Genomic DNA, 60,948 nt, shown 5'->3' on the forward strand with positions numbered 1-60,948 from the left:
TTAATTAGTATGGTGTTATTATGTATGCGTCACATATGGCGGGTTCTTGCTCACTTTATGGACAGATTCTTCAGTCCATTACCAGTATCATCCTGCATTATTCATTTTATATAATAGCACCGGGGCCATTATTGAGGTTTTTCCTGTAAAATGCATTTTATCACCACAAATAATGGATAATTCTCTCACGTGAGACATCCCACCCCCACATATAAAGCCGGCTGGTGGTGAGGGGAGTGCGAGTATATGTGACAGGAATAAATAGAGGCTCTTGGAACAGTAATGGAGAGAGAGTCAGCCATTATTGAGATGGGAGGAGATGATACACTTGGGATCTTCTCTCTGGCAGATTCTTTTCTGTGACAGTAAACACCTGACAGTAAACACCAAAAGACGAGAGTAGAAATAAATGGAAGAAAGTTGTGGCCTCTGGCACTGGAGCCAATTGTTTCTATGATAGAATTTGCTACATGAGTGAGGCCTAAGTGACAGACAAAAGCCTGAGTAAATTTATGGTACTACTATGACATAGAATGTACATGGAATGTGCTAAATAACTGAGGCCTAAGTGACAGACAAAAGCCTGAGTAAATTTATTGTACTGTTATTACATTGAATGTACATGGAATGTGCTAAATGACTGAGGCCTAAGTGACAGACAAAAGCCTGAGTAAATTTATGGTACTACTATTACATAGAATGTACATAGAATGTGCTACAAGATTGAGGCCTAAGTGACAGACAAAAGCCTCAGTAAATTTATGCTACTGCTATTACATTGGAGTATATCATTATTATACATGGTCTACACACAGGGGTGAATCTTAACATGATTCAGAGGCCATTGTGGCGTCCATTAGGAATCTCTTCCCCCATATAAAAACATAATGCCTAATACAAGGACAGTCAGAATTTCCAAGCCACCCTTTTATTTCAGAATAGAAAGGGAAAATTGGCCTATATCTGAAACATGGTCAAGATCTTGAAAGCCACCATATTGGATCAAGGGCAGGTTTTTCCAATGGAAAATAGTCATATAGCAGCTCAAAGAAAAACAGAATTGTCTCAAAGAAATCGATGTTGAAAATCAGATTTGCAAAATCTCTTGTGGTTCTTCATAGATTCTCATGCTTGTTCATAACTATTGAATCCATTGCATGTGTTCAACACATCAAATAGCTGTGCATCACAGGGAACATTCCCAGTTGTTGTTGTTGTTGTTGCACCTTTCAGTGTTCAGAACTTTTGAATCACAAAAGATATTAAAAATCTGATTTCAGCAACCGATTTCTGAGACAATTCATTCTTCTTTGATATGCTACATGACCATCTTCGTATTGAAAAACTTTTATCCAATATAGCTGTTTTTAAGATGGCAGCCACGTTCAGGACATAGCCTAAAAGATATGCCCCCCTCAACCAATACTTGCTGGGGTATCACATATATCATTTTATCCCTTGTTTATGAAATAAACTGGTGTCGTTGGACTTTCAACTCCTCCTATAGGTTATATTTGTGAGCTAAATCCAGATATTGCATTTGCCCCTTTAGCTTCAAGTTCAGCAAAACAGTCCCACATTTTGGTTGCTGGATGGTGGTAGGTGAGTTCCGGAATTTCATACTATCAGCATCCTCCGATGGAGAAGAACACAACAGTGAAGAACTCTACCAATCTGCCCTGCTGTGGCTGGATGTGGCACCCCATGATGTTACCCCATGATGTTACCCCATGGCTCGTGCCAACCTTAGCACCACACAGCATTGGTATAAAAGGGATTCTGTTGGGGAACCAAGGGGGTAATTTTACAGTAAAAAGTAACAGAGGTTTTTTTAAGGTTGGGGTCTACAGAAAAGTAAGGGGGCAGCTAAGACGGGGAAGATTAAATGTAAAGGTTACAGGGAGGGGGCATTACTAGTTGCTGGAGCACATCAAGAGGGTGTTATAGGTCGGGGCACAGGAGTTGCATACAGTGTGGGAAGGCCACAGGACAAGAGGCGTTATACATTGGGGGCTGTAGGGTGGGAACAGAGAGGTATAATACTGGGAACACTAGGGTATATTATACTGCGGGTAGGGTTAGTGGCGGGATAAGGGGTATGGCCTTGAACGTGAACATTTTCCAACTTCTGACCTTTTCGGTGCACCTATCACGCATAATCTGAATCGGTTTTATGTCCTCTTCATGACCCAGAACTCAGCACCGCCACTACCACAGCGCCCCTTCTCCTAAACTCTATCTGCACCCTTTAAAAAAAAACTTGCTGTAAAATACCCGTGATTTTTCCCTAAAATGATCTGTAAAAAGTGACAATCACCGTCCAATTGCAGGGATCTGTTCAATGTTAATATAAATGGATGCCGAAGAAATGACCTCCATCCATTGTACATAAAAGCTCTGGGCTCACAAAGTGGAAGAATTTCTGCATTTCTATAGGATTGATCGGATTATGACATGTCAGAGGAGAGCTGACGGAGCAGATTCTGAACCAGCAGCTTGGAGGAATCGGTGACAGATGTTTTTGTCCTGAAGGAAACCAGAATAGCCGGTTCTACCGCCCTATTATGTGGGTGAACTATGTACTGTCCATTTCTGTAGCACATAGATGGCGGGTCATGTGGCGCCACCAGGACAACTTGTATTAGCTGCCTGTAGGAGGATGGGCATCTTGTTTGACATTGGAGGGAGGTCCTAAGGATAGTCCTAATGGGGAAGAAGTCAAGGAGTATGATCAAATACCCAAGGGATCTTAGTTTCTGGGCACCCCTTATTTTAGAAACAAAAGGAAAAATTATATATCTGAATACCCCAACAAGTAATGGCTGGGGGGGTCTATCTTTTAGGGTTATGTCCAAACAGTTCTGCAATATCCTTGTGGCTCAAAAGTTAGCAACATAGCGACAAAGGGGCACATTTACTAAGGGTCCGTGGACCGCATTTTCGTCGGATTTCCTGACTTTTTCCATTTAGCGCCGCATTTAACTGGGGTTTTGGCCCACGCGATCGGATTTCGACGGCTTTCATGCGACACAAATCGGGAGTGTGGCTGTCGGACAACCTGACTGATTCGGACTAAGCATGGGATTTAACATTCAAAATTGTGTCGCAAGCCAAGCACTCACATACACCGGGAAGAAGAAGGTGAACTCCGGCGGATCTGAGCAGGGAAGCGACACATGCAGGAAATTGGACGCACGATCTTAGTGAATCGCGGTAGCTCCAAATCCTCGTTGGACAACGCACCTCGGGGATTGCGACGGGACGGGTAAGTAAATGTGCCCCAGAAAGCAACAACAACCAGGAACATTCCCTGTGATACACAGCTATGTGATGTGTTGTCCATGGTGCTGAACACAGAGCTGAAGGTGCTGGATCCAGTCGTTATGAACCCGAATGGAGAATCTCTCAGGTGATAACTTTAGAGCCACAATAAATTAGCAACTTTTCCTCTTTGGATTCTTGGGTAAAGGTCATGATCAAGAGGAATCTTGTTCTCCAATTATTTTCCTTCTTATCCCGCCCCAGGACAACCCAGACCTAATCAACGACCAAGTCATCCAACCTCCAAAGTAGGTGTGGCCATCCTCATTTGGTTGCCAAACTCCATTTTGGAATGTGACATGCCTAAATTTTCCCTATTTTACAACAAATATATTTTGTCTCCACCACCTCCAGATAACACCACCCACCTATCAATTGAGGAGAAAAAAGACAAGAAAAGTCACAAATGTATTACAATTTTTTTAAATAACTAAAAAAAAAGTTATGGCAAGTGGGTGGAGTCCGACAGGTATTGATTGGCTAAGGAATGCCTCAAGTATCTCAAGTGATCATTGTTTTAATTAGATTTACCCATAACTCTGCCTCATCAACTTTTTTTCAAGATTTTCCTGCAAAACGGGTAACAAACTGGGTGGTGCTTGACAAGATAAGCATTAAATGTGGGTGTTCACGGACAGACCTGGGCAGGGTTTTATACATTTTCCCACACTTGGGGATGCAAATGTTGAAAGCCCTGTGTTCCCTTTTATCTAAAGATTCTTTAACTACAGCAAATAGCGAAGAATGTGTCATGTAATTATGACAAAGTTGCCAGAGGGTGCTTTTATGAATTTTTGTTAATTTACGCATAGTAAATGTCTAGGGAAAGATTTTTTTTTTGTATGTTACAAGGCATTCATCTTCCAATAGTCCCTGTGGGGCCAACGAGTATCCTACGAGTAAAAATTGTGGGATTTTATGACTTTCATGACCCAGACAAGGTCGTCGTACCTGTGTCCCAGGCCGTTTTATATCAAAAATATTTGACACCCCCCCCCCCCTTGTTCCGGTGAGTAACACAGAGTCTTCCATCTGCTCCACAGACAAATCTACATCACATAGAAGCAGATGGTGCGAAAGGCACTATAATTGGGATCTTACATAGGCAGATGCGGGATAAATGGTTGACAATAACAGGGTCCGGTATCCCTCTCCGAGCGCTCAGGTCATGCGCTATTTATATAACGCGGCTCTGCGAGAGATAACGGATCCTGGTGGAAGGAGAAACATGTTATTAACAGCAGGTGTTCACATTTCCATTCAGCGATGAGACATATATTATTAAAGGCGGCGTTTATCCCGCACAATTTTTCGAGAAAATGAAGCACACACACACGTCTCATCGCAACAATTTTCTTGGCTGTGGGAGATGTGCTCCAGTCCTGGAATGTAGGGTGCTCTGGCCCTTTAAAAAAAAATCCGACCCTGGAGTTAGCTTTCAGTAAGTCTGTGGCAACTACTGATAAAAATCCATTATAAAAATCTACCATCAAAATCCATCATGATAAACCAGGGCACTTCCTCAAAGACCTCCGACCTTCTAAAATAAATGTTTATGTTAATGAGCCTGAAGGGCTCTGGGAGTGTTACCAGAGCCCCTCTGTGCTGTAGCGTCACAGGCTGTTACACTGTGCAGGGGCACTTCCCTCTCCCTTTGTGTGAGATTACAGGCAGAGGGAGGGGGAAGTGCCGGGGGATTGGGAAAACAGCGTAACAGCAATTGAAGCTGCAACACGGTGGTGTTCTGGTAACAACCGAACAACAGAAGATTACTACAGTCACTGTGCCTGGATCTACTGTATGAGAAATCAAATAGGGGCCGACTTTCAGTGCCCCCAAAATGGGAAGTTAATTAACTTATATGAAATTAAATGAAAGGAAATCTACCATAAAAAATCTACCATAAAAGTCCATCATGATAAATCAGGGACATTACTCATAGATCCAGGCCTCGTGACTGTGGTATCTTCTTATATTTCTTATCCATGGTCTCCTTCCTTCTAATATCAACTTTTTACTCGACTAAATCATCTTTATAAATATACTAATGAGCCTGAGGGGCAACCCTAGCCCTGCTGTGTTCTGGCTTCACCGATTGTTACATTGCAAGCACCCCCACCCCCGCTCCCTCAGTGAGTGCTTCCTGCACAGCAAGACAGTGTACCAGTCTGTAAAGTCAGTTCACACAAGGGCTCTTAATGTCCCTGGTCCCTGGCTTATCTGGGTGGATTTCATGGCAGATTGAAAATTGTAGAAAAATGGGAGACTTATAAGTCTAAGTTTCTTAGTGGGTATGAGGACCGAACCGCCAGTGGAGGGCACCTTCAGACTAGGCCTTAAAAACGCCAGTCTTAATGAATTCCCCCAGTTGTTTCCAGTACCTGCTCTGACCCATGCCTGTATATCAATTCTGAACCTGTGCCGTCTTCTCTGATCTTGGATTGTCCACTGACCACTTCCCAGTTTGTCCCACTGCTGCCTGAATGGAGAATATAGGGAGAGGTATCCTGGTTTTCCTGTCTCTTATTGGGGTTATAGGGTGAATACCAGGGATCCACAACAATTGTGGTACAATGGACCCTAGATGTTTATGGGGTCAAAGGGAATAAAGGGTCATAACAGGTCAAAAACCTTCACTGCAAGTTCCATTACCGCAAGACTGAATGGCCTTGGGAGTTCCTACATCTTTTTGAAATGTGGGGGGGGGGGGGGGCAACCTAAAACAGCCCTCTGCTGTAATCTGATTGGCTGTGGGGTTTATTGTAGGGTTTTTAGTGATTAACGTGGAGACATCTCATCCCAGTCAATTTCCCTTCCCTAAATAACCGCTGCCATTCACGTAGTCTATTCCCACTGCTCACATTCACTGAATTCCAGCCTCGCTCTTGATTTTTTTTCTGTTTCCCTTGACGTCATCCCATGAAAATCACGACTTTGCCAAAGGTCTTAAAACAACATCAGCCAGTCAGAAACCAGGAGACAAACAGCTTCTTCCCTTTATAAGAGATTCTCCTATTTTCGGTGTTCTACCACCGGAATATGTATCAATAGATTTTGTAGCAACCAAAAGTTTTATCCCTATTCATACTTTTGATAGCATTTTTCACAACCGTTGTTTGACCACACCTACTTTCTGAATAACCACACCCCTTTTAAAGCTGCATTCACCTCCGTCAATGTGCACTTGGCCGATAGAGTCATGATGTTGTTTCCAGGTATCATATAGAGAAGAGATTCATCACCTCCTTTAGCAGTATAGAGGACCTCCTTTTTTTAAAGGGGTAATTCCAATTTTGGACAGTTTTTTTTTCTATGGGATATGATATATGTGTTAATACAGTCACTTTTATGGTAGATCCAAAAAAAAGTCAAGCAAGTGTTCTAGGGTATTTTTGGGATTCTAATAGAAGTTTATGGAGAAAGCCACAAATGGTGGGAGTCAAAGGTGGTACCCACATCTATTTGATGTCTCAACTAGCTAGTTGGTCTGAACCCATGGATGGAGAGGAAGGGGCTCCAATGTACCCAAATAAACGGAGTGACATGTTGCACATGAGCCCTGCTGCTCTTTTCGTGTCTATGTTACTGATGGATAAGGCAGTGTGGTACAATGAATGGAGGGGCAGTGTGTATGCTCAACCAGGTGTTCTATTTACCTCTATGTTGCTGATGGATATGGCATAGCACAGTATAATCAATGGAGGGACAGTGTGTATGCTTGATCTGCAGCTCTATTCATCTCTATATTACTGATGGATATGGCATAGCACAGTATAATCAATGGAGGGGCAGTGTGTATGCTTGACCTGCAGCTCTATTCATTTCTATATTACTGATGGATATAGCATAGCACAGTATAATCAATGGAGGGGAAGTGTGTATGCTTGACCTGCAGCTCTATTCATCTCTATATTACTGATGGATATAGCATAGCACAGTATAATCAATGGAGGGGCAGTGTGTATGCTTGAGCAGCTGCAATATTTATCTCAATGTTACTGATGGATATAGCATAGTGCGGTACAATCAATGGAGGGACAGTGCGTATGCTCGACCAAATGCTCCATTCATCTCTATGTTACTGATGGATATGGCATTGTACGGTACAATCAATGGAGGGGCAGTGCGTATGCTCGACCAAATGCTCCATTCATCTCTATGTTACTGATGGATATGGCATTGTACGGTACAATCAATAGAGTGGAAAGGTGTGTGCTTGACCTGCAGCTCTATTCATCTCTATGTTATTGATGGATATGGCATAGTGAGGTACAGGTGAATTGAGTGGCAGTGTGTATGCTCGACCAGATGCTCCATTCATCTTTTTTTTTTTTTTTGAATCAGAACTTTTTATTGAACATTTTTAACAGTTTTTACAGACATTTCCCTCCAACCCCCCGCCCACTGGTAGATGAACTCCCCCCCCCCCCCCCCACACCCCTTTTGACCATCCGGACAGTATGTTAATCAGACATTACCCCTCCAGGATTTAGTACATATACAGGCACCGCTTATACAATATTTCTTAACATGTTATACATCGACTTTACACATATTCTTATGCATTTATAGGAATGCTGTAAGTGGATTATGGAGTAGATATGTTGTTGGTAAGTCAGGAGTATCTATCCATTGCCCCCATATGTGCTCAAATTTCGTATTTGCCTTCCTTTTGCAATAATCACCTTTTTCAAGTCTAATTATATTGTTCATTTTTTGATGTATGTCTCTAGGTCAGAAGCATCAAGGCGCAGCCAGTACATGGCTATAAGTTTCCTAGCTTGGTATAGCATTCTGCTGACACCTAACAATGAACCATCTGATAAGTTGTCGCTATCTATGTTTCCCAACACGCAAACCAAGGGAGTTGCCTGTAGGGCCAAACCAAACACTCTCTCAATGAGATTTAATGCATCTTTCCAAAATTGTCTATTCAACTCTATGTTACTGATGGATATGGTATACCACAGAATAATCAATGGAGAGGCAGTGTGTATGCTCGACTAGGTCTCTATTCAACTCTATGTTACTGATGGATATGGTAAAACCACAGAATAATCAATGGAGCGGCAGTGTGTATGCTCGTCCACGTCTCTATTTAACTCTATGTTACTGATGGATATGGTATACCACAGAATAATCAATGGAGCGGCAGTGTGTATGCTCGTCCAGGTCTCTATTCAACTCTATGTTACTGATGGATATGGTATACCACAGAATAATCAATGGAGCGGCAGTGTGTATGCTCGACTAGGTCTCTATTCAACTCTATGTTACTGATGGATATGGCATATCCCACTATAATCAATGGAGTGGCAGTGTGTATGCTCAACCAACTGCTCTTTTTATGTCAATGTTACTGATGGACATGGCATAGCGTGGTGCAATCAATGGAGTGGCAGTGTGTATGCTTGGCCAAGTGCTCTATTTATGTCAATGTTACTGATGGATGTGGCGTAGCACAGAATAATCAATGGAGGGGCAGTGTGTATGCTCTACTTGCAGCTCTGTTCATCTCTATATTACTGATGGATATGGCATAGCGCGGTACAATCAATGGAGGGGCAGTGTGTATGCTCGACCACATGGTCCATTCATCTATATGTTACTGATGGATATGGCATAGCACAGAATAATCAATGGAAGTACAGTGCTCAACCAGGTCTCTATTCATCTCTATGTTACTGATGGATATGGCATGGTGAGGTACAATGAATTGAGTGGCAGTCTGTATGCTCGACCAGGTGCTCTATTCATTTGGGGAATGATGAAACCCCATTCTTTTGACATTTGCAAGATTCTCACTCTTGGGACACCCATGTGTCATCATGTAGGGCATAACTGGTAGTGACCCTTTTAAATAAGAAATATAACTTCATCAGTGAATACTTTTGCATTGAGCACCATATAGAATACGACATACTTCCCGTTCCCAACATTAGATTCACGTAGAGCAGCAGGAGCAGTCTGCCAATACACACCCATGGATCCCATGACGTTTAGGGGCTAGGGTGGGTCCCTCCACTCAGGGCTTTAGTTAGATCTTCAGCTTTTGGCTAGCCGATCACTTTAACATAAAAATAAAATTGTGTTAATTTAATAACCAGAGAGGTTACATCTGGAAAAAAAAGATGGAATTTTATTACTTCGTCTTCCGTGTCTTCTTTTACAGCCTACTCACTGTGTACTGATCCTCCTTTGCTTTTAACTTTCACATGACACATCATTAATCTGCTTTCCTCTTTCTCTATGACACCGCTATGGAAATCACATGGAAAAAAACGGATTTAAAGGGAATGGCCGATGGTAAAAGCCAAATAGTGATCCACCGGCCCACAGATCGTATTGTTATTGCAGGTCACCCCAATTTATTTGCAATATGCAATGGAGACTCCTTATGTAATCATGGCTGCACCCATGTCAATGGACCTACCCCCAATGTAATAAGCCCCAACTCCTACATCATCAATCCTGTCTGCTTCCATCATTGGACTCTTCACCTTTTGTTCTTAAGCCACCTCCTACATAATCTGACTCTTCTCTTGCTTTGGTGGCAACCGGTAGATATCCCCTTTTTTTGCAGGAGTTATTATTTCAGATTACCGATGGACAAAAGACCTTACCCCAAGGTACTAACCCCAAACTGGATGGGGGTGGGCCAAAGCTTTTATTAACATATGATGTAATCCACCTAGCTCAAAACATGTTGCCGCATCGCCAGACTCTTAGCACGCAAGTCCTCCTTGAAGCTCCACCATAACTGGTGAAGAATGGGTGGTTTTTGGAGTACGGATGACTCTGGGGCAAAAATGATAACTCCATGGATTGTAAGAATGGACACCGTTACTTCTAGGACCAAGCTTTGGAGGATGTAGAGGTTCCACAGCAACAACTTCTATGGTGGAGGCTTCATAGACCACATAAAGAGATATTTCAGGTCATGGATCCCCACTCTGGACTGTAGAAAACTTTTTGACTTAGGTTCTATCCATTGTCTTTGCAACTTCGCTTTTTGTAAAGTTTTAGATCCTCGAGAAGACACGTGACACAGTCAGAGATCATTCTTCAATAAAGAAATAGAGACAACACGTTCTTCTGTTCCTTCCTGTTCTCATATGAACAACCCACTGCTTCTTCAAAACATCTCCTTTATTTCGGAAGAAAGACTACACGTAATGAGTCAGTCCTGCATCATGAGTCACACTGAGCCCGCAGCGACTTTCATTGTGATGCAGGATGAATGTATGACAGCCCTGGGTCTAGTGTACACCTTACATAAGAGCATAAGTGCTAAGCCTTACATAGAGCAGTTATCTATTAGAGGCCCCTGGTGGTGGTTCTCCACGTGGTGTCATATATGACCCTTCAAATCTTTATTGGTAACATGGAAGTGACTGTCGAGAGAGAATCACGCAGCAACATTATACTGGGTTCCCATATCATGTGGACAAGGACAGGTGCATCCAGGCAGTGTCGGACTGGCCCACCGGAGTACCAGAGGATCCTCCGGTGGGCCCTGAACTACAGAGGTCCAGCAGAAAACACCCTAATTTAGAGGCTGCTAGAGTCTATTTCCTGGGAGACAATGAAGGGTGGACCCATAGATCAATTTTCTCTGACAGGCCAAAGTCCGAGATCATAACCAGTCTGACACTGGGCAGGGTGGTTTCCAGGTAATCAACCCAACAGGGTGAATCCCAACAAAAACTGCAGCTCAGTACATAACTTAATTACCACAAAAAAGGTCAATATAGAAACATCAGACCCGGGTTCCCTACAGAAATATAGCACCAAAACCAAGTTCAGTCCATAAATGCAGCACTTAAACCCAGTGTAGTACATAAATACAGCAAAAGAGCTGAGTTCAGTGTATCAAAACAGCACCAGAACCATGTTCTGTACATAACTACAGCAACAGAACTAAGCTCTATATATAAATACAACACTAGAAACTCTGATCATAAGTACGGGCAAAAAAGCAAGATCAGTTTACAAGTGCAGCACCAGAACCACGCTGTGTATATAAATACGATACCAGAACCAAGCACAGTTCTTATATACAGCACCAGAACCAAGCACACTGCATATATAAAGCATCAAAACCAAGCTCCGTAGAAAAACACAGCACCCAAAACCAAATTTAGCTTCATAGATACAGTATACAAATACAGCACATGTACCAAACTCTGCCTATAAATACAGGACCTAAGCCTTGTTCTATGCATAAACACAGCATCAGCACCAAGCTCAGTGTATAAAAACAGCATCACAACCAAGTACAGGGTTTCGCAGTGAGGGCACCACATAGGAGCTCAGTGCTGCAGTGCTCTTAAATACTATACAGGCGGTCTTCTACTTAAGAACACCCGACTTACAGACGACCCCTAGTTACAAACGGACCTCTGGATGTTGGTAATTTACAGTACTTTATCCCTAGGTTACAATAAACAGCTATAATAGTTATCACAGGTTAATCCTGGTTGTGATTACAATCCAACATTTTTAAAATCCAATTGTCACAGAGACCAAAAAAATGACATACTTACATACAAATTCAACCTAAGAACCAACCTATGGAACCTATCTTGCACGTAACCCGGAGACCGCCTGTATATCTTTATAGGTTGGAGCACAAATGCTGGAAGTCAGATTTATGGAGGCTCCACCTCATAACTTACAGGATCTTCTGCTAACGTCTTGGTACTTAGAACTCTAGGACACCTTCAGAGATCTTACAGAGTCCATCCTTGGCGTGGCCAAGCTATTTTAGGGTCTCGAAGAGTTTTTTAATGTTATGGCTGACTAAAAGGGTCCTCTACGTATCTCTACTCAATGCTTGAGGAGCAAGTTGACTCCAAATTGGGTTCAAGGTCAACTCAGGTCTATCTGCTGTGTGAAAGACCAGAACAGTATTGTGCTGTTATCTATTGCCTCCATATTCCGTTACTCCCTTAGAACCTCATATAATGCCGTATTTTTCTCCCCGGAACCTGCCTCCAACGCATTTCACATATTTATTGGCTATGACATTGGACTGTATGACTCAAAAGCTGAATGCTGATGATGTTTCACCTCCTGACTCCCTCAGCTGGAGAATAATTCCTATCAAGGACACAGTGAATGGCGGATGATCATCCTGAGCGATAAGAACGACGCGTTCACCTTCAGCAAATGTTTTTCAGAAGCCTCGGCAAGGACGTCAGGATTATTGAATTACTTTATCGAGGGCTGTTTGTATCTGTGACATGACAATAGAGAGAACAATGTCCTTTGTGCACAAGGCCCGGGCCTGGAGATATACAACAATGGGGAATCTGGTTGTGTTGTCTACAGATAAGGATGGGATTTGCACACCACCCGATTGTCCACGAATCAGTGGGACAGTACTGGATTTCGGGTGCTGTCCCTGGAGGTGGGCAGTTACAGGATCAAAAGATTTGATTAGTATCAGACTGGGGCTCCTTGGGCCCTCCAGATAAATTTATTCTAGGGCCCCAATTATGCTCATCCTCCTCTAAGAAATAGAATCTACTGGACTCAAAAATGAGGTTGTCTTCTGGTGTATTTATGGTGTCCAGTATTGTGTTGTAGCCTGGGCCCACCGGAGGATCCCCTGATCCTCTGGTGGGCCAGTCCGACACTGGAGTTGATCACAATGATGAAAAAGGAAGCATCAGCTCCCTGCTCCACCATTCACTCTGATCAGTATATAGTGTAGAGCCACAATAGGACTGTCCTAGGCCTCATTCACATGACCCTAAATGGATCCTGTGAACTTTCTGCTCAAACGGTTGCCCCCCCCCAATGCCGTATGGAGACCCAAGCAATGGTACCCATAGGATTGGGCTATTATACACCAGGGATCACAATGGATATGTATTATGTAACACAGCAATGTGGGGCCCTAAGCAGGTCATTGTAAAGTGTGACAGCCAGTGGGGGTTGGATTATTGAATTTTGGGGCCAAAAGAGGGGTATATTTTACAGTGGAAAGACTACATAATGGGGGCATTACACAGGAGGAATGGGGGATTACACATTTCAGGGGGTATAGTGTAGGGGCCACAAAGTGCCATTATCAAGTGTGGGGCCACATACTGATCAGGGACATTAGGGGGGGGGGGATTATTTTACTGTGTAGGGACATAAAGGGGTTGAGTGTGGGGGTGTAATTAGGGTAGCTCCTAAAATACTATGTACATTTCCATCCTGTAGAAGTTTGGTCACAGCAGGATAAATTTATCTTTAAGGGGGTTGTACCGCAAAGACAGAATAGAAGTTATATCCGTTGTTTATCACTACTGGGACCCCCAATACTCCTGATAAGAGGGTCATGTGAATTCCTGTCTGAATTTACTCCATCTCTTTGAATGACCCAGGAGCCATGACATTGACTATCCTGATGTTCTACCTTAAAAAAAGACCAAGCATGTAAAGCTCCACCCCTTTTATCTAAGCCCAGCCTCCTCATTCATATGCCCCAACCAGTATTCATGTCTTAAAAGAGGGGTGAGGAGGTTTAGAACATCCTGTAACCAATAAGATCAAAGGATTTTCAAATCAGAAGGAAGACAGTTACAAAGTAGGCGGAGATAGAATTTGAACTTGGCCAATCCGATGATGCAAACTGTCACAGCAGCAGGACATGAAGGTGTTGCTCTTGTGCAGGACAGTGACCGTCCATCAGAAATCGGATCGTTTGAATCTAGTAAAGGTGCAAGTTTTTTGACTTGCGGAGTTGCCCTTTAGCTGGCAGTGTTTTGGTATATCCATTAATATTTCTACATTGTGATATGAGAGTGTCTCAGCGCAGGCCTCAGTGACTGCTGACATCACAGCTGCCCTCCTGGGGCCTGGGGGAGACACATCCTGCAGCCAAGAAGCAAATGGAATATAAAATTGATCAGAACACAAATTGTAGAGAGCGAGAGGATGAGTAATGGGTTTGTGTCATCCAGAAGACTCCAGGATTTGCTCTTCATATATGATGAGAAACTTATAGTTGTAACCCAAGTATGTAAAGATGTGGGTCCCGGGTTCCCCAATTCTGCTCCTGTGGACATTGTGCCTCGGGTTGGCTGCTCCTCATGCCCTGTCTCTAGATGTTCTCTATATCTATCTATCTATCTATCTAATATCTATCTATCTCCTATCTATCTATCTATCTATCTATCTATCTATCTATCTATCTATCTATCTAATATCTATCTATCTCCTATCTATCTATCTATCTATCTATCTATCTATCTATCTATCTCATATCTATCTATCTAATATCTATCTATCTCCTATCTATCTATCTATCTATCTATCTATCTATCTATCTGTCTCATATCTATCTATCTGCAACACCCCTGCCAATGCATAGGCAAGGTGGTTGTTGCGAATAGCGGCCTCTTTTGATCAGGATCTATCTGGTGAGGCTGCGCAACTCATCCAGAAGCTACTGCTAGGAGAACTTAGTGATTGCAGCTGTAGCCACTGCCTGGTAAGGAAAGAGTTAACATTGTAAGATGTTACTGTCCAATGATGTCCTTGTAAAACAAGCTGGAAGGTGATTGGAGGAGTGCTACCACCTGACCCAGGGAGTATATAAACCCCTGCTGGGCTGAAGCACGTGGTCTTAGGTCAGAGCATAGAGTCTGCAGATAGAACCAGACCTCATGGTCTGTTTGACAAAGCCAATGTCTTAATTCTAGGAGCTACAGGTGCGTCCGGCCTACTGCCTGACACCCAGGGCAAGTCCGGAGACTTAAGCCCAGAGCTGAGATCCATCAGCAGGGCTCAGCTCCATTTCTACCAGCCCAGCCTGAAGCTACTACCAGGCTGGGTGCACCTTTCCTTCTCTTCATGAGCATTCTAGCATGAGGAATCTGCTATCTATCTATCTATCTATCTCATATCTATCTATCTATCTATCTATCTATCTATCTATCTATATATCTATATATCTATCTATCTATCTATCTCATATCTATCTATCTATCTATCTATCTCATATCTAGATGTAGTAGATGAACCTACTAGTAGATGTAGTAGATGAGTAGATCTAGTAGATGTACCTCTTTCTGATCTGGAACAGACCCCTTTTACCTACCCTTAAGCAAGATGGCGTCCGCATACTTGGCAAGAAACTGCGCATGTCCGAAAATGTCACATGTCGGTGACGTCAGGTCACATGATTGAGACCCTATGACAGACCGGAAGTGACGCGGACAGCTGAGACACAATGCGAGACTAGGTTTCCATCGAGGCGAGGCAGTAGGTGGGGTTTGAGGGATGGGCGTTTTCGCCTATTTCAATGCTGATTGGTGAATCCCTGTGAGCGTCACCTGCACGTGCGCAGATGGAAAATGTGAACGCTACTTTTTTGAACAGGATCGTCATGTGAGTGTATGTTGGCCACTTCACCTGTACACCTTGGAATGTAAATATTTGGATAATTTGCACTACAATACTCACGGTATTCTAGATATTACTATGTATTAGATGAGATTCAATCACTGGCCCTGTATATTATAACACTGTTTGGTATATGTATAACACCGCTGTATATATCTATACCCCACCCATTTTATGAACTACTTCCTATATATAAATCCTGTATGCACTTTCACTATTGCTTGACAAAGGCTTCGGATGAGGCCGAAACGTAGCAACTTGGGAATAAAAACCACTTGATTTTTCCCACAATATTGGAGTGCCGCCTTATTTTTCTATTTGCATTGACTGTGGGCTCTAGCCTGCCCGTTTGAGCGTGCACCCACCAGGAGGTGTTAAGCAGTGCCGCTTGGAATCTTTTTTATTCTTCTATCTCATATCTATCTATCTCATATCTATCTATCTCATATCTATCTATCTATCTATCTCATATCTATCTATCTATCTATCTATCTATCTATCTATCTATCTATCTATCTATTTAGCTCATATCTATCTATCTATCTATCTATCTATCTATCTATCTCCTGTCTTTCTTTCTTTCTCTCTATCTATCTATCTAGGAATGACATAAGTCTAGGATTACCCCCCATATGTTCCCCCTCCTGTTATTGGAGTAATATATGGCTTCTAGTTTCCGAGGGTTTTCCTGTCGGCTGTTTGTCTCTGGCTCCGCATCAACAACAAATGCTGGAGCTTTACTTAGCCGAGGCGTCTGATGAGACATCCAGTAGAACAGAGCGGCCGCCTCTCCTAGGGGGGACACAGGGGAAATGAGGTAAAGGTTAAATTCTCCGACCCATGTAGCAGAGCTTGAAAGGGGGGTCACTAAATCCTGTGCTCAGTACAGTTACCATGGTGTAGCTATAGGCAGGGCAGAGGCAGTGGCGCCCCCTAGGGCCTAAAGTCTGAGGGGCCATAGGACCCTCCTGCCATACCAGTATTACAAGTCCTCAGATGGTGGCGCTGTTGCATTAGAACCTATGAAAAGATGTCATTGGCCAATCACAGTGGTGAGAAGTGGTACTGCACCTCATAAATATTAAGGAGGATTGAATCCAACGAAACATCTTTCAGAAATTACGCAGCCGAAAAGGAAATCTGCAGCGCTAAATAATTTAGGACGACTATTCGCATGAGATGTGATACATTCCACTTTAAGTGCCGCCGCATGATAAGCAGAATACTCCATTAAGACGCAGAATCCGGGTCTGGGAGTAGAATCCACCTAGGAATGACATCTCCATGGAGTTTGGGGGGCTCCCCGTGTATGTAAGGGGCTGCTCTGTGTTCCCTGGATTATTTCAAGTATCCCCCATCCTGCGCTGTCCTGGGGGGTCCGAACCCTTCTATCTATCTATCTATCTATCTCATATCTACAGGGGGCCTCTACCAAGAAGTGTAACCACCATGTCAGTGCCTCTACCAAGAAGTGTAACCATCATGCTAGTACCTCTACCAAGAAGTGTAACCACCATGTCAGTGCCTCTACCAAGAAGTGTAACCACCATGTCAGTGCCTCTACCAAGAAGTGTAACCATCATGCTAGTACCTCTACCAAGAAGTGTAACCACCATGCTAGTGCCTCTACCAAGAAGTGTAACCACCATATCAGTGCCTCTACCAAGAAGTGTAACCACAATGTCAGTGCCTCTACCAAGAAGTGTAACCACCATGTTAGTGCCTCTACCAAGAAGTGTAACCACAATGTCAGTGCCTCTACCAAGAAGTGTAACCATCATGCTAGTGCCTCTACCAAGAAGTGTAACCACCATGCTAGCGCCTCTACCAAGAAGTGTAACCACCATGTTATTGCCTCTACCAAGAAGTGTAACCACCATGTCAGTGCCTCTACCAAGAAGTGTAACCACCATGTTATTGCCTCTACCAAGAAGTGTAACCACCATGTTAGTGCCTCTACCAAGAAGTGTAACCACCATATCAGTGCCTCTACCAAGAAGTGTAACCATCATGCTAGTACCTCTACCAAGAAGTGTAACCACCATGCTAGTGCCTCTACCAAGAAGTGTAACCACCATATCAGTGCCTCTACCAAGAAGTGTAACCACAGTGTCAGTGCCTCTACCAAGAAGTGTAACCACCATGTTAGTGCCTCTACCAAGAAGTGTAACCACCATGTCAGTGCCTCTACCAAGAAGTGTAACCACCATGTCAGTGCCTCTACCAAGAAGTGTAACCAGCATGTCAGTGCCTTTACCAAGAAGTGTAACCACCATGCTAGTGCTTCTACGAAGAAGTGTAACCACCATGCTAGTGCCTTTACCAAGAAGTGTAACCACCATGTCAGTGCCTCTACCAAGAAGTGTAACCACCATGTCAGTGCCTCTACCAATAAGTGTAACCACCATGTTATTGCCTCTACCAAGAAGTGTAACCACCATGCTAGTGCCTCTACCAAGAAGTGTAACCACCATGTCAGTGCCTCTACCAAGAAGTGTAACCACCATGTTATTGCCTCTACCAAGAAGTGTAACCACCATGCCAGTGCCTCTACCAAGAAGTGTAACCACCATGTCAGTGCCTCTACCAAGAAGTGTAACCACCATGTTAGTGCCTCTACCAAGAAGTGTAACCACCATGTCAGTGCCTCTACCAAGAAGTGTAACCACCATGCTAGTGCCTCTACCAAGAAGTGTAAACACCATGCTAGGGCCTCTACCAAGAAGTGTAACCACCATGCTAGTGCCTCTACCTAGAAGTGTAACCACCATGCTAGTACCGCTACCAAGAAGTGTAACCACCATGCTAGTGCCTCTACCAAGAAGTGTAACCACCATGTCAGTGCCTCTACCAAGAAGTGTAACCACCATGCTAGTGCCGCTACCAAGAAGTGTAACCACCATGCTAGTGCCTCTACCAAGAAGTGTAACCACCATGTTAGTGCCTCTACCAAGAAGTGTAACCACCATGTTATTGCCTCTACCAAGAAGTGTAACCACCATGCTAGTGCCTCTACCAAGAAGTGTAACCACCATGTTAGTGCCTTTACCAAGAAGTGTAACCATCATGTTAGTGCCTTTACCAAGAAGTGTAACCACCATGTCAGTGCCTCTACCAAGAAGTGTAACCACCATGTTAGTGCCTCTACCAAGAAGTGTAACCACCATGTTATTGCCTCTACCAAGAAGTGTAACCACCATGCTAGTGCCTCTACCAAGAAGTGTAACCACCATGTTAGTGCCTTTACCAAGAAGTGTAACCATCATGTTAGTGCCTTTACCAAGAAGTGTAACCATCATGTTAGTGCCTTTACCAAGAAGTGTAACCACCATGTTAGTGCCTCTACCAAGAAGTGTAACCACCATGTTAGTGCCTCTACCAAGAAGTGTAACCACCATGTTAGTGCCTCTACCAAGAAGTGTAACCACCATGTTAGTGCCTCTACCAAGAAGTGTAACCACCATGTCAGTGCCTCTACCAAGAAGTGTAACCACCATGTTAGTGCCTCTACCAAGAAGTGTAACCACCATGTTATTGCCTCTACCAAGAAGTGTAACCACCATGCTAGTGCCGCTACCAAGAAGTGTAACCACCATGCTAGTGCCGCTACCAAGAAGTGTAACCACCATGTCAGTGCCTCTACCAAGAAGTGTAACCACCATGTTAGTGCCTCTACCAAGAAGTGTAACCACCATGCTAGTTCCTCTACCAAGAAGTGTAACCACCATGTCAGTGCCTCTACCAAGAAGTGTAACCACCATGTTATTGCCTCTACCAAGAAGTGTAACCACCATGTCAGTGCCTTTACCAAGAAGTGTAACCACCATGTTATTGCCTCTACCAAGAAGTGTAACCACCATGTCAGTGCCTCTACCAAGAAGTGTAACCACCATGCTAGTGCCTCTACCAAGAAGTGTAACCACCATGTCAGTGCCTCTACCAAGAAGTGTAACCACCATGTTAGTGCCTCTACCAAGAAGTGTAACCACCATGCTAGTGCCTCTACCAAGAAGTGTAACCACCATGTTAGTGCCTCTACCAAGAAGTGTAACCACCATGCTAGTGCCGCTACCAAGAAGTGTAACCACCATGCTAGTGCCGCTACCAAGAAGTGTAACCACCATGTCAGTGCCTCTACCAAGAAGTGTAACCACCATGTTAGTGCCTCTACCAAGAAGTGTAACCACCATGTCAGTGCCTCTACCAAGAAGTGTAACCACCATGTTATTGCCTCTACCAAGAAGTGTAACCACCATGTCAGTGCCTTTACCAAGAAGTGTAACCACCATGTTATTGCCTCTACCAAGAAGTGTAACCACCATGTCAGTGCCTCTACCAAGAAGTGTAACCACCATGCTAGTGCCTCTACCAAGAAGTGTAACCACCATGTCAGTGCCTTTACCAAGAAGTGTAACCACCATGTTATTGCCTCTACCAAGAAGTGTAACCACCATGTCAGTGCCTCTACCAAGAAGTGTAACCACCATGTCAGTGCCTCTACCAAGAAGTGTAACCACCATGTCAGTGCCTCTACCAAGAAGTGTAACCACCATGTTATTGCCTCTACCAAGAAGTGTAACCACCATGTCAGTGCCTCTACCAAGAAGTGTAACCACCATATCAGTGCCTCTACCAAGAAGTGTAACCACCATGCCAGTGCCTCTACCAAGAAGTGTAACCACCATGCTAGCGCCTCTACCAAGAAGTGTAACCACCATGTCAGTGCCTCTACCAAGAAGTATAACCACCATGTTAGTGCCTTTACCAAGAAGTGTAACCACCATGTTATTGCCTCTACCAAGAAGTGTAACCACCATGCTAGTGCCTCTTCCAAGAAGTGTAACCACCATGCTAGTGCCTCTACCAAGAAGTGTAACCACCATGCTAGTGCCTCTACCAAGAAGTGTAACCACCATGCTAGCGCCTCTACCAAGAAGTGTAACCACCATGCTAGCGCCTCTACCAAGAAGTGTAACCACCATGTCAGTGCCTCGACCAAGAAGTGTAACTGTCAAGCTGATTCCTCTAATAACTAGTGTTTATTACACTTGTGTCCTCTTCCTGATTTGATGCCACCACATCACACTCATCTGTAACACTCAGTAACCATCAAGCATGTTCCCTCCATACTACTACTGAGTAAAACAGGGCACTATATACTCAAGTTCAAGACATTGCCCAGGGGCCTGTAACCCTGGTAAGATCTGCCCCCCCCCCTTAGATGCCACATGCCCTATACAATACCTGTAACATGTATAATATTTGGGTCCTCTGGGACACCAGGGCCCATGTCCGCCCACGTCACACACTCCTGGTTGTATCGATGACAGAAGTGTAACTGGAAATAAATCCAGATGTGACGGCGCAGGTCTTGGCGTCGCCTCCTTCCCAGGGAAAACTTAATGAAATGTTAACTTGGAAGATGAAGAAACCTCATCTAGTAAAAAGTAAGAAGTGAACGGAAAATGGCCAAGGAACAAGCCAAAGGCTGCGGCCAAGATATAGATCAGAGCCGAGGTGAAGGTCCTGGCAGTCCTGACAGGTCCTGACAGTCCTGGGTATATCACAGCTGTGCAGAATACAGGAAATCCATCCAAAATCTACTATTACACTTATAGTTTTATTTAAAGGAACCAACTATACTACAACCAGCGATTAGGAGTGTTTCTGTACTCACATGTTGTGTGTTTCATTTGTAGCAGCAGGACTGTGAATCATGGATTTATATTTTATGTCCTCACACTGCTGTGCTCTCTGCAGCCAGTGTACAGCATTGTCCCTGCAGAGATGCGTAATCAGGTCTTTGTGTATGTTGTTAGTAGCAGCAGGACTGTGAAACATGGATTTATATTCCAGGATTGTAGCTTCTCCTAATGCACTGGAGTGTATCCTGACACTGCTGTGCTCTCTGCAGGCAGTGTTAAGCATAGTTCCTGGACAGATTTGTAATCATACCTTTGTATATGTTGTTAGTAGCAGCAGGACTGTGAGATGTGGCTTTATATTCTCTCTGCGGCCAGTTTAAAGCATTGTCCCTGGTGATCTGTGTAATCGGGCCTTTGTGTATATTGTTAGTAGCAGCAGGACTGAGACATATGGATTTATATTCCAGGATTGTAGCTTTTCCATTCGCAGTGGAACCTGTTCTCACACTGCTGTAGTCTGTGCTCTCTGCGGTCAGTGTAAAGCTTTGTCCCTGGAGAGATGTGTAATCAGACCTATGTATGTTGTTAGATGGAGCAGGACTGAGAAATATGGATTTATATTCCAGGATTGTACGGGACGAGGTGTGTCCTCACACTGCTGTGCTCTCTGCAGCCAGTGTAAAGCATTGTCCCTGCAGAGATGCGTAATCAGGTCTTTGTGTATGTTGTTAGTAGCAGCAGGACTGTGAAACATGGATTTTTATTCCAGGTTTGTAACTTCTCCATGTGCACCGTAACATGTTCTCACACTGCTGTATTCTGTGCTCTCTGCAGTCAGTGTTAAAGCTTTGTCCCTGGAAAGATGTGTAATCAGACCTATGTATGTTGTTAGAAGGCGCAGGACTGAGAAATATGGGTTTATATTCCAGGATTGTACTGGAGGGGGGGGGGTGTCCTCACACTGCTGTGCTCCTTTATGTGTACATTGAACTGCCCTCTGGCTCCTCCTTTCTGCTTTCAGTGACTGCTGTAGTGCCCAACCAGAGTCTGCAGTCTTCTCAGAACAGGTCATAGGTGCACAGAGCACAGCAGTGTGAGGCCTAGCACTAATCTACATCCTGCTGCCAAGAGCTTGCACTCTAATACAGACTGTTAGGGCAACTCGCTGGTGTTTAGAGTGCGAGTGCATATGTGATATAAATAGAATATATATATATATATATATACTGTATAAAAATAGAAAAGTGACTCGTCTCGTGTCGTCTCTACATATGTAAATGAGGTGTTTACGATGATCCCTTTGATGTACACACCAGATGTAAGGAATAACAAAGAGCAGATGGAAGCACCCCTCTGCCCACCTGTGCCCCCTCCCCACCCGTGAAGTCCCCCTCCGCTTGCCCGTTATTTATGCTCCTGTCTACATACGGATCTTATCACTTTGTGTTTCTATTTTCACCCCCCGGAAGAGTCGATCTCCTCGAGTTTCTCTTTGAACTTGAGTAAGTGATACAAGAAGCGGAGATTGGATTGTGTGACCCCCCCCCCCGCCCCCCGGCCGGACATTGACCCTCGGATCTTGATATTCCTTGAAGTTGCCAGGATTCTCCTCGGATGAGTCGGCGACGGATGTTCCCCAAAATCACTTTGAAACTGGATCTGGCTTGACTTGGGCCTGGCAGTAGTGTTCACTGTCTTAAAGGGGAAGATTTACACGATTTGGTGCACTGAAGTGATGTCTGCTTAAAGGGGGAGTCTTATAAAAAAAAAAAAAAAAAAAAAAACGCGCCACACCCGGTGCCGGTATTGCAGCTCAAGTTTAGTTTCAATAATCACACACTATCCTAGGTCAGGTGTGGCGCTGTTTTTTGTAAGCAAGCAGCCATATTTTCAGTCCTTAGACAATCCCTTTAAAAAAAAATAAAATCCATCATGATAAACCAGGGACACTTATTCATAGATCCAGGCACCGTGACTGTGATAATCGTCTTATATTTGTTATCCATGACCTCCTTCCTTCTACTGTCAACTTTTAAAACTATGCTAATAAGTCAAAAGGCTCCTGGTGGGTGTTACCAGAGCCCCTCTGTGCTGTAGAACCTCTCACAGTGTGCTGGAACTTCCTCTGCTGTCTTGTGATTACAGCAGGCAGAGGGACGGAAAGATGTCCTCCTGCACAGTGTAACAGACTGTGAAGCTACTGCACAGAGGGGCTCTAGTAACAACTCCTTGATCAATAATTTTAAAAGTTGATTTTAGAAAGGAGGAAGCCACGTATAAGAAGATTACCACAGTCACGGGTCCTGGATCAATGAGCAATGTCTCTTGATTATCATGATGGATTTTCATGGTAGATTTCCCTTAAGTACCGTCCCTTTAAGAGGCCCCATATAGGAGCTTTAAGGCCCGCTGACCAGGGTGCCTGCACCCGTCTGTAACTCCACTACAGACAGACACCTATATCTGCTCCATGGTTAAAAAAAAATCAGCACCCTCGAACTCAGTTATTAGATTCCACCAGCTGCTCCCTTTAATGTTGGGGTGTGTCCTCACACTGCTGTGCTCTGATCTCTCCGCTTTGAGCTGCCCAATAGTCCCTCCTCAACCACGATTACCGATCGGGACTCAAAACGTTTCTCTCAGGAAGGGTCCAGAGAGCTCAATGATTTGAATGGACACAGTGTAATACTTGGCATCTCCTGCGGAGGCGCTGCAGGGAAGCTGGACACTTACTATCAAGATGATCGTGGGGGTCAAAGGATCTAAGTAGAATGCGGAATCAAATGATAAACACAAGCAGATAAAGGCGACAATACCGATATTTAATAGTTATGTATGTACACGGGAGGTGTCAGCACGAGTCTCGCTCAGAAGTGCACAGGGGTGGCAGGCTTAGCCACGTCCAGCTCAGCGTCCAGCCAGCGGTATTTCCGGTGACGGCGCAGGACCTCGATGGCCTTCTGCTCCAGGGGGGTCGGGAGGATGCCGAGGTCCTCCAGGCCGGGGAGGTCGGGGTACTTCTTGTCTGTGATGTGGAACTAGGGAGTAAAGCAACAAGAATGGTGTTATAGTGGTGTGTGCATGTGTATGGGAAGAGTCAGGAGGAATAGCTGTCACATCTATCCAAGTCTGTTCTCACCCTTCTGTGCTCTATGCAGAGTCTGTTAAATATCGGTCGTGGAGATCGGTGCAATGTATGTTGTTAGTAGCAGCAGAACTGTGATATATAGATTTATATTCCATGATTGTAACATCTCCTCACACTGCTGTTCTCCGAATTCTCTGCATTAGGCTGCAGCCAGTGTAGGGTACTGACCTTTGGAGAGCTTTGTAATCAGACCCCTGTGTTAGTTTTTTTACTTTTGTTAGTAGCAGCAGGACTGTGAGATGTGGATTTATATTCCATGATTGTAACATATCCTCACACTGCTGTTCTCCGAATTCTCTGCATTAAGCTGCAGCCAGTGTTGGGTATTGACCTTGGAGAGATGTGATAAGACGTGTAATCAGACCTTTGTGTGCTTTGTTAGTAGCAGCAGGACTGTGAGTTATGGATTCACCTTCCAGGATTGTGGTATTGGGGTCTGTTCTCGGTGTGAGGTTTCTGTATTCAGCTGCAGCCAGTGTTGGGGTTTGTCCCAGGAGATCTGTGTAATTATTACCTTTGCATGTTTTATTATTTCACAGTCCTGTTGCTACTATGGATTTATATTCCAGGATTATAGCAAAGGGGGTGTGACCTCATCCTACTGTATTCAGCTGCAGCCTGTATTGGGTTATTGTCCCTGGTGATCTGTGTAATCATACCTTTGTGTGTTCTTAGTAGCAGCAGGACTGTGATATTTAAAATAACGTCTTAATATGCCTTTATCTATCCTCACACTGCTGTGCTCCAATCCCTTTGCATTCAGTTGCAGCCTGTGCCGAGTATTGTCCCAGTAGAGATGTGTGTGTTGTGTTAGTAGCAGCAGGACTGTGAAATACGCATTTATATTCCAGGGAAATTTGATGGCACTATATAAAGATTATTATTGTGTACAGGGGTTGTGTCCTCACACTGCTGTGGTCTGTGCATTTAATGGCTCTAAAGCCACCTACCTTTCTGTGCGACTGCTGTAGCATTGAACCCAACAGACTGCCACCGTTTTTACACAATGCTCATAGGATAAGGGCTGTGCAGAGAAACCAAGAACACAGCAGTGTGAGGACCGGCCCAAACTACTATCCTGGATTATAAATCTGTATTTATCAGTCCTGCTGCTACTAACACCACACAGAAAGGTCTGATTACACATCTCTCCTGGGACAATACCTAACATTGGCTACAGAGAGCACAGCAGTGAGAGGACATACCTCCAGTGCTAGAATCCTGGAATATAAATCCATATTTCACAGTCCTGCAGCTACTAACAACACACATAAAGGTATGATTACACATCTGTACAGGGACAATACCTAACACTGGCTGCAGCTTTGTATGGTAGATCCCTTTAAGAGCATAACAATGGCTGTCTGTAATTGGACAGGGAAGGTTCTACTCACTCGGTCCACTTTGTCGCGGCTCGTCCACTTGTCAAACGGATTCAGTTCGAAGAAGCGAGCGACCAAACTACAAGGAGGAAGGAAGGAGGAGTCACTATTAGTAAGACTAATCGCTAAATTTACCGACTGAAGAATTGCACCAAAATTTTGCAGCCACACTTCACTATCCAGCTGCGCTCACAATTCTGCAGGATTCAGAACCAAAATCCCCCATCATCCATTGCTGCCTCCAGGTGCTTTGCATTGTGGGAAGTTGTAGACATTGTACACTAATCTTATGGAGGAAAACTAACTATATCCCCAATTACAGGGACTCCTCTATTCCACTGGGGAGCACCAGTCCACCCAATCCAGAATTAGGAATCCAGCTCTTGACCTTCAACTCGCAGGTTGGGGATAAAATGTCATTTCTGCAATTCCCACTTTCGTGTGAAGTCTCACCCGTTCACCTTTGAAATTCTCGTGACAATGATCAGAGAAGAGTCATATTTTGCCAGAGAGGAGTCAATTTTAGAGGATATAGGAGTCATGTCCCTTCAGACACCCCGATTGTCAGTTCCATAGCACCTAGAATAATGCTTCTGATGACATATTAAAGAGAAGGAGCTCATCTTTCAACTCTGTAATCAGTGATCTATAAAACGGGAGGTGCAGGAAGTTAGAGACATAGTTGAAATTGTGAGTATCAGATAAAAATCCAAAATCCATCTCCGGTTGTGCAGGTCACAGAATGACACATCTGATGTGATCAGAAAGATGAGACACTTATCTTTAATATAACACCAGCAACATGTTCCTAAGTGCTATAGGGCGGAAGATAAAAGCCCTAGGAGCAGTACAGTACAGCTGACAAGTACTTACCACTCCTGGGTCCTGACACATACAACAAGCATCAGGACACATAGCTGAGGAGAGTGGCAGGAGAGGACCCGGAGCAGGGAGCGGAACTGCTTCAGGAGCAAGAGAAAACTCGGAGCAGTATAGTGCGGCTGACACTTAGTACTTACCACTCCTGGGTCCTCTCCAGCTCCCCTGGGCAACTCAGCTCTGGCTCCTGCGCCGCCAAATACAACCATTGTACGGAGTCAGGACACAGAGTGGAGAAGCAGGAGAGGTTCTGGAGCAGGACAGTACCAGAAGCAGGAGAGAACCCAGGAGCAGTACAGTACTAGCTGAGAAGTACTTACCACTACTGAGGGCGCTCTGCTCTGGGTCCTGACCTCGACACATACAACCAGTGTCAGGAGCCACAACACATAGAGCAGCCGCAGACCACGGCTGACAAGTACTTACCACTCCTGGGTCCTCTCCAGCTCCCCTGAGCCACTCTGGTTGTAACTGCCTTGTGCAAGACCCAGAGCAGTGTCCAGCATGAGGACACAGAGCGGAGCGGCAGAAGAGGACCTGGGAGCATTGAGGACTTCTCAGCTGCAATCACCACTACCCGGCCTCCTGCACCATTAGCCTGTGGCACGGCCTGTGCACCCTCTTCTAGGCTTTTAGTTGAGATGAATGTGGCTGCACTTTATGTACATGCTCAGTAGTGAAGTTTCTCCCCTACAGATCAGAGGAATAAGGCCCTGGGGTGAGGAACGGCCGCATTTATCTCAGCCCTGCTAGAGGGACCAGGAAAACAGGATTACAGAGTTAGGCCCCTTCCACACTTGCGTTGCAGATCACGTCAGAGTTTGATCAGGGAGCGATCAGGGTTTGGTCAGTGAAAAACGCACATTTTACATCAGAGTGCAAGTTTTCAGTCAGTTTTCAGTCAGAGTTTGTTCAGTGTCTCAGTTTTTTACGCGCGTTTTCAATGCAATTTCAATGCGTTTTTCACATGCAGATAATGCGCGTGAAATGGACTGAGCTCTAACTTTTCTATGGCAATTGATGCGTGAAAAACGCATTGCACTTGCGTGTGTCTCAGAGTGCAATGCCTTTTTGATGCATCTCCATAGACTTGTATGGTGCTTTTTTCACACGTGTGACTTGCAAGAGATTTAAATGCGCGTTAAAAAAAATGCAAGTCTGAAAAGACCCATTGGTTACAATGGGTCAGAGTGCAATGCAAGTTCTGCGCGTCAAAAGCACGCGCAGAAAACGTGCGTGAAAAACGCAAGTGTGAAAGGGGCATAAATGTCGGATATTAGATTTAGTGAAAAATAAAGTTTGGTTTATCGACTCCACAGCCCTGCTCATCCATCTCAGGCCAAAAATGACTCTTCTCTGCTCATTGTCACATGAATTTGGATGACATTTTTCTTTTTTTATAGGTAAATGGATGAGAGGGAATTCTAGAAGGGACATTTCATACCCTACCTGAGGGGGCTGCTAGTTTAAAGGGAAAATCTGATGACAGGTTCCCTTTAAACTTTCATAAAAGGGACCCATCCTTTTGAAAAAACTTCAGCCCTGTGATAAGCTTTCATCATGGTGGGGAAGGGAGGAATCCTAGGACCCCATCAATGATTGGAATGAAGGGGTCCCAGCTCCTGTGGATCACTAGAGGTCGTACCCCTGTATGGTATAAGTGTACTTACTGATACAAGGGGCGAGGCAGCGGATATGGCAGCAGAGGTCTATGAGCTACGGCAAAGATGTATTTCACCATGTCCTGAAGAAGATACCGATGGGGTCTGAAAAACCAAAACACAGAGACATAAAGTGACGTCATTACATTGCAGCAGGTGTTACCCTCATAGATCTGCAGATCAGGAGGAGGACATAGGGCGCCCCCTGCAGGTCAGCCATGACACAAGAGGACACAGGACAGCACAGTGGCCGCCGCCTACTTGTACATCTACAGTGAGAATGAAGGATCCTCCCTGCACTCAGCTGCACATTGCGGCCAGGACATTACCCGGCGCTGATCTACGGGAGATAAAAGGCTTAATGGAACGTTTTCATCTCTCAGCCGGACCAAAAGATCCTGGGGAAAGAGGAGAACACGTCGTCTTTATCACCAGTGGACCCCACTAGAGGGCACGTCCTCCCTCCTGGCAGGTCTGGGTCATGTCAATAGGGTGTGTATGGTGTATGGATGCTATACAGGGGGGACATATCTAAGGCTCCATCCACACTACAGTGGCAGTGCTGGGGTACTGCAGTGTATAGGAATATGCAGCTACTGCTCTGTGCATTTCCAGCGCCATATAGCCAAATCAGTGAGGCCCGGGTCACACATCCTGACTGATGACCCATAACCTTCACCTGATGCTTAAAGGGGTTTTTCCATTTTCCTTTTAAACTTAATCCAGGTTGGAGCAGAGGGAATGTGAAATAATACATCAAATATACCTTGTTCCAACTAACTGCCCCCCCCAGCAACCAGCCTACCCCACTGCCCAGGCCATAAGTTTCAGAAGTCACATGACCACCAGGCCATTTTCAGCGCCATGCTCAGACCACCAGGCCATTTTCAGCGCTGCATCCAGACCACCAGGCCATTTTCAGCGCTGCATCCAGACCACCAGGCCATTTTCAGCGCTGCATCCAGACCACCAGGGAAACACATCCAAATGTATTATTGGAAAACCTTGGGGCCTGATACACAGTCTACCCTGTTTCCCCGAAAATAAGACAGTGTCTTATATAAATTTTTTGCTCCTAAAGAGGAACTAGGTCTTATTTTCAGGGGATTCTGATTTTTCCATGAACAAGAATTTACATTTATCGTTGAACAAAAAATCTACTTTTCTAACATCCTTATGACTCTCCAAACTCTGAATTTCATGCTGTATTTCTTGTGACTCCATTTCTATTAGAATCTTTGGCCCTAGTCTCTCATGTTTAGTAAAAGCACTTTCCATAAATGACCCTTCTTATCCTAGTAGCTGGGATCACATCTGCAGCACAACACATCTTCCCTGTGTGACAACTTCTGCAGCATCTAAAAGATTTACTAATACTAATGTATGGCGTGGGGGGAGCTGCTGCAATGGCTGACACTAGGTCTTATTTTCAGGGGAGGCCTTATATTTCTAAGCCTGAACAAACTTGTACTAGGTCTTATTTTCGGGGGATGTATTATTTTAGGGGAAACAGGGTATTTTGCTACTACGGTGTCTAAGAGTCATCAACAGGTAAAAATGGAAGAGATATGAAGTCCCTCCAATCCCAGAAGTCCAAGCGAGTATTCGCCTGACCCTAGTCCCCGCTCCTAGGTGGCATGGCACACTCTTGGGGTTTTTATTATTTTTCTACAGTGCCATGAATAGGAGGAATACTCGCATCAACATTTTAAAATTGTGCAAAATCTTTTTCTTATAAATTTGTAAAAATAATTTTTACAATCATGCTAATAATCCAGGGGGTGTTACCAGACCCTCACTGTGCTCCATCTTCACAGGCTGTTACACTGTGCAGCACTTCCCCCTACCACTGTGTGCCGAAACTCCCTCTGCTACAGTGAGGTTACAACAGGCTGAGAGAGGGAAAGTGCTAAGGGAGCAGGGGGGAGACAGTGTAACAGCCTGTGAATCTGCTGCACAGAGGGGCCTCGGTAACTCCCCCTTTGGGATCCTTCTTTAAAAAGTTGACTTTAGATAGGAGGAGGCCATGGATGACATATATAAGAAGATTACCACAGTCACAAGCCTGGATCTATGAGTAAGTGTCCCTGATGATGGATTTTGAAGGTAGATTCCCATTAAGGGGTTGTCCCAAGTTTGATTATTATTTCCCTATCGACAGAATAATCCGATCGCTGGAGACCTGACTGCTGGGACCCCCACTGATCACGAGTAATGGGGGTCCCATGCTCACTACTTGATCGAACTAAGGTTAATAATAATTCCTTTATTTATATAGCACACACAGATTACGCAGCACTGCACAAAGCATGTCAGATTGGTCCCTGTCCCCATGGGGCTCACAATCTAATCATCCTACCAGTATGTTTTGGAGTGTTGGAGGAAACCGGAGGACCCGGAGGAAACCCACACAAGGCAGCGAATGTGTCCTAACACACTATTGTATTATTATGGGAAATTGCTGAGAACAGCGATAAGGTCTCTCCAGGACTCGCATTCACTGTCTATAAGAGGGACAGATTTATGTGACCCCTGCAGTAGGACCCCCCCCCCCTCATCTGATCAGATTATTATGCGTCTGTAATAAGGGGATAACAAATCAAACTTGGGACAATGCTGTTATCAGTGTAGTAGCAGGAGAGTCTTGTTGTCTCATCCTAAAACTTACCCAGCTAAGGCGTACGTCTTTCCGGCTGAGTCGGGGTCTTTGATGATGTTGACGATGGCTTTGGCGACGTCCACGACCTGTAAAGCAGCGAGGTTACAACCAAGCGACCCAGTCCTCTGCACATACCGCCATATGACGCTCCCTATACTCACATAGATGGGCTGCTTCACCGTCTTCTGGCCCAGAGAGATGAGCGGCACGCCTCCGAACCAGCGCATGTCTGCAACAAGGGGTTACAATAAAAAAAAAAAAGCTAATTAATGCTTCAATGCTATATTCAGAGCGTCAGAGGGGCGGAGCCAGGATGTGCATATATGGTTCCCCTTTAAATTAGTCCTGTGGTGACAGGCATTGTATCCAGCTATAGCAGTGATGGCGAACCTTTTTGAGCCTCAGTGCCCAAACTTCAACCAAAAGCCACTTATTTATTGCAAAGTGCCAGCGCAGCAATTTAAGAAGTAATGTGTTTCTCCTTGTTCATTGACAACCTTCAATTCTTCAGCCTTCCAAGGACACCAACACAGTTGAAAGGAGGAGGGCAAACTCTTCTATCATTGTAGGAAGATTCTGCAGGCAGATTCTTTGAGTTCTGTAGTTCTGTCTGGTGAACTTTATTCTGTCCTAGGTGCCAACAGAGAGGGCTCCGAGTGCCGCCTCTGGCACCAGTGCCATAGGTTCACCACCACTGAGCTATAGGATCCACCAATCAGTAACTCAAAAGAATTCGAGAAAAGAAAAATCGGACATACTTGCGTAATAATTTAGGAACTTGTCTTCCCGACCGTATATCTCCGCGGGCCTCAGGATAACGGCTTCGGGAAAGGCTTCTCTAACAGCTTCCTCCCCCACCGCCTGTAGACAGGGCAACGAAGAGTTAAATTACAATGATATAAAAGGTCATTGACAGTAGCGCAACGCGGTCCTCATCGACTGGTAGACCGATCCTGCAGTCATGAGGCATTGGATCAGGTCTGCGTGCACATAATAGGTTCTCCACAGGTTAAAAATCATGGCCGCTCTCTTCATAGACAGCGCCACACCTGACCATGGTTGGTGCCGGTACTGCAGCTCCGCGGTACAGAAATTAATGGAGCTGAGTTGCAATACCAGGAACTACCCACGGTCAGGAGAGGAGCTGTTTTTACAAAAGCAACCATGTTTCTCAACCCCTTAAAGAAGACGTTCCTATTTGATGCATAGTGATGGGACTTGCCATCACATCAAGGTCCACAGACCCTAAAAGGGGAGGCCGCTTTAGAGGTGCAGCTCCTGCAGTCTTAAAGGGATTTTTCCAACAAAGAAAAGTTAAGCCTTATCCACAGGATAGGGCCTAACTTGCTGATCAGTGGGGGTCTCAGTGCGGGGAAACGAGGGGTCCCACGTACCTCAGTTGGACCCCTCGTTGCTCCGTCAGACTAATGGAGCAGACGGCCGCGCATGACTGTTCCACTTTAGTATTTCTCTGTTTCTGACGGAAATTGCCGAGCTTTGCGCTCACCGATCTGCGCCAGCTCCATAGAGATTAATGGTGCAGAACGGTCTGCTCCATTACTCTGACGGAGCGACGAGGGGTCCAAAGGAGGGAGGCGAGACCCCATATTTTCGTGATCTGTTGGGGTCTCAGCACCGAGACCCCCACTAATCAGCAAGTTATGCCCTATCCTGTGAATAGGGCCTAACTTTTCTTCGTGGAAAAACCCCTTTAATGTTTATTCATGTTTAATTATTCACGTCTAATGTGTAACGTCACTTCTCCCTGCAGGGAAGGGAGGTGACGACACATGAGAGACGTGAATAAATTAACAGCCCGGAGCTCCGGACATCGCGTCCCTGCGATCATGGCGGTAGACAAGTATGTGTAGTTTAAATTTTAGTAAACTATATCGGTAGTTTTGTTTCAATATATACTGGAAACGTCCCATCAAAATTCATGATAAAAAGGGGACACTTACTCATAGATCCAGGCACTGTGACTGTAGCTATCTTCTTATATTTGTTATCCATGGCCTCCTGCCTTCTAAAATCAACTATTATAATTATGCTTGTGAGCAAGAAGGGCTCTTAGAGTTTTTACCCCTCCGTGATGTAGCTTCACAGGCTGTTACACTGTCTCCCCCCTACATCGCTGCTCCTTCAGCACTTCCTCCTCCCATTGCCTGATATAATCTCCCACAGTAGGAGGAGGAAGTGCTACTGCACTGTGTAAGCTACAGCAAGGAGGGGCTCTGGTAACAACACCCCTAGAGCCCTTCCGACTCATTAGCATAATGTTAAAGTTGATTTTTAGAAGGGAGGAGACCATGAATATAAAATATAAGAAGATTACAACAGTCCCGGTGCCAGGATCTATGAGAAGTCCCTGGTTTATCATAATGGATTTTGATGGTAAATTGCGAAGCTGAACCAAGTCCCCTCACAGGGTGTCATTTTTAGGAGCTCCTCCATAGTTTATTTTCCTTGAAGGCTCCATCTCACCTTATTCCTCAGCAGCTTTGAAGGACTCTTCATGTCGGCATTGAGATGGGAAAGGTGGATGAACTTCTCCACTCCCGCTTCCTGGGCCAACGTTGCGATTTCTTTTGGAATATTGACAAATACGTCATCGAATTTGAAATTTCTAAAAAGGGAGAAAGAAATGGCAAGCGTTTATTAACCCCTTAAAGGAACACTCCAATCACAGATGATTCATTGGATTATACTTTGTGCAGGACCTGAAGGGAGGAGCAGAACTCTAGGTTCTAAGACTACAATGACAATGAGTCCTGCTCCTCCCTCCAGGCCCTTAACTCCTATCACTCAGTGCCATCACTGCTGCTTGCTGGCAAGAAGTGTCTGAGCTGTTTTATAATGGAGGGGAAGGGGCATAGATCACACTGCAGTGTGCAGACAAGAGAAGCTATTCATGAGAAGAATCTGCCCTGCCCACCATACTCAGGATATTTACAGTCAGATTCCGAGGCAACTGAAACAAAGAATTATTATTAGAATGTGTTATTCTGTTATCCTGAGTATATTTAACAATCTTGTTTTTGTGGTCATACCCCTTTAAGCTCCCTCCATGCAGCAAACACCCAACAGTAACCGTAGTGATCAGTGCTTTCCCGATCACTGGCTTCAGGTCTTTTTTAGTGATTATTGAAGGTCCCAGCAGTCAGACCCCCAGTGATCCCCTATATGGGGTGAACTTACCTTGTCTCCCACTCCTTCCCCACAAGGTTGATGACCACATTGGAGTGCTGCAGCGCCTGCCTGGTGGAGTCTCTATCCCTCGGATCCCATTCCTAAAAAAAAAAAAAAATTCATTTTGTGGCCGGATCTTAAAATCTACATCTAAAACTGTGAAGTTTCCTTCCAAAACAGGTGCCACATTTACACAGACGTTGTGTGTCATATTGCAGTTCAACCCCAATCACTATTACCAAGTAAAGCTGCAATACCAGATACAGACTGAGGACAGGTGTGGCGCTGTTTAATCCCAGAGAACACTTCTGGGTGTAGCTTTATAGGGGCATCCCTGCAATTAAAAACTCGATAAAGGGATAATTTGCTGGTCAATGAGAGTCTGATGCCAGGGGACCAGTTCTTGTGATCAGTAGGAGGGGTCAAAGTAGTTAGGTCTCCCAATATCAACAGGTTGTCCCCCCTTTAAGAGAATTTAGACACCTACCATGAAGTGTAACTGTCCCAGATCACCCATAGGTCGGAGATACATGACGTCGTACTGGTCACATCTGTAAGGGATGATGACCTGTGAGCCGATACGTCCTGAAATATAGAAGAAGAGTGAATTAAACACTTATCACTTTAAGGGGTTAACCACTGGGGGGGGGGGGGGGGGAGTTCTGAATAAAAGCCCCTTTTACCTATCCATGAATAGTGCTCCATTTAGAACTGCAGAATATTCAGATGCAAACAGCGGCCCCTGGTGGCTGCAGGAGGGTACTGACACACACACTGCCTCCAGGTACATTACATTACCTAATCTATTGACAACATAGCGCCCCAGAAATCCTGTCGCTCCAAAGACTGTGGCGACCACCCCGCTGACTGCAGAGCGCCCCGGCTTGCCATGAGGAATGACAGAGTGATGTACATTCCTCTGCTGCAGGACCACGGGAACAGAGGCGGCCAGTGACGAGAGCTGTGGGCCTAAAAAAGAAGACAAACGGAATGTTAGAAGGGTCTCATCCTCATGTATGTACAGGCGGTCCCCTACTTAAGAACACTCGACTTACATACGACCCCTAGTTACAAACGGACCTCTGGACATTGGTAATTTATTGTACTTTAGTCCTAGCTATAGAATTATCACAGGCGTCTGTAATGAAGCTTTATTGTTAATCCTGGTTCTTATGACAACCCAACATTTTTAAAATCCAATTATCACAGAGACCAAATAAGTTCTGGCTGGGATTACAATGATAAAATATACAGTTCCGACTTACATACAAATTCAACTTAAGAACAAACCTTCAGACCCTATCTTGTATGTAACCCAGGGACTGCCTGTACACTGTGACTGCACCAGCAGCAGAATAGTGAGTGCAGCTCTGGGGTGTAACACAGGATGTAACTCAGGATCAGTACAGGATAAGTAATGTCATGTATGTACACTGTGACTGCACCAGCAGCAGAATAGTGAGTGCAGCTCTGGAGTATAATACAGGATGTAACTCAGGATCAGTACAGGATAAGTAATGTCATGTATGTACACAGTGACTGCACCAGCAGCAGAATAGTGAGTGCAGCTCTGGGGTATAATACAGAATGTAACTCAGGATCAGTACAGGATAAGTAATGTCATGTATGTACACAGTGACTGCACCAGCAGCAGAATAGTGAGTGCAGCTCTGGAGTATAATACAGGATGTAACTCAGGATCAGTACAGGATAAGTAATGTCATGTATGTACACAGTGACTGCACCAGCAGAATAGTGAGTGCAGCTCTGGAGTATAATACAGGATGTAACTCAGGGTCAGTACAGGATAAGTAATGTCATGTATGTACACAGTGACTGCACCAGCAGCAGAATAGTGAGTGCAGCTCTGGGGTATAATACAGGATGTAACTCCGGATCAGTACAGGATAAGTAATGTCATGTATGTACACAGTGACTGCACCAGCAGCAGAATAGTGAGTGCAGCTCTGGAGTATAATACAGGATGTAACTCAGGATCAGTACAGGATAAGTAATGTCATGTATGTACACAGTGACTGCACCAGCAGCAGAATAGTGAGTGCAGCTGTGGAGTATAATACAGCATCAGTGGAGAGACTTGCTGGGACATGTAGTGCCTTATGCAGGGCGCTGATGTGGTGTCAGTCCGCAGTGTATACATAGCGGGATACATATAATGACAGCCGTGGTCTCGGTCCTCCTATATCCGCGCTGTTCCCGGATGACTTACGTGACATTGCCCGGGCACCGGCCGCCCTGCAGAGGATAATCACCGCCATCTTTTCCGAGATCCCACAAGCCTGCGCGAACGACGGAAGCCGAGAGCAACGCGTTTATGTTTGGACGCAGCTCAAAGACTCCACCTAGCGGCCAAAGCGGCGTAACTGCAGCCTGCGGTGTTTTTCTGCTGTTCCTAATTATAAATCTGCTCTGATAACTGAAGTGACGTTTCTGCTTAAAAACACGCAATAAAGAATTATTTTAGTAATATATTATTTATTTTGTAATATATCTCCTCACAAATTAATAAAAGGTGGCAAAAAACATAACAATAAGTGCCTGGGAAAGCTGGGTTTTCCAATATTGAGAAGGGTGGTCTCCCTTCTCAAAATTCACCACAAATCCCTGTTGGTGGTCATCTCTAATGTTTACGCAATATGTCTGCCTCCCTTCATCTTCCAGTCTCCCTAATTTTATTCGGTCTCAGACATATCCTGTCTTTTAGGCCATTTCCGGAACATGACCGCCATCTTGAAAGCCGCCATTTTGGATCAAAGGAAAAGTATCAGATCATAGAAGACCAGAATTGTCTCAGAAAGCGATTGCCGCAATCATATTCGCAATATCTGCTGTGGTTCCAATGTCCTCACCACACAGATTCTCCACAAACTCTCATCCACGTTCATAATGATTGTTTTTGCAACTTTCTGAGGTAAAAGCTTTCATATTCTAAGAGATATTGGAAATCGGATTGCGACAATCGATTTCTGTGACTATTTTGCTTTTCTTTGATCTGTTACATATGATTGGAAATATCTCCTCATGATCCAAAATGGCGGCCATGTTCCAGACATGGTCTTAAAGGTTGTTTTACCGCTTTTTTCTGAAATAAAATGGCGTCCTAGGACTTTGGACTCACTTGGCTCCCCCTAGTGTTGACCCCAGGCAGCCGGAATCTTATTTTATTGTAGGATTATACACTGGATTTGGAAACTCTGACTGAAACAAAGACATAATAGGATGAGATGAGCATTCATGTTTAAGGGGTATAAACTGATGTATCTTGGTGTATACTGTATGTCCCTGCTGGACAACCCCTTTAAATTAAAGGTGAAAATTTACTTTGTTAAATCACTAGAAGATAAATGAGACGACACAATAAAGGTGATAGTCAAAAATATATATTTCAAGCAGAAAATGAAGCGATTATTACAAATCAGAGCGAGAGAATGGATCCGAGTGCGGATATACCACATGGACTGTCGCTGGCAGCGTCATCATAGGGTGTACGCCCCGATCATGCACTGAGGTATGTGCTCTTGTCATGCAGAGAAGGGAGTAAAACGCTTTCAGATAGCTCTGGCGGCGGCTTAACTTTCCTGTGAGCAAAGGATCGGACATGCGCAATCCAACATGGCCGATTCTTCATCGGTGGAGGAGGATACCACTAAATACATGAAAAAAATCATGGGCTTCATGGAGAACAAGCATTATCTCTACATTCATGAAAACATTCACCAAGTGTCAGTAGAAATCCCCCCGCAAACATCACCATTGTAAGACCTCTGCTTGCTGTCGGTGGAAGGTAACTTCTTCCTTGCATCAGGAGGTTGATAACCAATTCTTTCTTCATCACAGTGTATCTAATCTTAGAGTGTAGGTCCACCCGGACACCTTTGTTAGTGAATTATTTCCAAATTCAATAGAATGACCCCGTACACTTTAGATGCAATGAGTAAGGTCAGCTTAAAGACGATTTCTAGCAGATGTATAGTAATGACCTATCCATAGAAGCGTTGGGGTCTGATACTAGAGATACCCATGACTAGCTGATTCTGGCTTCCTCCACTCAGTAGAACAACACCATTCTCTACATAGAGGCCAAACTGTGTTATTGCAACTACCATTCACTTGAGCTGCTGTAACCTGGCTTGGCCACAACACAGAGAAGGGAGCTGTTCCACTCATGTGTTGATTCTAAAGCCAACTTTATTCACAAAATGATTAGCCCTATACATTCTAAAGCCGGACTCAGCTGATACCAATCTGAAATCCTATGAATAGGTCATAGGCATACGTAAGATGGACAAGCCCTTTAAGGGTGATGTTCCACATGTCATGAGTACAGACACACCAGAAAAATTAATCAAACTACAGGACTGAATTGGATGACGCCATATTTGCCAGATATCATCCAGTCAGTTTCGGCTGCTGAGAGTCGCTCTCCGACCCCCTCCTGCAACCCGACCTGCACGTCGGCCTTCAAGGTCCTGATGCTGCACAGCGGTGCGGGGTGAAAGGACCTGAGCGCCTCAGAGAAGGGCACGGTGTAGTCCCACTTCCGGTCTCCCGTGAGTTTCCTGTAATTCAAGTCTCCTTTAAATAAGACCAAATCGGATTTTTGTAGCTCGGTGTATAAGTCTGGAGCCACCTCGGCCATGGTGCAGTACTCGTGGGGCAGGGTCCAGAAGAGATGTTGGTGGTACACCCAGCGCCCCTTCTTCAGGTTCTCCTTCCAGGTTTGGCCACACTTTGACATCCACTTGTTGTTGGCGGCCAGACATTTCTGAATCGTCCAGTCGTAGTCGTGTTTTGTGGTGTCTGATACGTACCACGGCCCGACCTTCCCGTGGAAGTGAACCTCCGTGGCCAGGTTCAGGGACAACATGGCGTCCGCCAAGATGAAGTCAGTAACTAACTCAAATCCGGCATTGTCAAGAACTATGTCCACTCTTGTCCGGGACTCGTTGTTTCCGTCTCGATTCCTTGACAAGATGTTCCAGAGAGAATCCATGTCATCCACCAGGATGAACGCCTTGAAGTCCTCCAGTGAAGACAGGACACTGGTCTTCTGGGAGTTGTCCTGACCCCCGGATATGGACAGATCACACTTATTTCCCCACAGAGACACCTACAAGTGACAAACACAGGATATTACCTACCAATGTGCATCTTAAAGGGGTTGTCCCAAGTTTGTTATTCCCTATCGACAGGGATTACTGGGACACAATCATGAGCGCCAAGTCGAGCATGCATACTGCCTCATCATTCAATATTATGGAAGTCTCAGAAATTGCAGAACACAGCGCTCATGTATATCCAACACTCTCAATCACTGCCTGAGAGTGCTGGAGATACATAAGCGCTGTGCTTGTCAATTTCTTGCACAACCATAGAATTAAATGGGGCAGAAGTAGGCATGCACAACCTGCCACTTCTTGCAATAGTGAAAATGAGACCCCCACTGAACAGATCAGATTAGGGATAATAATCAAACTTTGAACAACTCCTTTAAGACATAAAAGACCCTAGGGTTTCAATTACGAGAATGTGGCTGCTTTAGTTTTTTCCTTGCAAACAGCATCACCCTTGTCTGCAGGTTGGGTCTGGTATTGCAGCTCCATGCCCTTCCCTTCCCTTCAATGAAACTGAGCTGCAATAATAGGTAGAGCCCATAGGCAGCTGTGGTGCTGTATTATCTCTTTAAATGAGTTCATTATCTTAGGATAGGTCTGTAGGGCTCCAAAGTCTGGTATTTCTGCCATCTACGACTAATGCAAATGAGCTGCAATACCAAGCACAACCACTATGTAATGATTGGCAACCTGGTACTCCTGCTGATCAGATATTCACAGCAAGGACTGGATATAACACCTAGAACAAAGCTAAAAACACAGCACTGTTCTCTATGTAGTGGCCAAGCCAGGTTACTGCAGCGCAGAGGCTTGTTCACATGACCTGCAGTAACCTGACTTGACCACTGTGCAGACAATGGAGACATGCTTTGGTCTTTGTTGTGTGAGTTCAAGTGTCAGCGGTTCCTGCATTATCGGTGGATTAAGGAACAGGACCCCCACAATGAACCGATACTGATGATCTATCCTAATCATAACACAGCAATTACCCCATTCACCCTCTTTAATTAATTGAGATGGTATGACCCCTTTAAATATTTTTTGGCTGGTTACTCACCTGCAGCAGTTTGTGGATCTCCTCCCGCACCTCCGTGTTACTGAAGCCGCTCATTTTGCCTTTAAGCTCCTGGAGATGAGCGCACAGAGACAACATGGCCGGCTGGGACTGAAAGAAACTCTCCTTCTTCACATCCTCGAAGACGTCAAATCCAGATATGGGCGGGCTGTGTGAAAACACAATAGCGGGTGCTATTAAAGGGACTGTCCAAGATTACATTTTACCCCCCTCCCTAGGGTAATACACTACAAAATTTTCTTAAAGGGGTCCCACAAGAATGATCCAAAGGATAGGAGATAAGAATGGGATTCCCGGTGACCACAAGATGTGGGGTCCAGTTACAGGACCTCAGATCTTGTGAATCCCATTGGTCTGATCAGCATGTTATCGCCTGTCCATTGGGTCGCCAGATGAATCGAGTAGCAGGTCGAGTATGCCGACTGCCACGGATGTGTAATAAGCTCTCACCTCAGACACATCCCTTCCTGGATTCTGCGATACATGTAACACTCCACATAGAGCCAGGGGGATCGGAACCAGCTGGGCTCTTCACCGTTGCTCAGTAGGGTCTTCTGATAGTCCAGGTACTGGTTCCAGATCTGTGTATCGGGCTGCTGGTCGCTCAGCGCCAGGATCGGCTTGTCCGTTTGCAATTCATTGCGTAGTTTGGAGAAAAAAGATATCGCCTTCTTCTCTGCCTCGATGCCCTCCTGAAAAAAAACACACATCTGGGGTCTGCTCAACCAGCAGAAGCAACTACTTAAAGGGAAGTGGTCACCAGATTTATCCCATTAAACTACCAGCCCCCTCAGATGGGGGATGAAATGTCCTTACTAGAATTCCCTCTTTTATGTGAAATCTCAACTAAAATCTCCTCCAAAGTCATTGCCATATGAGCAGAGAAGAGTCATATTTTACCAGAGAGGAGTCAAGTGAACAGAGAGTGTCTTTGGTTATATAGCACCTAGAAACCTGTTGCTGGTGTCATATTAAAGATAAGAATCTCATCTTTCAGATCGCATAAGGCTACTGGTTCTGGAAGATACAGAACTAGAGATATAGACAGTTAAAGACATAGTTGGAAATTTGATCTTAAGGTTAAAATTCAATTCCCGACATTTTTGTATCTGTTTGTATCTCTGGTTCTGTAGATCACAGAACCACAAGCCTGATGTGGTCTGAAAGATGAGACTGCTATATTTAAAGGACATCTTCCACCAGGATAAAAGAATGTATGCAAATGAGCCCGAGGGGCTCCATGCTTTATTAACACCTATGGAGTCACTTAGGCTCATTTGCATACAGTGCTTCACCCTGATGGTAGATGCCCTTTAATATGACACCAGCAGCATGTTTCTAGGTGCTATAGAACAGAAGATAGGGGCTTCTGAAGTGAAACTCCCCCTGCAAGCACTAAACTTGACTTATCTCATGTGAAAATGAGGTGAGAAGAGTCATATTTGGGGGAGATTTTTTATTTTTAAGAAGAGGGAATACTAGTAAGGACATTTCCTACCCTGAGGGGGCTGCTAGTTTAATGGGGTAAAATCTGGTGACAGGTTCCCTTTAAAGGGCAATGAGGGGTGGCAATATTTATATCCTAAGGAGGGCGCTCTGGGGTATGGGCTAATTTCCAAGATTGCCTTACGGAGACCAGTAAAACGTATGTAACTCCTGTGATTTGTGATGAATGTGGATTATGGGACAATCACTCACCTCTCCATAGTCTTCCAAAAACTTGTTCTTGTTCCTGTGTATGGTGTCTATGACTTTGGTCAGTATCTGCGGCAGCCGGTCCTTGACTGTGAAGTAAGCGAAGGACCTGAAAAACCAGGAAATACAATCAATGATACAGAAAATTACAGCAGCCCCCACCTTAGTGGTCTTAAAGGGGTCCCCACCCGATCAGCTGACTATGAATCCACACAGAGAACGGTTTTGGAAGGACAGCTCCGTTCTCTGTATAGTGGCTGAGCCTAGGAACTGCAGCCGTGCCATCTGCTTCCCTCCCATCCATATGATTGCATTTATTTCTGCAATCAGTGACTTAAAGGGGAGGTCACCCCCAGACACCCCCCCCCCCCCCCCCTGGTTATGTAGACGTTTAATAATAAGGATAATGTGGAGTCACGGTGACTCGGGATCAGTCACATGAAGCTCTAGGTTCTGCAATTTCCTGACTGACTTCCCCATATGCCCCGATGTAACCTGCACAAGACGTGGTATGCGGGAAGGCTGCAGTAGGCACACACCCTTCATACTTGGCAGACAGCGGGCAGGGAGTCTCCATCTTGTGGGTTTAGTGGGTGTAGAGTCTGGGCAAGAAGAAACGGGAAGTTAACAAGTTTTATAACAAGTATTATCTGCTGTACAGTAACACACGTGAGGCTAGGAAATCATACACACACGCAGAAAGTGCCCCCATTTACAGTGCCATCTATATAGTGCCCCCATATACAGTGCCAGGTATATAGTGCCCCCATATACAGTGCCATATATAGAGTGACCCTATATACAGTGCCATCTATATAGTGCCCCCATATACAGTGCCAGGTATATAGTGCCCCCATATACAGTGCCATATATAGAGTGACCCTATATACAGTGCCAGCTATATAGTGTCCCCATATACAGTGCCAGCTATATAGTGTCCCCATATACAGTGCCAGGTATATAGTGCCCCCATATACAGTGCCATATATAGAGTGACCCTATATACAGTGCCAGCTATATAGTGTCCCCATATACAGTGCCAGCTATATAGTGTCCCCATATACAGTGACATCTATATAGTAACCCCATATACAGTGACATCTATACAGTGTCCCCATATACAGTGCCAGCTATATAGTGTCCCCATATTCTGTGCTAGCTATATAGTGCCATTTATATAGTGACCCCATATACAGTGACATCTATACAGTATCCCCATATACAGTGTCAGCTATCCAGTGCTCCCATATACAGTGCCAGGTAGTGACCCCATATACAGTGACATCTATACAGTATCCCCATATACAGTGTCACATATTCAGTGCCCCCATATACAGTGCCATCTATATAATGCCCCCATATACAGTAACATATATAAAGTCCCCCCATACACATTACAGTGCATAAAGTGTCCCCTTATACAGTGCCATATATCCAGTGTCAGCTATATAGTGCCAGCTAGTGACCCCATATACAGTGATATCTATACAGTATCAGCTATCCAGTGCCCCCATATACAGTGCCATCTATATAGTGCCCCCATATACAGTAACATATATAAAGTTCCCCCATACACATTACAGTGTCACCATATACAGTGCCATATATCCAGTGTCCCCATATACAGTGCCAGCTATATAGTAACCCCATATACAGTGCCAGATAGTGCCCCCATATACAATGCTAGCTATATAGAACCCCTATATATAGTGCCAGCTATACAATACCCCTATATACAGTGCCAGATATATAGAACCCCTATATATATAGTGCCAGCTATACAATACCCCTATATACAGTGCCAGCTATAGTGTCTCCCATATATATATATATTGTCCGAATATACAGTGCCATCTATCCAGTGCCCCCAATATACGGTGCCATCTATACAGTGTCCCCATACACAGTGCCAGCTATAATAGTGCCATCTATACAGTGCCTCCATATACAGTGCCATCTATATAGTGCTCCCATATACAGTGCACCCATATACAATGACATCATTGGTGCCTCCATATACAGTGACATCTATACAGTGTCCTCATATACAGTGCCAGCTATAAAGTGAACAAATTAGAGTGCACTGTGGCTGCCTCCATAGTGTCACACTGTCCACATGAAGTTCCCCATTACAATACACATTGCTGGCAGTGAATGTGATCAGCCAGGTAAGTGACAGAGGTAAGTGAGCGCACAGCACTATACATCAGACGCACTTTCCCCTGGCGCACATACACACTGCACACATGCCGCAAACTACACACTCAGGCAGACAGCGGGTAAAGCGGCCGCATACATATCCCTCCGCGGTGCCTCCTCTCCCGGCTCAGCAGTCACTACACAGCCAGCAGCTGCAGCAGGTAGCCGGAGCCCAGACCTATCCTCCTTCCCTCCTCCGCACATTCGCGTATTTACTGTTTCCTCAGTTTTACTTTTCACACTGATCTTTTCCCCATAAAAATAATTTTGATAAAATATCACACGTTACACAATAACTTTCCATACTTTTTTTTCTAAACCAGAAAACGAAAGTTATCTTCGGCCCTCATCGAATCTGCTGCTGCCAATAACAAGACGCGGCCGCCAGAAGGAAGCGTCTATAGGCAACATGAAGAAACCGTAATGGGCGGGGCTAGCGAAGAGCCAGGCGGTGGGCGTGGCCTTCTTCATGCAGGTAAGCGCTGCGTCTAGGGTCGTGAAGGTCGCAGGTTCGAGTCCCCTTAGCGCTGCGCAGAGAGATGAATATTTTATGTGGACCCTGTATAGCCTGTACATGATGTAGATGGGGGAATTTAGGGTGGAATCTCTTTAGGCTGTAGAAGAGAAGAGCACAAGGTCATTCAAAAGCGAAATTACCAGCCATGATGACATACCCTCTAAGGGGTGAAAAAAGCTCAAATACCCCCCAACTTCTTTCACAATGACATTTTATGGACTTCTTATCCTTCAGACTCTTCAATTACTAAGAATAATTCCCATAGACTCCCATAACACTGTATCCGAGCCCCATATATATCCATATACCCATTTATAATGTCTATATGGCCACCTACGCCTTGGAATGTGGGTCGTGCCTAGGACAAAACCTTTTTAAATGTCCTAAAATTTTTAAAAAATCACAATTTCCAAGATCTCTGCTTGCATTCATTTAGTTATAATAGTCTTATGACCATATTGATGTCTGATTGTAGGGGGGGGTCCAACTACTGTGACTACCGGTGATCACTTGTATCCAAGTGGGGAGGGGGTTGCCCAAACAATGTTCAGAATGGGAGTCCCCTTATTTACTGTACCCGCCTCCTCATTGAGATGTATAGTATGTGTTGTGGCACCCACGGAGGTCCCAGTGAGTGGACTGTTCATCGATAGTGATGAGCGGACTCGATAGTCGGACGTATTGCCTGATTGGTGGACGAACATACATTCTGGCTAATTGATGCCCCTACTACTAGCCATGGCTCTGATTTGCTAGGGGGTGTTCCCCTTAGCCAATCACAACCCTGGCTAGATGGTTGGGGGCGTAAATTTGCCACATTGGCTATTCGGCAAGCCAATCCGGCAATATTTCCGAGTCACCTGGCCAAAACTGACTATCGGGTCGGCTCATCTCTATTCATTGGTGGTAGAGGTCCTTCTGGTGGTCTACATGTGTTTGTCTTCCAGCTCTGTGACAGTTACCATGAGTGGACTCCTACGAAAGACACCGAATATTATAAGACAAATCTGTCGAACTGGAAAACGGCAAAATGTGGACGTTCAACGCAGATCGGTAACTGGGACTAGGACCACAAGGCCCGTTGTGCTTCCCGCTATGACACATCTGCGGCCGTACACTCCATACAGTTCTCCGTTCAGGATTTCCTCCAGCTCTAAATCCTGGAACCCCCATCATGCCACACAGAAGACACTGACCAGATTATACTCCGAAAAGACTGCACCAGGACCAGTCACCAAGAGACCCCTGAAGTCCTCCAGAACCAAGCAGCCGTCCCGATCCAATCTGCCTTTCCTATCAAAAACTGAGGTAACACAACACATCCCATTCTCTATAGTTATGTATGGGGTTGAGTGTGAGAGGAGAGACGCAGATAGAAACTTACTATTAGCTGCAGCAGCCTCTATCTCGACCCAAGTGTTTTTTCCCCATCAGTACAGATCGGCCCCCTGTATGAGTATCCGTATGATATTACTGATGCCTCTAGTGAGAAAGGAGAGACACCGTCACAGACAGAGGTTGCTGGTGCTAAAAGTAAGTTTCTATCTCACCCTAAGAGCTTTATTAGTCAGTACTTATCTATAAGGTTCTATATGACCCTGCTGATGCTTCTGAGTGAGAAAGGAAAGACACAAACACAGATGCTGCTGGAGCTAACTGTAAGTTTCTATATCACCCTGAGTGCTTTATTTATATTAGTACAGGTCAGTACCTCTCTACATTGACTTGTATGATCCTGCTGATGCTTCTGAGTGAGAAAGGAGACAGATGTAAAATCAAGGGGGTCCAGGAGCTAAAAGTAAGTTCCTGTCTCACTCAGAACAGACAAAGGCTGATAATAGGAAGTTTCTATATCACCCAAAGTGCTTGTCTTCTCTAAGCTTGACACGCCTTATAATTAGCAGGGCAGAGTGCAGGGACGAGATGTCCGTCGTTCCAGGTTGCTAATTATGCATGCCCCCTGCATAAGGTCACCTCCCACTCCAGCATGCGAGATGGAGGTGTGGGGGCGTGAATAATTAGTCACCCAGAGTGCTGAAGATCTCGTCCCTGCACTCTGGTCTGCTAATTATAAGTCTTTTTTTCTAGGTGATTCCGGCATGTCAAGCTTAGAGAAGAGGAGGACAGGTGAGTATCTGTAGGTTTTATTTAGTTTTCGGTAATGGTATAGTTCTTCTTTAGTTCTTTAAAGGGAACCTGTCACCAGGAGAGCCATTTTTAGCACTCCCCCAGTCCCCACAGAGCATAGTACATACACTGCCAAAGTGTTTTTGTATTCAAAATAGGTTTTACAGAAAAAAATATATGTTATATTGTACCTTTCATTAGCATCTGCTGTGTGACTAGGCAGTTGCCAATTGGGAGGGGCTGGAAAGGAGCAGTTCTCCCCCCCCCCACCCTTGGGAAACAGCTCCTCCATGTGACTTTTTCAAATATATGAAAACACCCATCACTTGGCTTAGCGACGCCCCCTGCTCCTCTACAGCCAATCCTGAGTGAGTGGAGTTATTCATATATTCGAAAAGGTCACATGTTTCCCAAGGGTGGGGGGGAACTGCTCCTTTCCAGCCCCTCCCAGTGGGCAACTGCCTAGTCACACATCACATGCTAATGAAAGGTAGAATATAACATATCTTTTTTTCTGTAAAACCTTTTTTTTATACAAAAACACTTTGGCAGTGTATGTACTATGCTCTGTGGGGACTGGGGGAGTGCTAAAAATGGGTCTCCTGGTGACAGGTTCCCTTTAAGATCCTGCTGATGCTGTCTCAGTGAGAAAGGAGAGGCACAGGCAGAGGCTGCTGGAGCTAATAGTAAGTTTCTATCTCACCCCAAGTGTTTTTTTCATTACAGTTCAGCTCAGTATTTCTCTATAATGTCCTAGATTCTGTGTGTAGTGTACGGGAGACATCGTAGCAGCTAGGTCATGTGACAAGCTCTTGTAAGGATCACTATGGTGGTTGTCACCCAGCTTTCCCAGGACAGGTACGCTTTTACTCTGCTGTATTTTGGTTGACTAATATTATGTTGTTATAGGATGTCATGCGGTGCACAGCTTTTGCAACGGCTGATGAGTTTCACCTGGGCACCCTGTGTCACGACCTGGCATCACATGGGTACAACGAACTGCCAAGCTTGCCCCGGGGTAAGTCATTGAACTTGACCTGTGTCATGTATCTGATCAATGCTGCTGACAGACACAAGTATAGAAGCCTCTCACTCATTCTCTTCATATTTTAGCTCAGTGACTGCGGCATCTAAGGGGTTATAACCATCCCGATGTCCGCTCCTTTGTCCATGCTATAAGTATGAAGTACATTGTATAGGGGCTGGAATGGCCGCTAAGTCCCATTCACTTGACTGTGCCTCTTAGTGGTGGGAAGTCCGGCTCTTCCTAGTGAGCCGGCTCCGATCACTAAGAAGAGTCGGCTACATTATACTACATGTAAAATAGGAAGCTGCAGGCCAGTCAGTCACCCCACAACACACCACTTTTACCCTGATAATATCAGATTAAAAGGGGGCGGTGAGCCGTTTAGGGGCGGGGCTAAGTGAGCCATCGCCTCACTGAGGGGAGCCGGACTCCCGTCGTTCACGACAAGGTGCCGGCTCATTCGCCAACGAGCCATCACTAATGCCTCTGGTTCTGTTGCTCACAAAGCCATAAATCTGATGGGATCTGAAAGGTGAGATCCTTATCTTTAACATGACATAAAAGCTTATTTCTAGGTGCCGTAGAACAGTAGTTTCTGAAGTGACACTTCCCTTTCACTAAATTTGACTCGTCTTGTGAAAATGAGGGGGAGAAGAGTCATATTTGCCTGAATTTGGAGGAGATTTTTTTTTAAATAGGTAAACGGGTGAGATTTCACATAAAAGAGGGAATTCTAGAAAGGACATTTCATTCCCTACCTGAAGAGACTCGTAGTTTAATGGGATAAAATCTGGTGACAGGTTCCCTTTAAGTGACTCTTGCTGATATACAGGAATGTCATTTGGAATTAAAGGGGTTTACAAAATTATTCCACAGGATTAAAAGGGGAAAATACACATACGGTAATAGCTCATTAGAAAGACTCCGGCGGTGCTGACATCACAATTTTAGCAGCGCAGTCTTAAAGGGGTTGTCCGGGTTATTTATTTTTTTTTTTTTTAATTGTTGGCCCTCTATGGTATTCAGAGGCTTAGTGGAGATGCTGCATTGTGTTACAGCGCACATCCCCTTTAATTAACAATTGGTATTCCTTTTGTCATAATTACAACTCATGGGACCAGTAGCCGCCACTTGAAGCCAGTGGGGGGACGGGGGCGCTCCTGAGAGCCGAGATTGGATGTTTTTTCTAATTTTGAGTTAATTTTGGAATCCCCTTTAAAGTACTACTACCACCAGGATGAAGGATTGTAAACCAAACACACTGACATACTGGTCTGTGCCCCCTCTGGCAGGATTTGCTCTTCTTTTAGCTTCTGATTCTCTGTTTTATACAGAAAAAGGATTTTAAAATTATGCAAATGAGCCTGAGGGGCTCCAGGCTCTATAGGTTTTAATGGAGCCTGGAGCCCCTCAGACTCCATTGCATATTTTCAAAGCCTTTTATTAGTAAAAACAAGCGCATGATAAGCTAAAACAAAAGTGGATCCTGCCAGAGGGGGCGCACACCAGTATGTCAGTGTGCTTGGTTTACAATCCTTCATCCTGGTGGTAGATTTCCTTTAAGTTATTTATTAACGCATGTAATAATTGTATTAGGGTTCTCTCCTTACAGACGCCTCCAATGTATTACTAGTAGGAGTGAAGAATGTCTCTAAGGAGCAGGATTCTGGAGCCATATTTTTCTTCAGGTAAGACAAGGGGGGTTTGTTAGTCTAAGAAATTGATGGTAACTATAAATTAAAGAGTAAGGGTTATTAGACCGGTCGGGGTCCTCCACTCTTGGCCAGATTGGAGAGTAGCAACAAAGATACAGGCAGTCCCCGGGTTACGTACAAGATAGGTTCTGTAGGTTTGTTCTTAAGTTGAATTTGTATGTAAGTTGGAATTGTATATTTTATCATTGTAGCTCCAGACAAATTTTTTTTTTTTGCCCAAGTGACAATTGGAGTTAAAATTTTTTTGATGTAATTGGACCAAGTATTATCAATAAAGCTTCATTACAGACACCTTACAGCTGATCATTGCAGTCTGGGACTATAGTAAAGCCTCCAGAGAGCTTCACCAGAGGTCACAGTGGGCAGAGGGGTCCGTCTGTAACTATGAGTCGTCTGTAAGTCGGGTGTCCTTAAGTAGGGGACCGCCTGTAGTCTCTCGCTCTGGAGGACCTCTCTGTTACACAGAGAACCCATTCTCTGAGTGTAATACCTCATTCATCCTGCGGAGGCAGTGCAGTGGAAGTGAACACCTACTTCCAGGATTTCCCTCATGTTATAGCTGATTACTGAGGATCTCAGCAGTGTAATGTGTTGTGATCTGAGACTGTAAGGGTTGTCCAAAGCAAATAATCCCTTTAAAGGGGTATATTGTTGAAAAATCCCTTTAAAGTGGTATATTACCCTCCAAAAATTTAATATAATGTTACATATCTAGTGTCCATACTGATAATATTTCAACTGACCACAGAAGCCAACCCAGAGGACTGCAGAGTTCAGAGGATATTACCTAATATAGACCTTAAAGGGATCCTTAAAGGGGTGTGTGAAGCAGACAGCACCTTTTACATTTTGTTATTTATTCTGAATCAGATGAGAATTTCAGAACATTTTGGGGTTATTTGAGTTTCTGAAGGTTACAACATCATCCTAATAGCAAGCGATCAAAGTCCTAGCTGTGGATGTCCAGGCTGAGGTCACTACTAGGTGTCAGGGCCAAACATGGTGTCTAAAAGGGGTTATACAAAACTAGTCCCATATCCATATCTGACTGCTGGGACCCTCACAATCACTAAAACAGGGGTCCCAAGTCCCTCTGCATAGTCCCTCTGAAGTCCTACACACGCTACAGCTGCTGCGCTTGAGTAAGGGTCTTGGGGACCCCCAAATTAGATCCCCGAATTCAATCTTCACCTCCATATTGTTTTAGTCCATCAAAGAAGGAAAAATGAAGCAAATTTTATAATAGTGTTTAATAGTAACTAAAACGACTATTGAGTCCACAGCTCCTATGCAAACAAATGTGTCTCCATGGGAACAGACTACGAACAAACTGTGTAGTCTGAGCCTGTAGTATTATTTATATCCACCTCTTACTTCTTGTATATTGATCAGTGCAAGGGAGAGTATGACTGCAGGGTTCAGACTACACAGGGTTGTTTTGTAGTCTGTAACCATGGAGACGCATTAGGAAGAAAAAAAAAGCTTTTAAACATGGAAATTTGGGCTCCAACATCAATTAATTGGGCATGTTATATAAAGTATGTATATTATATATGATGGATTATCAATTACTGTCTATAACAGCATCATATTTGTACATAAAGGACGTGCAGTGTCGTGAACATGTAAGTCACGTTGTTACCTTATTCTTCCTACAGGGAGGGGGCAGTCGTGTTTTGGAACATAGAGGAGAGTACTGTAAGTATATTGTCCTCCTTTAAGTATCATATTTATTGTATAGATTAAAAGAAAATTCACAATATATTAGAATTATGTACAGTATTGCGCCACCTAGTGGTAATAGTGTGAAGCCACTAGCATGTCCACCTAATGAGGGGATTTTTGGTGGACACACATGCTCAGTCACTTCCCCACACAGCCCGGTCTCTGCACTGGGATCGTCGAAGGGCAGCCAATAGTTTTGCCCTGCTTGTCAGGACAGGTGCAGAGCCTCTGCATAGTGGTATAAGGGAGTACGCTACTTCTATAAGGGAAGTAAGAAGGATGGATACTGACGGCTGCTAGAAGGGGAAGGAGATAGATTCTTTTCAGAAGCATGTAATACAGGGAAGCAAAATTTGGAATTCCCCTATAAATTTTACTTAAAAAGTCTTAAGAAAAACAAAGACTTTACTAACCCTAAAATTCTCTCGTGTCTTATGGATTCTAGATGAAACACGTCATGCAGATCCTGGAGCGTCATGAAATCCAGCCGTACGAGGTGGCGCTGGTTCACTGGGAGAATGAAGAGTTAAACTATAGTTTTGGAGAGTAAGCGTCGTCCTTGTAAGACCTGGTTGGGTTTGGATCATACCATTCACAATATACATGTACACACCCCTATAATACAGACTTAGATGTAATTCTGTATCATCTTAGGGGTCACACAAGACTGGTGAAAGGAGAAATTGTGCTGGAATCCCAGCTGGAGGCGGATGATCTTATCCTACAGAAATTTGCCTTCTCTAATGCACTTTGTCTTTCTGGTAAGAACGGAATATATTATCGGCTGCCAGAGGGAGAAGGAGACTGATTCTGTCCAGAACCTACCTCCAACAGTACCAAAGGAGGGCTCCTAGAAGGAGCAGAGCCTATGTAATATATGACGGCATGACTGGGAAGACTCCTTCTATGGGGACGTAGGAAAGGATGATATTATTATATGCCAGAGGGGGAAGGGGACTGATTCAGTCCATAGCTAAAGGGGCAGCAGGAAGGAGCAGAGCCTATGCAGTGCAAGGCAGTATGGTGGAGCAGCCTCCTTCTGCAGGTGGAGTAAGGATGGATTATATTGTTAGCTGCCAGAGGGGGAAGGAGACTGATTCTGTCCATTTTTAACCACCAAAAGGGACACATATAAGGAGCTGAGGGTCTGCACTACAAGGTAATATTATGGAGTGGTCTCCTCCTGCAGAATAAGTAAGAAAGGATCATATATTTTAGGTGCTAGGCATGGAAAAGATTGATTTTGTCCACAAAGAAACTTTGTTGGCACCAAAGGGGAGGTCCAAATAAAAGATGCAGTGCCTCTGCAGTATAGGGAGATATAGAGCAGAAGACTTCTTGTGATGGGGAAGTAAGAAGGAAATATGTTATCAAGCTGCCAGAGGGGGAAGGATACTGATTCTGTCCATAGCCCATGACCAGAAACACCAAAAGGTAAACATGGAAAGAGCAGAAGCATTGCAGGACAGGGCAGTATAGTGGAAAAGAATCGTTCTGCATGAGGAGTAAGTAGGGAGTATATGGTCAGCTGCCAGAAGTGGAAGGAGACTGATTTTGTCTCATTGTCTCTTATCATTTGTGTGCTTTGCAGTGAAGCTGGCGATGTGGGAGTCAACTCTGGATATTTTTGTTGAGTCTATCCAATCAATTCCAGAGGTAGGTCCTGAGTTCTGTAAGTAGATGATAATTGCTGGATACAGTATTTTCTAGTGATCATGTGATCAGACAAGTATGACCTGTCCTGTGGCTAGGGGATAAGTTATTATAAGCCAAAAAAAATGACGGGTGAAAAAAACAACTCGCCCTGCAAAAAACAATCCCTCATTTGTTATATCATTGAAAAAAATGCAAAAGTTATTAGTTATGGAAATTGACAAAAATTAAAAATTTAAAAATGTCATATTTCAGATGCTGAAATCCAGAAAGAAGGTGAAGTTGTCTCACGATGACGTCATGCAGAAAATCGGGGAGCTGTTTGCGCTAAGGTAAAGGTAGGGGTCATCCGAGCAGCGCACAACGCTGGCCATACTCTGGACCGGAGGGGGGCTGTGTGTATGTAGGACTATCACCCCCATCCTCCTGTAACAGCCACTATAAGTAAATCAACTGTAAAATCTAAACCTAAAAGTACATATAAGGCTACATTCACACGGCCGTATGGAGGACGTATATACAACGCTGTGAGTGCACGGCGCCATACGGGAGCGGTACGGTGCAGCCCACGTGAACGTGTCCTATCTTTCCCTGTAAGACGGCGCCGTGCGCAAAAACATCGCTATGGAGAGGGGCGGGGGTGACCGCTGCTCCTCCTCTCCCCGGCACTGACGTGTGCCCACCGTGCTACAGTATGGCGGGCACATAGTCGTGTGCATGTATCCTAAATATGGTAGTAAAGCGGTTTTCAGGAATGGCAGTGTTATTTCAGTGCACTATATGGTACTGTGCAAGGCAATGCTATGTATGTATAATATATGGTAGTGCTTATCCTATGTACTGCATTGTATCTATGTATGTGTACTGTATGCTACTGTTTACTTAGTATATGGTATGGCAGTGTTATTTATGTGTACTGCATTGTGCTGTTTATTTAGCGTATGGTATGGCAGTGTTATTTATGTGTACTATATATTACTGTTCACTTAGTGCAGTGGTGGCGAACCTATGGCACGCGTGCCAGAGAGGGCACGCAGAGCCCTCTCTGCAGGCACGCGCACCATCTCCCCATTCTTATCAAAGTCGGAGCTCCGGCAGCCACTGCATCCTGAAGCTGATCGGCTCTGCTCTCACTAGTGATGCCTTAGTGAGACAGTAGCAGCCGATCAGTGCCCGCCCCTCCTCCTCTTCAGCCCGGGAAGACAAGTACAGCAGTACGAGGAGTGAGAGTCCACAGAAGGAAGCCTGCAGCATCAGAAGATAAGAGGTCAGGAGCTGCTGGGGCTGCTGTGTGTGGTTTGCACATCAGCAGTTCAGTGTTAGAGCTGCAAATGCCTTCAAAGGTCCTGTCAGGTGGCTTTGGGACACTAAACCAACTATAGGTAACTGTGATTTAGTGTCCCAAATCCACCTGTATGACAACTGTCTGTTGCCACATATATACTGGTCTGTGTCTGAAGCGCTCATCACTTGCATCAGGCGGCCAATGAAGCCAGCATAGCTCCACTGCAGGCAGCGCATGCACAATGTGGCCGGGTGCTATGCTGCATCACTGGCCGCACGGTGCATGTGATGAGGCAAGTATATATGTGGCCACAGACAGCTGTCATACGTGTGATCCCAAATCCACATGTGCCCACACCTTTCACCACCTCCCTGCCAAACTGGATCAAAATGCCACTTTTTAGCCATTTTGCAGCATGTAATAAAAACTGATCAAAAGTCTGTACGGTCCTCAAAATGGTAGCATTAAAAACATCAGGTCATCTCGGAAATAATTACACTACACACAGCTCCGTACACTGAAGTATGAAAAAGTTAGCAAAAATAATTTTTTTTTTTTTTTGTGCAGGTGGTTTCATTTTTGTAAATGTATGAAAATATTATAAAACCTTTATAAATTTAGTTTCCCCGTGATCGCACCCACCTAAAGAATATATTCATTTGTGGTGAACAGTGAAAGCAGTAAAATCCAAGCCCACAAGAAAATGGCACAAAAAAATGGCACCAATTTCACTGCATTATGGAAAAAAAAAGTTAAATTTTTGAATGTGGGGAGTAAAAATTGTAAATGCAAAAACAAAAAAGGGGTTAAGATGGCAATATTTGGTCCATAAGCAGACTAACTTATAGTCCCCCAGTCCCTGCCTCTACTCAGGACTGCTGTCACTGTATGGGGGTAATGATAATCAGTATATGGCGGTAATATTCCACACTGATGGCAGTAATACTGTATTCATCACTACATTAGCTTCTAGTATAGTGTTATTATTGGTAATGTTGGCCTTTGTACAGTGATCTTTATAACCAGAATTATGCTATTTATGTGGTTGTAATGGTGGCCTCATGATGTCACAGTGTTATTTGTCTCTTGTATAGTGGTATTGTGGCGCTATTGGGCTAAATTGCTGTGTTGGCACCTTGTAATAGAAACGTCGCCTTTGGTTTGCAGTTTGGGCACTCGGTCTCTTAAAGGTTTGCCATCACTGACTTAGTGTATGGTATGGCAGTGTTATTTATGTGTACTACATGGTACTGTTTATTTAGTGTATAGTATAGCAGTGTTATTTATGTGTACTATGTATTACTGTTTATTTAGTGTATAGTATAGCAGTGTTATTTATGTGTACTATATGCTACTGTTTATTTAGTGTATGGTATGGCAGTGTTATTTATGTGTACTACATGGTACTGTTTATTTAGTGTATGGTATAGCAGTGTTATTTATGTGTACTATATGCTACTGTTTATTTAGTGTATGGTATGGCAGTGTTATTTATGTGTACTACATGGTACTGTTTATTTAGTGTATGGTATAGCAGTGTTATTTATGTGTACTATATGCTACTGTTTATTTAGTGTATGGTGGGGCAGTGTTATTTATGTGTACTACATGGTACTGTTTATTAAGTGTATGGTGGGGCAGTGTTATTTATGTGTACTATGTATTACTGTTCACTTGGTGTATGGTATAGCAGTGTTATTTCTGTGTACTATATGGTACTGTTTATTTAGTGTATAGTATAGCAGTGTTATTTATGTGTACTATATGGTACTCTTTATTTAGTGTATGGTATAGCAGTGTTATTTATGTGTACTATATGGTACTGTTTATTTAGTGTATGGTGTGACAGTATTATTTATGGGCTCTGTTAATTGTACGGTGTGGCGGTGTTACTAATGTGTGCTATATGATACTGTTTATGGTATTGCAATGTTATATAACCCCTCGTTTATTCAGTGTAAGGTATTGCTATTTATGTGTACTATGTGGTACTGTACATTTAGAATATAGAGTTTATATATCCTACTATAAGGTACAGTTTATTAATGTATGATATGGAGGTGTTACTTATGTGTACTATATGGTACTGTTCATTAGTGTATGGTAGTGTTATGGATATGTACTATGTACTGTTTTTTTGTGTACTATATAGTACTGTTCATTTAATGCATGGTATGGCAATGATAATTTATGTATATTATACGTTACTGTATATTTAGTGGATGGAGTGTAATTTATATGAACTGTATGATACTTTTCATTGTGTATATAGCATGGCAGTACGAGTTATATTCACATTATAATGAGTGAGCGAATCTATAATGTGTATAGTCTATTTGGTAAAATCGCTGTTGTTATGTGTTTATAACTTACAGACATCGGATCAACCTGAGCTCGGATCTTCTCATGACTCCGGATTTCTACTGGGACAGGGAAAACCTTGAGCACCTCTACGATAAAACGTGTCAATTCCTCAGCATCAACCGCAGAGTCAAGGTGCGATTTTTATTATTAACTCTCTGATTATCGGGGGGCGTGGCCGAACGAAAACCCGACGGATTCGTAAAAACCGCCGCATTTTTTAAAAAAAATGTGTCGCGGAGCTTGCACTTACCTTCACTAGGAATAGGCCGGTGAACTTGAGTGCGTACCGATGCTCTTCAGCGCAGCAGCGCCACCTGGTGGACGTCGGAGGAACTGCCTTAATGAATCCCGAATCCACCGCAGAGAACGCGCCGCTGGATCGCGAATGGACCGGGTAAGTAAATCTGCCCCAATCTGTCATATTTGAGAAAATTCTGTTTTTATGCTTATGCAAATGTCTGGTTGTACACCCAATTTTTTTTCTTCCCAGCAGCCCCCACTCTGGTTAATTAGGGCACATTCACACAATGGGGACTGATAATAATAATTCCCAATTGGGCTCACAGTCTAATCAACCTACCAGTATGTTTTGGAGTGTGGGAGGAAACTGGAGGACCCAGAGGAAACCCACACCATTGATACCAACGGCGCCGGTCACTGCACCGTGAGCGTGCATGGCAAAATATAGGACATGTCCGATATTTCGCCATGTTACTGCGACGGCTCTGCACTACTCTATGGAGAGGGAAGGGGTGAGCAGCGAGCGTTCGTGTGACTGTAAGGGACTGACATTTCTCTGCTATTACAGGACACTGGAGGGTTTTACACAAATATATGTTTCTATATTCCAGGTGATTAATGAAAAACTGCAACACTGTACCGAACTGACAGATCTGATGCGGAATCACCTAAACGAGAAGCACGCTCTGCGACTGGAATGGATGATCGTCATACTCATCACCATAGAGGTAAGTGTCCTCTTGATCTGCAACAATCAGCTTCAAAGGGAACCTGTCACCCGATTTTATCGCATTAAACTCCCAGTCCTGAAAAGTCCTTTCTAGAATTCCCTCTTTTATGTGAAAACTTCTCCTTTTACGAATTAAAAAAAATCTCCAAAGTCATGTGACAGCGAGCAGAGAAGAGTCAGATTTCACTAGAGATGAGTCAAGTTTTTAAGTCTGCAGGGGGAGAAATCTAGCGCCTAGAAACATGTTGCTGGTGTCATATTAAAGATAGGAATCTCATCTTTCTGATTGTTACCAGAGATGAAAATATGAGCTGCAGATAAAAAATCCACTTCTCATATTTCTGCTCTTCACTATATGTATGGTTCTGTAGATCGCAGAATCACATGTCTGATGTCATCTGAAAAGTGAGATTCTTATCTTTATTATAAAACTAGCAGCATGTTTCTGGGTGCTATAGAACCAGAGATATAGGTGTCTTGTGTTGTCACGCCCCCTGCAGCCTCTAAACTTGATTCATCTCAGGGATGAAAAATATGACTCTTCTAGTTTAGTGGGGTAAAATCTGGTGACCGTTTTCATTTGAAGGGGGTTATTCCACAAAATACACCTATTCGCCTTTCCACAAGATAAGTTACTGATCGCTGGGGGGGGTCTGACTGGTAGCCTCAATAATCAGGTAAGTGATCAGCGCTCTGCACGGTCCACTATTACAGATCTCAGTCAGTGGGGCAGATTTACTTACCCGGTCCATTTGCGATCCAGCGGCGTGTTCTCTGCGGTGGATTCGGGTCCGGCTGGGATTCATTAAGGCAGTTCCTCCGACGTCCACCAGGTGGCACTGAAGTACACCGGCCTATTCCTAGTGAAGGTAAGTGCAAGTTCCGCGACACTATTTTTTAAAAAAAATGCTGCGTTTTTTCCGAATCCGTCGGGTTTTCGTTCGGCCACGCCCCCGATTTCCGTTGCGTGCATGCCAGCGCCGATGCGCCACAATCCGATCGCGTGCGCCAAAATTCAGGGAAAATCGGCGCAAATCGGAATTATTTGGGTAACACGTCGGGAAAACGCGAATCGGGCCCTTAGTAAATGACCCCCATTGTGTCAGAACCAAAGAAGGGAACAAAGAAGCAATTGCCCATTCACAAGGGGAATTTAAAGTCTCTAATTGTGGGCCCCCAACTATCTGGATAACTTGCAAGCTTGGTACAACCCCTTAAAGGGAGTTGTGAGTTGGTTTATAACCCAGAACCAGTACCTTGCAGTCTCTATATTACAGTCCGACTCTTTTAATTGTAGATCATGGATGACCCTCATAACACGTCAGCAGTACCCCATTAAATATTACATGCGTTTCACTTCTGTTCCTTTCTTTTGATGTTTTTCAGGTGCTGTTTGAGCTTGGAAGAGTCATTTTCTGATGACCAAAGTTGTGAACCCTAAAAGGATTTGTCCCACCCTTACAGGGGTGAACATGTAATGCACAGAATCCCTCCGGAGGGAGAGCTGAGCACGATGGCTGCCCCTTTAAAGGACATTTACCACCAGGATGAAGGATTGTAAACCAAGGACACTGATCTACTGGTGTGCCCCCTCTAGTAGGATCTGCTCTTCTTTTAGCTTCTTATGCCCCCTGGTTTTTAAAAAAAAAGTTTTAAAATTATGCAAATGGGCCTAAGGGGCTCCAGGCTCCATTAACAACTATGGAGCTTGGAGCCCCTCTGACTCATTTACATCATTTTAAAGCCTTTTTTTTACTTAAAAACAAGGGCATACGAAGCATAAAGAAGAGCAGATCCTGCCAGAGAGGACACCCACCAGTATGTCAGTGCACTTGGTTTATAATCCTTCATCCTGGTAGTAGATTTCCTTTAAGTCTCTACCTACAGAGCTGAATATCTGACTACTGATCAATATAATACACTGTGGGGGAGGCTGACTGCTATATAATGAAGACCTACAAATCCAGTGTCACAGACTTTCTTCTGAATGCAGTGACCGCCCTGTTATTTGGGTACTTATCTTCTGTTATTGGGCAATGGCTCTGGTAGACTTATTAGTAAACATAATGGAAAAGTCACATTTTTACCTAATTATCCCTTGAAGAGGGACCACAAACTACCTCCATGCAGATATTGCTTTTTGTAGACTATCTTTTTTTGGGGTCCAAGATGATGAGGATTGTGACATAGACAGAGCGATGTTGTCACCCCCTTAAAGGGATGATTTCAATAAAGCCTAATCATCATATAATAGAATGTTCTGCGTCTTCTGCAGGGGTCACGTTTATCAAACTACAACTCCCAGCATGCCCCATTCATTTCTTTGGGAGGTCAGAAAACACCAGAGCATGCTGGGAGTTGTAGTTTGATAACAGCTGTAGTGTTGAAGTCTGCTGACCCCCCTGTACTGTATGTCTCAAAATATCTGCTTGCTGTCGGCGAACGAAACCTTGATCGTTCTCATTTACCGACAGCAAACGGAGATCATAGAAATGTCACGTTGAGCGTATTGTAACGTCACAGAACATTTTATTATGGAGCGATTTAAGAGTGACTCACTTCCTTTTACTACTCTGCAACTTTATATATGCCAAAGGAGATTTTTAAATGAATTTTTTTTATTTTATTTTATTGCCCTTGAGTGTTATATAGTCAACTGTGAACTGATCAGAACGTGCATGTTTGGTAATGATGGCAGAAAGGTACAGAATGCCTTTAATTGTCTTATAATTTATTATAGTTTTGTTTTTGTACTTTTTTTTTTTTTTTTTGCTGTTTTATATCACTTATCTGCTAATAATACTATTGAGAATGTGTCCTGGATCAGCGACTGTGTGGACATGGTTATGTTCTGGATATGGAATAAAGACCCGTAGTCAATACGGTGTGTGGTGTGAGATCATTTTGGGGAACAGGGTACAGCGGGCCCATTTTTGCAATAAAAAAAAGGCCAAAAAGAACAAAAGTACAAAAAGTTTTGTGTGAATGGACGGTTTTTGGTGGTGGGGGCTATTGGTGCATACTGGTTTATTGAGCTCGGTAAAATCTACTCCACCCCCCTGTGCCCCTTCATGAATGAGGCGTAGCCCATGCCAGGTTAAGGGGCTATCAAGATTGACATGAAAAACTCCAATTTTGATACATATCCCTATTAGAGTCTGGACCCCATAATAAA

At 44.2% G+C, this 60,948-nt stretch overlaps 3 protein-coding genes across 8 annotated transcripts; 1 reads left to right on the plus strand and 2 right to left on the minus strand.

Moving 5' to 3' along the window:
• Positions 1-24,169: 24,169 nt before the first annotated feature.
• On the minus strand, positions 24,170-36,669 carry NDUFA9 (NADH:ubiquinone oxidoreductase subunit A9). The gene is made up of 11 exons (XM_072145410.1): positions 36,517-36,669; positions 35,085-35,255; positions 34,774-34,871; positions 34,296-34,387; positions 33,582-33,723; positions 31,856-31,958; positions 31,259-31,326; positions 31,107-31,183; positions 28,448-28,543; positions 25,911-25,977; positions 24,170-24,406 (listed from the first exon to the last, which is right to left on the minus strand). Exons 1-11 carry the CDS (start codon positions 36,563-36,565, stop codon positions 24,236-24,238), a joined length of 1,134 nt encoding a protein of 377 aa, XP_072001511.1. The 5' UTR covers positions 36,566-36,669; the 3' UTR covers positions 24,170-24,235.
• A 1,002-nt stretch (positions 36,670-37,671) lies between these two features.
• ARMT1 (acidic residue methyltransferase 1) lies at positions 37,672-44,782 on the minus strand. Of its 5 annotated transcripts, none has more exons than XM_072145409.1 (6): positions 44,697-44,782; positions 42,731-42,793; positions 42,195-42,300; positions 40,947-41,188; positions 40,479-40,644; positions 37,672-39,417 (listed from the first exon to the last, which is right to left on the minus strand). In XM_072145409.1, exons 2-6 carry the CDS (start codon positions 42,766-42,768, stop codon positions 38,653-38,655), a joined length of 1,317 nt encoding a protein of 438 aa, XP_072001510.1. In that variant the 5' UTR covers positions 42,769-42,793; positions 44,697-44,782; the 3' UTR covers positions 37,672-38,652. The 5 variants fall into 5 exon arrangements, with proteins under 5 accessions (XP_072001510.1, XP_072001506.1, XP_072001507.1 ...); XM_072145405.1 differs by lacking the exon at positions 44,697-44,782 and adding an exon at positions 44,488-44,623; XM_072145406.1 differs by lacking the exon at positions 44,697-44,782 and adding an exon at positions 44,456-44,604.
• RMND1 (required for meiotic nuclear division 1 homolog) lies at positions 44,470-59,410 on the plus strand. Of its 2 annotated transcripts, XM_072145404.1 has the most exons (13): positions 44,477-44,551; positions 44,714-44,865; positions 45,855-46,215; positions 47,944-48,052; positions 49,674-49,749; positions 51,435-51,474; positions 51,947-52,047; positions 52,156-52,262; positions 53,093-53,157; positions 53,410-53,486; positions 56,815-56,935; positions 57,655-57,771; positions 59,160-59,406. In XM_072145404.1, the coding sequence occupies exons 3-13, from the start codon at positions 45,871-45,873 to the stop codon at positions 59,190-59,192; spliced, it is 1,191 nt and encodes a 396-aa protein (XP_072001505.1). In that variant the 5' UTR covers positions 44,477-44,551; positions 44,714-44,865; positions 45,855-45,870; the 3' UTR covers positions 59,193-59,406. The 2 variants fall into 2 exon arrangements, with proteins under 2 accessions (XP_072001504.1, XP_072001505.1); XM_072145403.1 differs by having other exon boundaries at positions 44,470-44,551; positions 44,714-46,215; positions 59,160-59,410.
• Positions 59,411-60,948: the final 1,538 nt, after the last annotated feature.

The sequence above is a fragment of the Engystomops pustulosus genome, chromosome 4, assembly GCF_040894005.1.
Source record: "Engystomops pustulosus chromosome 4, aEngPut4.maternal, whole genome shotgun sequence".
NCBI lineage: Eukaryota > Metazoa > Chordata > Amphibia > Anura > Leptodactylidae > Engystomops > Engystomops pustulosus.

Bases quoted from the DNA above. Each gene is read 5' to 3' on its own strand.
- NDUFA9 (XM_072145410.1), bottom strand. From the start codon at position 36,565: ATGGCGGTGATTATCCTCTGCAGGGCGGCCGGTGCCCGGGCAATGTCA. The intron at 34,388-34,773 runs GTAGGTGTCTAA...TTTTTTTTTTAG, and splicing joins TGGGACAGTTACACTTCATG to GAATGGGATCCGAGGGATAG. The intron at 25,978-28,447 runs GTAAGTACACTT...TCCTCCTTGTAG, and splicing joins CTGCCTCGCCCCTTGTATCA to TTTGGTCGCTCGCTTCTTCG.
- ARMT1 (XM_072145409.1), bottom strand. From the start codon at position 42,768: ATGGAGACTCCCTGCCCGCTGTCTGCCAAGTATGAAGG. The intron at 41,189-42,194 runs GTGAGTGATTGT...GTTTTTTTTCAG, and splicing joins TTTTGGAAGACTATGGAGAG to GAGGGCATCGAGGCAGAGAA. The intron at 40,645-40,946 runs GTGAGAGCTTAT...GTTTTCACACAG, and splicing joins CAGGAAGGGATGTGTCTGAG to CCCGCCCATATCTGGATTTG.
- RMND1 (XM_072145403.1), top strand. From the start codon at position 45,700: ATGGTTGGGGGCGTAAATTTGCCACATTGGCTATTCGGCAAGCCAATC. The intron at 49,750-51,434 runs GTAAGACAAGGG...TTCTTCCTACAG, and splicing joins GGAGCCATATTTTTCTTCAG to GGAGGGGGCAGTCGTGTTTT. The intron at 57,772-59,159 runs GTAAGTGTCCTC...GATGTTTTTCAG, and splicing joins TCATACTCATCACCATAGAG to GTGCTGTTTGAGCTTGGAAG.